The following is a 72,089-nucleotide window of genomic DNA, read 5'->3' on the forward strand; positions in this document are numbered from 1 at the left end:
TTTCTAAACTCTTATTTTTAAGTGTGTTCTAGGATTTTTTGCCAGTTTGACTCTAACTACTTTGTTATCTCATTCGATATTTTTGTTGTCTCATTCCTTTTGATGTTGCCAAAGGGGGAGAGGAAAGGAAAGAAGAAAAAAAGAAAACAAATTATCAATTTTTTATTAGTCCTGATCAAAAATTAACTTTTATGATTTGAACAATTTAACCTAATCATAGCAACTGTCTATTTAAATACAAATCTTTTTATAAAATAAAATTAACATCAAACAATGATTTACTAAAGGGGAGACTAAGGGGGAGTGATTGATATACATTGTTTTATGTTTATTTCCATTTACAGTATGTTGTCATCATCAAAAAGGGGGAGAATGTGGAAGAACATATGTACAAGATTTTGATGATGCCAAAACAATTGTAGAAAACAAGAGGACAAGTTAAAGCAAGTTGATCAAGAAACAAAATCTCAAAGTATTAACTAGATAAGTCTTGTCAACCTAGCTTTATATATAAAAAAGAAATCTTTAGAAATATTGCATAGGATTACTTGGTCATTTAAAATAAAGAATTTCAAGAAAACCCAAATATAATCCTTTTGAATATAAGAATAAGGTTTTGAAAATAGAAGTTTTCTATATCTTAAGTTTTCATAAGCTAGTTTTGGTATTATAAGTCTAGTAATTGATTACCAGTACATGTAATCGATTACCAGAGGATGAAAACTTCGAAATGTTAAAATGTGCTCTTGTAATCGATTACCAGTTCTTGTAATCGATTACCAGAAGATAAAACTTTAAAATTTGAATTTAAATTATACAACGTTTCAAACATTTTGAACTTAAACCGTTGTAATCGATTACCAAGTCTTGTAATCGATTACCAGAGCCTATTTTCTGGAAAAAAAAATTATAGAAAGTTAAACCTTTTCATGAAAAGACATAACCTAAGAAACAATTGTCTATAAATACCTATAATTTTTCAGAGGAAGGTTACGAACTCAATTGTAAAAATTCTCTTTAAAAATCACTTGGCCAAAGTCATTTGCAAATATTATCTAAAGAGTTCTACTAGATCAACAAAGTGTAAAATCCACTCTTCAAAAGAGAGTTGCTCTACTTTATTCACTTCATCTATTGATCTGTAAAGGAGAAAGTGTTGTTCTTCTTGTTGGTTTGTGATTCTCAACACAAGGAAAGGGAATTCCAAGGTGTTGGAGAATTCAAGTTTTGTAAAAGTTACAAGAATAGTGGAAATCTCAAGTGGGAGACTTGAGGACTGGATGTAGGCAAGGTTGGCCGAACCAGTATAAAATCAAGTTTGAAATTCTATTTCCTTATACTTTTAATTGTGATTGTGAATTTTTTGCATCATTACATACAATTTCTTTATGATATTGAATTTATAAGAAAGATTTTAGAAAAACTCATAAAGGAAGAAAAATTAGATAACTTAATTCACCCCCCCCCCCCCCTCTTAAGTTATACGAGGCTACTTGACTAACAAAATATATTACATTGAAAAGCCTTATCTACTGCTTGTCTCTAAAATGAAACTATCTTGAATTAAAAGTTTTTAATGCATATATCAAGTCTTTAATTAATTGAAATCAATGTATAAAATATTTTTAAGATTATCCATCAATTTGAATTAATGAAATGAAATATCAAATAATTTTCAAACTTTTTAAAAATTTGCAAACTTTATCTATGCATTAAGAACTTTTAATTTAATGGTTATATTGTTAAAATTTGATGTAGAACATGAGTTATTTAGTGAAGTAAGTCTAAGTAGACTTACTCTTAGAGTAGATGGATCCTTCCTCAACATATATATATATATATATATATATATATATATATATATATAAAGAGAGAGAGAGAGAAGAGTAAATCTTGGTAAACTTACTTTACTTAATAACTTTTGTTCTACATCAAATTTCAATGATCCAACTGATGAAGGTGACCAACTTGACATGATTGGTTCCTTTTATCCATTCAAATTGTAATGGCATTAGGATTAGAATCTAGGATCAAATGCATTCTATCCAACTTGACATGAGTGGTTAAGTTAATCAAAATGATTTTTATTTTGGAAAAAATATTCTATGGAGAACACCTATATATATAACAATCTAACTCCCCTTACCTTAAGCGATGATTCCATAGCACAAGCATGTTTTTCGTAGCCTTAGTCGTTACTTTTCACTTTTTTTGGTGACCTCCTCTAGATTCTAGTAACAACCCATCATGGTCCTTACATTAATGACACAATTAGTCGCAACGGATGATAATTAAAACTCGGAGTTATAAGTCTACAAATAATTGAATATGTACTATATATCATTCATGTGAAAGTGAAACATTACATGGCCAAATATGATATAAATACAATAATCTAGTAAAAGTGAATTATACAACCTAAGTTGTCGGTCAAGCAATTTCTACTATATATACAATGACTACTTAAGGTAGCCATGAAACATCAACTCCAACACCACCCGGTGGCCTCCACTACATCTCTCTCTAAGCTTATCCTTGTCCTGCTCCCACACCACGTATGATCATTGCATTCCAAATCACATAAAAACACACAAGGGTAAGTTAGAATTCAAAGAAACAACATAATTGCAACACAAAAAATCAGCAACGTTGATATATCATCACATCTTCATTTCATCTTCTACATTATCAACATATAATGTCACAATACAATCAATATATATCAGCATGAACAACTCAATCTACTGCAACATAGAATCAACTTGAACATCACTACATCAACAACACAGATTGTTCATCTTAACAACATAGCATATACAACACAATAACTTAGTACATTGTCATGAATTTCAACTAGGAAATCTCCTACAACACAAGGTGAGCAGTTAAAAGTGGTTTGACCATATCGAACCAACAACATATGGTGATTTTTTTAGCTTGCTAGATCGAGAACAAATTGGATACCAATCCACAACACAACAACTTGGTTTCTTAGATGTCGCCACTTAAACAAAGAAGTCTAGTATTATTATCAAGGTAGAATAGTTGGGTATAAGCCTAACACTACATTAGCTAACATAACTAAACCTCCTATGGGATTAGCCCACTGGCTACCCTCCAAATATCATGCCTTTCTGATACTTAGTTAGGAACTAAGTTCTCGACTTTGTATTTTACTTGATTGGTCAGTTGTAATTAATATAGCTTAACCTGGCCCCTATACTGTGATCTCTTTATACATGTGTGCCTCAACCTTACTCATACAGTACCAACTAAGGTTCTAGAGGAAACTCAACTGCTCTCTTCAAGGGTCAACTTCCCAAGAATGGTTTTTCAATAAATTGGGCTTTTATAACACCACAACACAATATCCACACGGTCAAATATGTAACTTTAAAAACAACCTTTCTTTTAGTCCTAAGTTGATCAACCCTACTCAACATCACCATGCCTAAATCTAAAGCATTCTCATAACTCATTTTCTCAACAATAGAACAACATCGTGCATATTCAACATAACTACACAACCAACACACAACTCTACCACTCATAACACACATCTCAACTTATTTTCAACCCTCAATCATCATTCATCTCAAAATATTATCATATATAGAATGAACAACATTTAATAATAAACAAGAAACACTTATACATATTCTTCTCATATTCAATAATGCATCAACTTGATAACATAATTTCTTTCAAAAATCAATGTCCGATGCCATATAGCTAGCGTTCGACGTGGATAAGGTACAGGCCCTTAGGACCTCATGCCTAGTGTGGAAATGTCACGCCTAACCTCATTTCAAGTAAGGAGTCTCTACCTAACTCACGCCCGACGTGACCATACTGGCACCCGACGTCATCTAGGCAGAGAGTGCTGGCTCGATCAGGCTAGGTTCCACTCAACCTGGGGCCTAACGTTACCAAGTTAGAGACTTCCCCAAGCCCTCACACCAAACGCCATTAGAATCATGCCTAACACCAATGCAACTTGATACAAATCTCTTTTCTTGCACTCAATACCGTCGATCATGCATTTGGCGTGACAAGATAGAGAGGCTCATGTTGAAATAGAGTTCGACACCTTGAAGGTGCACCCGATGTAACAAGCAATCTGCACTTATGCAAATTACAAATCTAATTAAATCCACTTGAAACTCAACCAAGACCACATATGCAACACAAAATATTGTTCTTATTCAACACAAGCAACTCATATGCAACACCCTTTTGAACATGCAACTCATAATTAAATGAAAACATCAATCTTTTCATCATACTTTTTCCCAAAACCACAACCCTCAACTACCAACATGCAACCTACTATGAATAAACCAACTCAACTACAAATCTTAAAGATTTAAAACAACATTCAGCTCATAAACTATTCAATAAGTCAAATAATAGCAAGAATCCAGCCTCCCTTACCTCAAGCTAGCACAAAACCAAGGTAGAAAAAGGGAAAAAATGAGGTTCTACCCATTTCATGAATTTAATTCAGGATTTCCACACACTTAATCACAACGAAACAACCTAAAATTAGCTAAGAAGGAGAAGAAATCTAGGACAAGAGTAGAAGGGAAAATGAGTCCACGAACTAGAGTCTATCTATCTAAAACACTTCCTCTCTCAAAAATTTTTTATGAGACTTTATTTAAAATAGAAACCTTATATATTCCTCTCATGATCTATGTAATGTCAGGTCATGGTTGATGTTATAATTTTAATAATTAATAGATGAACATTTAAAGAAAGGATACAAATTACAAATTTTATAGAATTAAAAGACTAAAATTATAGAATTAAAAATAAAGATACTAAAAATATAATTAAACAACAACAACAAAAGTAATAATATTTAGATACCCACAATTTACAAATACTTAAATAACACATTTTGTTTTTCTTTATCTCATTCTTCTTTCATATCATATCATTAATCATTTCAATTATTTATTTTTTTCCCTTTTTAAGTGTCAATTTGTCTCCGCACATAAAAAAAATGTCTAAAAATATTTTTCAAAAAAAATATTTTAAAATAATTAATCACTCATATCAAATTAAGTAAAATAAACATAATTTTATATTCAAATTCTTAAATAATAATAAATAAATAAAACTCATGTTAAGTTGGACTTTATCTACAGCCGCGGCTAGAATTTGTGTCAACAAATTTAACAGTAACAAATAAAAACTCAAATATTTATCCATCCAATCTCTTTCAAGATCCATAACCATAACAAGCAACAACCATGTCGAACCCAAACCTCCACCCCCTCATAATCCACAAGAGTGTAACCACCACCACCATGGTCCGTGAATACCGAAAGGGTAACTGGACCCTCCAAGAAACCCTCACCCTCATCACAGCCAAGAAGCTGGACGACGAACGGAGGCTCAAAACCACAGCCAGAAACAGTGGTGGCAGCAGCGGAGAACTGAGGTGGAAGTGGGTGGAGAACTACTGCTGGAGGCACGGTTGCTTGCGGAGCCAGAACCAGTGCAACGACAAGTGGGACAACCTGCTCCGAGATTACAAGAAGGTTCGAGAGTACGAGGCCAAGGCTTCCGACAACAACAATAAGGAGTTCCCCTCTTATTGGACCATGGAAAAGCACCAAAGGAAGGAGCTCAAACTCCCCTCCAACATGCTCCTTCAAGTCTACCAAGCTGTCACTCAAGTCTTGCAAAGGAAATCATCACATGTTATTATTACTCCACTGCAACCTGTGCCATTGCTAATAGCTTCTTCCTCGCATGACACCTCACCTGTGGTGGCTACTCAACCACCGCCGTTATCAATCCCGCCGCCGCCACCGCCACCGCCACTTCCTCCACCGCCCCAGCCAGTTTCAGGTAATAATTAATGTATGTTTCAGCTTCCAAGTTTGTAACATTTTTTTTATTCTAGTATTTTAATATTTGTTCACTTTTTCTTAACATTTTTTCTCTTCTATTCTTTTTAAATTTTTATTTAGTTCCATTAAAGTAAAAATAAGATCTTGTATCGGAAATTTAATTATATAAAAATATATATATAGTTAAAAATAGAAGATCCATAATTATGGATGAAAAATATGTAATTAAAAAAAAGAATCAATTAAAAGTGGCAATTATGCTTTTCAATGAAAATTAATCATTCATAAAATTGGTAAATATTTTATATAAGTGGAGAAGAGTGAAATAAATAATATATATAAAATAATAATTTATATTTCAAATCATTCTAATTATACAACAACTAAAATTATCCAATAATTAGTAACATATTTCTTTTTGGATTTTGATATTTTCTCTTCTTATATTTTATTTTCTATTTATTTTAAGAATATTTAACTCATAAAATGAAAATAATTAAAACAAATAATTTAGGTGTTTTAAAAAAATTAATGGATTAATGTTTAAATTAAAAAAATTAATTATATATTTATACTAAAAATAAAAAGAGATTCTTTTATTTGATATCTATTTTAATCTTTTATTTTAATCTTAAAAAATATAGATAATCTCTAATAATTATATAAATTACTAAAATAAATTTGTTGTTTTCTCTTTTTCTTTTTAATGAAAATACGTGACACTTTTTTTTCTTCTCGTTACTCACTTATTCTTAAATAAGAGAAATATAAATTTTAAATTACCGAAGTAACATTTTCTAACATTTTTGTTAAACATAATTTTATAAGTTTCTAACCAATAACCAAACACACACTAATCACTCATGTTAAACTTTAAAACAAGTTATTCATTGTGTGAAAGAATTGGATTTATTTTTTGATATTTTTTTATCACTTTATTCACGGTATTTTTTTTTAAATTTTTTTTATGTCTCTCGATCTTATTTGTTAATTTCACAACCATATTTTTTGCCATTCTGTGATTTTTTTTTTTCATTTATGTTTTAGATGTGTGGTATTTTTTGTTTGGATCTTGGTCAAACTTGTTCGGTCTGTAAACCTGCTACATTTAATGGGACCCGTTATTCTTTTTGGTAAAGTACAGTCAGTATGTTTTTTTTTATGAGTGTACATGAATGGGTCCGAATGCTCTTGGGTAAAACAAAAACCTAACAACGGTACTACTAACACAGTTCAAAACTGTGCATGATTCTTTTGAATTTGACCCATCTTTTTTGTTTAAAAAATTGCTATAATTAAGTATTTACATAACAGTGAACATAAATAATGGGCCTCCACCTATGCTAAAGTGGCATCATGCAGACCAGTGCATCATACAGATACCGTGCCGTCTCATGATTGTTATGGATTTTGTCCGAGAAAATGATTTCTTAGCTGCTTAATACTCTCATGGAGTAATCATTAATAGAATCTCTAATTCTTAATATAACAAAAGTCCAAATCTTTCTGCGGTCTAAAAATTATTAATTATTAAAAAAAAAACTTAAATACATCATATCCAAATAACTTATATAACTACTAATAAATACTAATATATTAGCTGTTAATATAATACATTATACTATAATTAATATATATATATATATATATTAAGAAAGTATCACATGATTTAACTAATGTGAGGTTGTTTTAATTTATTAAGAATAATTTTAAATTCAAATCTTGAATATTCAATTTTGTTAAATATTATGAGAGAAAATTTTATTGTCTATATAATTATTTTACTCACTTAAATATGATTATCTTTAAAATAAATATTTATAACTATAAAAAAATCTAATAAGAATTTAAAACGTGAGTAAAGAAAATATACATTCACATTTAAATAACTAAGATAATATTGTTAGTATAAACTCAATACATCATTTAATTTTTATTAAACAAATAGTTATTTTTACCCTATTTTTTATTTGATCTCGTTTCAATTTTTATCACATTATGTATCTTATGTATTACTCTCTAGTTTCATCTTGATTTTTTCTTTTATTATCGATCTCTTATTACATCCATCATCCACCCATAGAACCCATTTTTAGGTGTGCCTTCACTATTTTTCCAAATAAATATTATACTAACAAAGTATACGACATTTTATGTGGAAGTCATGCAGTTTATACATCTACGTACATATGTTATTTACTTTGTTCATTCTAGCGTAGCTCAAAGTATAGTGAATATTTATATATGTGATGGATGTGGTAGAGGGGTCAGAATCAAGTGGCACAGAGTACAATGATGAGGATGATAACTCGGAATCTAAACGTAGGAAATTTGAGAAGCTTGGATCTAGCATTATGCACAGTGCATCAGAGTTGGCACAAGCTCTTGGGAGCTGTGAGGAGAAGAAGGAGAAGAGGCACCAAGAAATGATGCAGCTTCAACAGCTTCGACTTCAGATGGAAGAAACTCGAAACCAAATGAACCAGCAAGAGTACACCAACCTTGTTTCCGCTGTCACCAACCTCACTGGTGTCATTCAATCACTCATCACTTCCATGACCAAAGCTAATAGTGATGCATGTTCCTCTTAATATTTTATGGGAATCACAAAATTTATATATATTAATTGTACCACTCATCATTGGAATCCAATACTAATTTTTGAGTCAGTTTTTCTGATTGATTATTGCACCTTGACCTTGACTTAACAATATTAGCAACCTACTTTATGAAAACTCTTTCAAATTAATATACTATTTATTATTAATCAAAATTTATTAAAAGTTATAAAATCATAAAAGAAAGATTTATTAAATAATAAGTGAGACATAATTTTTTATTATTATAGATTTTAATAAATTTATTTAATAAGAAAAGTGATTTAAAAGACTGTTATTAATTAGTATTCCTATATATATTCTCACTTTTGTTTGCCTATCATTTACCAAGTTTGTTTCAAACGAGTGGGTATCATTGTTAAAAAAAAAAACAATCTTGGATCAGTTATCCCACCCTTTGAGGTACCTCCAACGTAACGAGGAGATTAGTCACTTTCAGGGACGAACAAAAAAAAAACAATAGGAATATCCGCAAAATATATAAAAAAATAATAAAGTAATTAAATAAGCTTTGCAATATACAATTGGGGAATGCTAATGTACTCCCACCTATTTTTTAGTGGGAGTATGTTAGCAACCTACACCAATTTTTTAGGACAAAAAAACCACTCATTTATTTTGATTTGATTAATTCGTACAAAGGATATTATAGTAATTTAATTTAATTTTAAATGAAAATAAAAATATTTTCTCTCTCTTATTAATTTCATTCTCCAATTCATTTATTTTTTCTATTAATAAATTTTTATTTGTTCAGAGAGAGAGGAGGAAGACACCATGAGAGATGAAAGAGAAATGAGTTAAAGAAAGAATTTAATAGGAGAGATAAATAAGTTAGAGAAATAATTTAATAAGAAAGAGAAATGAGTTGGAGAAGAAATTTAATAAGAGAGAAATGATTTAGAGAATGAAATTAATAAGAGAGAGAAAATATTTTGTTTTCATTTAAAATTAAATTAAATTACTATAATATCCTTTGTACGAATTAACCAAATCAAAATAAATGAGTGATTTTTTTGTCCTAAAAAATTGGTGTAGGTTGCTAACATACTCCCACTAAAAAATAGGTGAGAGTACATTAGCATTCCCCTATACAATTATATTAGTGAATTATAAAATATTAACCTTTTTAATAAAAGTGAGTTTATATATAGTAATTTTTCAATAAAAAGAAAAAGTGGGTTATGCAATTTGATATAATGTGATATTCCTTTTGTAACTTAGGAATAAAATAAGGTAATGATTATTCAATTGTATTAAATTTTACTCTTTTTATAAATATCTATCATAAATTTTAATTTTATTCTAATTAATCTTTAAATTTTATTATATTTGTAGGGATGAAAATAAGTCAAACATTAATTAAGAGTCCATGACCTAAGATATTTAATGTCTAATCTAGCCTAACTTATTTAATAAAAAAATCATATTTAGACTTTTTAAAAAAAAGTCTATTTATGTAAAAATTGGACTTAGACTTTTAAAAAAATCTACTAGGCCTAATATGCCTACATATTTTACTATATAATATAATAAAAATTAATATACATATTACATTATTAATAATATAATTAAATATTTTTTACATTTTCACTATATTTAAACGTTTTATATTTTCTGTTCATATGAAATCAAAAAATAGAAAATAGAAACTCTCATAGTCTCATCTTCACATGCTCTTTTCCTTCATCATCATGTAAGGGTAATGGGTTAACCCACTTAAAGCAAGATTTGACAAAGTTGATCCACCAAAGAAATAGGGTGGGTCAAGTTAGCCCACAAAAGAAAATAGGTTAAAAAATGTAATTCACCCCACTTAATGGTGGGTAGGCAAGTTGACTCACTTTAGTGAGTTGATGGGTTAGCAAGTTGACCCACCTTCAACTCACTCAAATCCTAAAAATAAAATATCAATTGAAATATCTTAATATATATTATTACTTTAACCTATTTATTATTATTTGTAAAATTGATTAGAGGGATTATATTTTCTCATGCAAAAGGACAAAATAATCTATATTTCTATTAATAAAAAGACACTATTCATGAAAATATACTAGTAAAAAATATGAGATTAAAAATATATATCTATTTCATACAAAATGAGAATAATTACCTAGAAAGAGAAGTTAAATTATAAAATAAAAACACTAATCCAATATAAATTTATTACAAACTTATTCTTTAAAAGCATAAAACAAAAACAAAAATTGAGTTGGAAAGTAAGGTAAGACAGGTTGGGGAGGTTGGTGGGTTTATCTATCCAACCCAATTCACAAAAATTAGGCAGGTTGGTGGGTTGACCCACCGGGCTCAACCCACATTACCACTCCTATTTATCTTCATAATTAATTATTTATAACATTTAAAATAAGATATAGGAAATATTTAGAAAGTATATTTTTTTTATAAGATTACCCTTTTTTTGAGGTATTCCAAGCTTTTGAACAAGTTATGTAGCAAGCTTTGATGATGACGACTCTACCTTGGATTGACCTTTTAATGATGTCAAAATTAATGGGGAGGATGAAGAAGAGCAAAAAAAAAAAAAAAAAAAAAAAACAATAGCAAGATGAAGACAAGTCTTGCTAACCTTAAGCTTCTTGTTGTTTTTGAAACAAGTAATGGTTTTGTTTTTTTATATTCCATCTCAAGGGAAGCCTTCCTTTGAAACTCGTATAATTGTGCATATATACATCTGCTCGTATATACATATGCTATAATTACATGATCATTCTCTAAACATGGAATATGTATGCTAATATATATTGTTTGAAATTGAACCGGACTATATTTTATATGCTTAAAAATTTTGTTTTATAAAATTGTGTTTGTCACAATATTAAAAAAAGAGGGAAATGTTAGATCAAAGAACGAATTAGGATCCCTAAAAAATTATGTAATTTAATTTTTTTTAATAAAAAATATATTTTAATATTAAAAAACATAACATTTTTTGTGAATCATAAAAAAAAAATTGTAAGACAAAAAGGTCACGAGTTAAGATGCAATAGAAAAAGCTTATGCATGTCCATCTATCATGCTAAACATATATCGTCTGTCATAGACAAATGTTTTTATTATCAATTTATTATTTTTGATGTGCCTATAATTTGTTTTCAACTTATACCTTAACAGATCAAAAGAATAAAAAAATTGGTTGGTACTCACAACATATAAAAAATGAGGGGGTTTGCTTTTCGTCATAAAAACGACAAAAGATCCCTCGAAGTATGCAAAGTTAGCTACATTTTTTAGGACTAACTTAGGTTACAACTTCTTACCTTTTGTAGCCAAAAGTTGATAAGCAACATCCTTAGTTAGATAAGAAGTGACAAATTCATGAAGCACATTAAATATAAGCATTAAGTGCAACAACAAACACATCTTCACATAAGAAAGGAAAATGAAGTAAAATGAAACAAGTTGATGAGTGAGACTCAAGGATTTACAATAATCATCTCAATATCTTTCTTATATAAAGAAGCATGGACAAGCTCAAAGAAGCAGTGGAACAAAACAAATATTTCATTTTTTTATACTTTCTCTATAAAGTTATTCTTTGCACGATATTGTTTATCACGTTGGGTTCGTAGATGATTCTTTGTTATTACCCAAATTAATCTTTGAGTTTTAAATTCTCTAGAAATAATATGTTGTTAAAAGAATACTTAGTGTAGAAGTCTGAAAAAATATTGTTGCTCAAAGAATACTTGGGTAGTTTGCTTAAAGAGACAAATCAAATAACATTTAGGTTGAGCTAATAATTACTTATGTAAAGAATATTTATATCTTTGTGAAAGATAGTGGAAATTGATCAAGTTGATCAAGAACTGAACATAATCTCGTTGGTTGAAATAAACAAGTATAAAATCACTTTGTGTTCTTTGCTTTACTTCGTTTGCACTATTCAATTCTTACATTTACTTTACTACTTAAGTGTAGAGTATTGAGATTTTTGATAGACACAATTTAAGCTTTCCTTCTTATGTTTCTCTTTACTCTACACATACAATAACATAAAACACACCTATGGAAAAATAGTAGTTTTATGACTTTTGTTGATAATTGATATAATTGCATATATTATGTCATACAATTTTGTTAACTTGAGAGTTATAATGTGTGACACCCTTCTATCCCACATCATAATATAGAAAGCTTTTTCTTCTTTTAAGATAAATAATCTTAAATGGACTTCACTTAATAAAAGGGCTCATATATCCATCATAATAAAAACTCTTAAATGAAAATGTAGTTGAGCTTTCAAAAGAAATCAAAGTCAGACACAAATCACCTATTTATACAAGCTCCGAAAAAATATAAAAGGTCATAAGACAATTAACTATATCAACTAAAGAAAACATAAGCCTTTTTATCCTAATGTCACACTATCAGAGCAAGATTATGAAATAATCATCGAAGCACTAGGCTTTGTAACATCTCATTTTTTTTAAAATGAATAATAAATAATTAGAATATTATAAGGGAAATATCTTTTATAATAAAATAAAAAGGGGAGAGGTAAATCAGGAGGTTTGGGTTAAACATTGGGTTAAACCTAGAGGCAAATTAAAAAAAAAGGAATGGGTTAAGTTATTGTGCTTTTCTAAAACCTAAAGCGCTTATTAGAGAAAACCTATAAGAGACCACCAGGGAAGACACAAATTAGTGGTTGAAGTTATAGGAAACTTATTGTTTCACAAGATCGTCAATCCAGGTATAGGGGGACTAAGATTGTCGATTCCTTTAGACATATATGAGGGATAAGGGTAGAGAGGTGATCTCTAAGTCCTGTAGGCTGATGATATTACTCTATGTGAGTACTTATGAATGAATTAGTTATTGATTCCTTTTGTATTATCTGAATTCATGTACTGAATTATGTTTGATTACTATACTAATGGTAAATTGAAGTGATAATATATTAAGGTCATGTATGCATAGAATTGGGGTTTTAGTGTGGTTGGTGTTTTGTATGAGTTAATGATGATAAATAGTTATAAGAATGACAAACAAACATTTTTGACTAATTGAATTGTGAATCAAGTGGATGGATATGTATTGATGCCTAAGGAAGAAAAACTGTTCAATTGTGGGTTTGCGAAGAGCATATTTACAACTACGCTAGGTGTGAGGATGATCACGCCGGGTGCAAGGTTGTTAAAGAGGTCTCAAACCTCTTGGCGCTAGGCATGAGGTGTTGTGTTGGGTGTGAAGTGTTCTGCTTGATGGCGCCATTTGACATCGATTTTATGAGGAAGATCATGATGGGAAAGATTGAGACAGAGAGGCCTTATACCTTGCCATGATGGGTGCGGGTGATTCCATGTTGAGCATGAGTTTAGTAAAGAGGTCCCTAACCTCTCCATGTCGAGCGCGAGTCAGACCTTGTTGGGCACCATGACTTTTTCTCTTATGATATTACTTTTTCAAATTAAAAAATAATTGAGAAGCCAAGAGGAATGACTAAAACTGAGAATTAGAAGAATCAATTGATGAATAATAATGTGTGAATAGTCTATTAAAATGATGAGTTTCAATATACCATTATTGATGGTGTTGTTTGAGGAATTATCTTGAAAAGTGGTTGAATTGATGTGGTGAGATGTTGAAATGTGATGATATATATTATAAAGAGTATTATGATGAGATAAGATGAGATGAATAAGTTCAGTATTGCAGACTAACACTTGAGAAGATGAGTTGTGCATATTGTATTGTTGTGATGTGCATTGAGTCCTTGCATACATATTTTGTCTGCGAGATAGTGTGAGTCTATGTAAGTAAGATATCATAGGCCACCTACCTATGAACCAAGGGTTGTTATGATGGGAAAACCTCTAAGGGGAATGCAAAACTACCATGGTCAGCTATAACACTTCGATTTGACCCTGATAGACATCCACTGGTTAAGGTGGTTCGGGGATCACTATTGATGGGTGGCCCCTATACTATTCAATGGGGTGCTCTTTTTCTATGACTCCTAGGTTATTTTGTATTTTCAATGATGATGAAAAGATTGATACCACATGCATATAGACTTAGAATCATTCATTGCATGAGTCTTAATTTATAATTGATATATCTTGTGTGCATTGCTGGTCATGAATAAGGAATGAATGTATAGAGATGATTATTGTAGACATATGGAAGAATACTTATACGTGTGTCACACGTGATTGATGTTATAGATGTGTGTGTGTACCTTTATGTCTTATATATATGCTATGTATGGATGAAATGTATTCCCACACCTTATGTTTGTATATTTGTGTTTGGGTTGATGCTACTTGCTTGACTAAAATAGGTACAAGAAGATATGTTGGATGAGAGGGGGGCATAGAGAGGTTTTGTTCTAATAGTGTGACATCGAGACAAAGTTTTAGTGTTAGTAATTATTTGAGATTGTTAAGTTTTTTTATTTTTAATGTTTTCATGTCAAAATTTTATTAAATTAGATCGTTTTGTATTGCTTTGAGTCAAACATTATTTTCTATATTTTCTTCATTTACTAAAATTAGAATAATATTGTGAACCCTTTTTCAAGGTATCATTTTAAACAAATTTATTATTGTTTTACAAAATTGATGATGATAGATTAATATTTTTTTAGTTAATTATTTGGGATAGAAAAGTGTCATAAGCAGTGACGGATCCAGAAAATTTAAGTAGTGGGGGCAATATTTAAAGACATAAATTTGTTAAAATATAAAATAAAATTTCTATAAAACAAATACATATCATAATTATTCTCTACAAATTTTCATAGTTTAAAAAATATTGAATGATTTGCTCATTTTCAATACTATCAAAAACCTCTCTCTGTATAAGTAATTAAACAATTATTTAACCATTCGTCTTACATACGATTTCGCATCCGATTCTTGATGATATTCATAGTAGAAAAAACTCTTTCAACTGATGCAATTGCCATTGATAGTATCAAGGTTAGCTCTAAAAGCAAATATACCAATGAATATACAACATGTTTTCTTGTCTCCACAAACTTCATAAAAAGATTACCAATCCCTTCTATTTATAAAAAACACTGTTAAAATATACATCTATGAAATAATTTTCAAGTTAGTTATATAATGTCAAAAGTTCAACTGAAGAAAATTCAGAAGAATAAAATTGAGCAAAATGAATCAACTTATCCTTGTCAAATGTAGAAAATGAATCTCTTGGATTTAAACATGCTAGACAAAGAAGCAACTCAGTATTTATTTATGTGAAATGGTTGTTTAACTCTTGAAGTTGTTAATCAATCACTTGAAAAAATAATTTAACTTGAAAATATAATTTTAATTAATGTAATGTTCATAACATATAATGTTTATTCTAAACATAAAAATAGAATGAGTAAATAAAAATTAAAATATTGAATTTCTCATTGAAAATAAAAATATAATTCAAATAAAGTAATATAAAAATAATAACTTTAAATACACTAACCTCAAAGATCACTTTAACTATTGAAACATGAAGGAGTAGAAATGGAAGAAGTTTGTTTTTTTTTTTTTTTTTCCAATTTCACTCTTTTACACTTTAAAATATGTTAGAGGTAGAGGAGAATCTTAAAACATGAATAGAATTGGAAAAAGAAAAAAGAAAATAGAAAAAAGATATAAAATATCCAAAAAGAGGTTAATAACAACTTATTATTATTTTTACTTAAAATACATATATTATTAATTTATAATTTTTTTATCTTGATTTATAATTTATATGCATAACAATTTTTTTTCTTCTAAAACATGTAATTTGTTGTTAATTTTTATAACATATTAAAATATTTTTTAAAAATATTTCTTCTCAAACAAAAATAATTGTAACAAGACTCAAATTCAGTTATAATTTTTTAATTTTTTGTTTCTATTTTTAGATTTTAAATAAAAATAATATAATATCATATATATTAAAAAGAAAAAAATTGAAAAGTTAGTGGGGGTATGTGCATCCGTTGTTGGTCATAAGCTTAACCCCTCTCAAACTCCTCCTCTTGTACTTGGTCTAACTCTAGAAGTAGCAAACAACCTAAACATACATGTATATAGAGAGTGAGAATATATCTCATCCATGTATAGCACATACAAGACATGGGATAATAAGAAAATATACAATGACTTTAAACATGATCCATACAAGTATATTCGTATTCAAACACCATACATATCACATATACTCATGATCAACTACAACCATTCATTCCATTCAAGATAATTTATTTATAAATAATGTTCGTGCAAATGCATGTAACTGATTCATATGCACATGATACTAATCGTCTCATCATCGCCAAATCATGATAGCCTATAATCCATGGAATGAGACTACCCTTCCATAGGTGTGATCCCCCATCCATCCTCAACTAGAAGACGTCTATCAAGATCTTGTTGAAGTGTTATAGTTGACCACAATCACCTTATATCGCATGTTAAAGGCTATCTACCATAACACTCTAAAGATCTAGGTAAATGACCTTCGAGACCTTCCTACATACACTTACATTACTTTACAACAAAACATGTATGCATGGACTCCACAAACAACAACAATACAACACTACATATGTAATGACTATTAGGTGATACTTGGAAAATCGCAACCTTGGACTTATCCACCACACACCAAGCTTCGCTTGGATCTCATCAATGTTAGTTACAACTAGACTTACATGCTCAACACATCACCACCTCATCTCATAACAACTTATCATAATATGCATCACAACATACACATCATCATCAAGCATGCATATCCATCTATATAAATGTTCATCATCCACATGCATAATGTTATATCATTTTCTTACCCTCTCACACTTATAACCCTTTCGTAGTTTTCCCTTTTCATATGTTTTCATCACATATTCAACTTTTTTTATTTTCTTCTTTTAGTTCTAACACTAATCACTTTTCACTAGCTCTTTCATAACCAATTTATTTTACAAACATAGTTAATTATAAAAATGGCATGGTGCCTGACAAGGTCAAACTTGCGTCTAATGCCTAGAGATCTCAAATCTCTACCAAATCCACGCCCAACATGAAGAGGTTTGGGACCTCTTTTCTTGATTTGTGCCCGACATGGATGCCTTCACGCCCAACATTGAGGACTCAGGGATCCCTTTGGAGCTAATTCGCTCACGTGATATTGGTCACGCCCAACTTGTCAGGCCAAGTTGAGCTAACCCATTAGTCCGCGTAATTTTTTTTAATATTTTTATTTATTTATTATTTTTAATGTAGGTTTAATTAAGTCACTTCATATTTATTTTGTGTGTAATATGTGATTTTTTGTGTAATAAATTTGTTGTATATTTGATTTATTTTATTATATATAATTTGATATTTGTTATACAATAAATTAAATTAAATTAATTATAATTTAATTTTTTTATTATTATTTAGGTACATTGATTTATGTAGGTCCTTTAACTATTGAGAAAAATAAGCTAGAAGAGTAATTCAAAATAAGTATGCAATTTTTTTCTTTTTTCCTTTTTATTTTTTGTTTTTATTTTTATTTTTTTTACGGATTGACCCGCCAACCCACTTTTAGATGGTGTAAGCCAAGGTCTCCGATTCATTTTCTTCTAGCAGGTCAACCTAATTTGACCCATTTTTGGTGGACTAACAATGGGTCTAAACAGATTGCACTAATTCGTTTTGTCATTCCTATCTAGGCTCTCCTCTATAATTACTCTTAGGATATCAGAAGGATGCGTAAAAAAAATATAACCCTTGCTTCTTTTTTAAAATCTTTTTTCTTTCTTTTCTCACCCCTTCTTATTTTATTTTTTCAATAAAAATATTATTTATATTATAAATATAATTAATTAATAAAACTCATAATATAATTTTTTTATTAAAAACAACTTATTTTATTTCAGAAAATCTTAGATGTTACACAATGTCAATTGCTCTTTACTTGCTCTTGTCATAATTCACAGTTATACTTCTTACTAAATCAATTATTAAGTGTTGAAACAACTAATTAAAATGATTCAACCATATCCTTAGCCCTAGAAATAATATCAGCTTGACTTGGTTACATTTATTTTTACTAATGAGAAGTTTGCACCTGATTGATCGATCGTGTGTGTTAGTTCAAATAATGCTTTGTGTGACTAGTGTTTTCTGGCTCGAAAATATAGTGTAAATTAGTTTTTTTATTTTTTATTTAAAGTTTGTAGTCTTTAAATCTTTTTAAAATTCAGTTTTCAGTTTTTAAACTAAAGTTTGACTGGTCAAGGTCTTTCGATCATAAAATACTATATAATTAAAATTATGTTTTAATAATTATTTTAAAATTATATACAAAGGTAGTTTTTAATTTTAACTAGTAATTGGTAATTTGAATTACGAAATATTTAACTGTGTGGTCTCTACCTAACTGTGCTTCTTTATAAATACATATCTCTCTAGTTTTCTTCATCAGCACCAACTTCCATTCTCTCAGGTTCTTTTTTCTCTTTTTTCTCTTTTTTGAAATTAATTCTTATTTTCTTCTTTAGTTTCGCTTCCATTCTATTGTGAAAAAAGTTGCAATGATATGGTTCTTGAATTTCTGATGATAAGTTTCTTGTATATATGATTCTTTATTTAAGTCTCTGATCGATGATAAATTTCTCTACCTCTTTTCTGTGGTTCTTCAATTTATATTTTGCTTTCTTTCTCTGTTTTTTTTTATGGTTTTGAAAAATACCTTTAGTTCTCTCTCTCTCTCTTTATTTTTATTTTTTATAATTAGAGATTTTTGTGATGGTTCTGCATTTCTATTAGGTTCTTTCTCTATTATTTCAATATCAATTTTTGTTTTGTTTCACATTTTTGTTTCTCTTTTTCTTAAACCTTATTTTCTTATTTATCATTTTTCTTTCTATATCTATCATCTGACGAGAAAACAACTGTAACATTATGATTGAATTTTTTCCATGATTCCTTGTATTTGAGTATATATGATGATAAATTTCTCTCAACTTCACTTCTTTTTATGGTTCTTGATTTTATATGTTGCTTTCTTTATCACCTTTTTTTTAGGTCTTATGGTAAAATACCTTGTCTTTTCCATTTCTTTTAATTTAGAGAGTTCCTTTAAATATTCGATGGGGGAAAACACATTATGAGTTTAACATTCTTTATTTCTACTTCTTTGATATCTATTTAGGTTCATAAATGTGAACATGGATTTAGTAAATGAGAGGTTCGCATTCTTTTCGAAATCTCAATCTGTTTTCCTTTAGATATTTTTCGATGATAATTTGACATTGAAAATTTTTAATTATCTTTTTTACGATTCTGCATGACGATTTATGAATCAAATTACCAAGTCAGAATTTATAATTTATTTCGAATTTATTTAATAATAATTTATAATTAATTAAATTAAATTTCTTTTTCTTGCAGAAGTTATAGAATTTATTTATAATTCTCTTTTAAGAATAATATATAATTTATTTAATTAAATTTCAATTTCTTGCAGAATTTACCTAATATATTTAGAATTCTCATATTGACAATAGTTTATAATTATTTAATTAAATTTGTTTTTCATGCAGAATTCATTCATAATTTATTTGGAATTATTTCTGGAGAATAATTTATAATTAATTTAATGAAATTTTTGTTTCTTACAGAATTCATATAATAATTTATTTATACTTTTATTCTTGAGAATAAATTATAATTTATTTAATTAAATTATTTTTTCTTGCAAATTTATAACTTATTTATAATTCTCTTCTTAAGAATAATTTATAATTAATTTAATTAAATTTTGTCTCTGACATAATTTACATAATTCATTTAGAATTCTCTTATTCAAAATAATTTACAATTTATTTCATTAAATTTCTGTTTCTCGCAAAATTTATTATTTATTTAAAATTCTATTTTCAAAAATAATTTATAATTAATTAAATTAAATTTCTGTTTCTAACAAACCAAATTTTATATAATTTATTTAGAACTCTCTTCTCGATAATAGTTTATAATTTATTTAATTAAATTTCTGTTTCTTGCAGAATTTATAATTTATTTAGAATTCTACAATAATTTATAATCTATTTAATAAAATTTTTGTTTCTTAAAAATTTATAATTTATTTTGAATTCTCTTTTTTTTTATAACTTATAATTTATTTAATTAAATTTTTTTTTATTTTCTTTATTTATTGCAATGTTTTTATAATTAATAATTTTTAATGTCCAAAATATATATTTATAATTTACTAATTAGTCATTTTAAGTTTATATTTATATTTACAAGTTTCTTGCTTTTATAGTTAATTTTAGAAATAATATTTAATCATGGGTATAGTATAGTTTATTTTCGATAAGTAGTTACAACTCTTTTCCATTAGGTTAACCATGATAGAGGTAAATATTTGTGATATTTTATTACGATTCTATGTCTAAGAGTGAAATTGTAAGTACCTCGATGATTAGCACAACTATTAAACCACTTGAGTTAATGACTTTTGGTAGAGTATATTTTTTTTAATGTATATAATTAGTTCATCATACATATTTAGAAGGGGTGAAATTGTTTAGAGGTTTACTTGAGAACGAGAAATAAAATATTGTAATTATATTTTTATAGTGAATACTTTTTACTGGAGTAGGTCCTGTAATTTTTTTCTTACTCATATCAAGAAAATTTTTCATATAAAATTTATGGTGTGTTCTATTTCTTTTCTTTATACTTATTTATTTGCTTTTGCATGATATTTATTTTTTTATTACAATTGTGTAATTTTGATTTATTATTGCTTAACAATTTATTAAGGCAAAAATGGGTTTGTTAAGTGTCGTTGTTCTTAAAACATGCTAAATTTTAAAATCTACTATAGTTATATGCCAAAACAACTTTCTAAATGTAAAATAGCAATTGAGCTATATGCAGATTAATACATTTTTATTTTAAATTTTTTAATATTGATACTAAGCTCAATTTTTACTAACTAAAAATAAATAAATTTAGCTTTACATAATATTGTTATTAAACCTTTGCAATGAAAGGAGAGAAAAAGAGTTAATAAAAGTAACAAAATTACTGATACTGTATATTGTAATGACTCAACGGGTTACTACATTTATAACTCAACATCTAAGTAATAGAAATAAATAATTAATTTAACTACACTAAGGTTGTCATTCATCAGTACTTGCATATACGTGCAACAAAAATATATGTATAGGGTATAAAAACCATAAAAATACTCCTGTCAATATAACTTGAAAACATAAAGCTTCTTAAGGGTTATAACAAATACATGTATATATATACATTATACGTCTAGTATAATATTAAAAACATAATCCTAATGTCGGTCAAGCATATACTCTAAATAAGCTACATCAGAGTAGATTCTAATAAAACAGCGTCATCTCTAACATGACACTCAGGCAGCTAGCCCTTTAGCCTAATCCTTTCTTACTCCCATAATAATATGATCATTGTAGTCCAACAATAAGGAAAATGTAAGGGTAATCTTGCAATCAAAAAATCAACATATACAGTATAGAAGTTATAAACAAATTATACAAACAACTTAATCAACACCACACTGAAGTGAATGTTAGCATACAAGAAGGAAGGTTGAATTGTTATGCTTTTTAAAAATACTTCTTTATAAAAATATGTTACTCAAAAGGTATATCTTTTGAGTACTAAAGCTAGGTATATCTTTTGAAGATAATTTCAAAGGGTATGTGACACCCTTCCACCCCAAAGGATTTAATAAATAAAATATAACAAAGTTTTGGGAAAATAAAATGTTTATAATAACTCCCCTCATAAAACTTGTAAAAGGATTCACATCTGTTAGTCAAATAGCCTCGTATAACTTAAGAGGAGGGGGGGGTGAATTAAGTTTTCCAAACTTTTCTCTTATAAAACTTTTCTGAATTACTTTCTTACAAATTCAATATCTTAGATAAATTTATATGTAAATAATGAATGATAATGCAAACTACTCAATCACAATTAATAACAAGTAATTAAAAAGTGTAGGAAAAGAAGAATTGCAAACTCAATTTATACTGGTTCGGCCAATTCCTACCTACATCCATTCCTCAAGTCTCCCACTTGAGATTTCCATTATTCTTGTAACTCTTACAAGATTTCAATCCTCCAACTTGGAACTCCCTTTCCTTGTGTTGAGATTCAAAAACCAACAAGGAAAAAAACCCTTTCTCCTTTATAGATCAAATGATCAATTGAGTATAATGTAGTAACTCTCTTTGAGGAGTAGATTTTATACTTTGATGATCTTAAAGAACTCTTTAGAGATTTTTGCAAATGACTTTGGCCAAGGAGTTTTTTTTAATAGATTTACATTTGAGTTCGTAACCTTCTTCTGAAAAATTATAGGTATTTATAGACAATTATTTCTTGGGTTGTGTCTTTTCATGAAGAGTTGTAACTCTTTATAATTTTTCAGAAAAGATACTCTGGTAATCGATTACAACGGTTTATAAGTTCAAAATGTTTGAAATGTTGTATCATTTAAATTCAAATTTTAAAGTTTCATCTTCTGGTAATAGATTACAAGGTCTGGTAATCGATTACCAGAACACATTTTGTATTCAGAATATGAACTTTGAAGTTTCCTTGTTCTGATAATGGATTACAGGGTCTGGTAATGGATTACCATAACATATTTTTTCATTGTTTCAAAAACTTTTATGTAGAAAACTTCATATCAATAATTTCTTTCACAAATCTCTTTTAAGAAATTATTTGAATTGTTCTTTAAAGCTTTTGTTAAGTTTTTCAAAAACATTTTTACTTACTTTCAAAAGATTTAAAACTTGTTTAAATTTAAAGAGATTAATTTGAGGTTTTTGAAAACTTATTCTCAAGGCCAATCATACTTGAAATTCTAAAAGATTCTTTTATATTCTTAGCTAAGTTGACAAGACTTATCTATGTAACACTTGAGATCTTGTTCTTGCATCAACTTGCTTTAGCTCAACCTTGATTTTTCTTCAATGCTTTATAATCACTTTGGCATCATCAAAACATTTGTGCATATTTTCTTCCACAACATCCATAACCATTGTTTAAACCATAGAAAAATTATTAAACATTGATTAATCAAAACTAAGAACAACCTCTTAAATCAAATAAGTTATGACAATAAAACAAACTTAAGAAGAAATCCAACTTAAAGTTATCAATCATTTATCCTAAAACTCAGCCTTGATGTCAGACTATCATAGCAATATCTTTCTTTATTGTTTTCCTTCTTTAAACCTATCATCTTATACATGCTCTATTCCTACAATTGACATTCAACCTAAACACTAACTTACAAACACAGGAAGTAAGAATAGATGACATCCATCAAAACATATACAAAGCATAAGGATAGTCACACACACAATTCATACAACAATTACATCATATACATACTTTTTCATCAATTCCTCTTATACAATATTAATAACAAGTTAACATATTACATTGCATTTATCACCATTATTCCATCAATAACAAATACATCATATTCATCAATTAAGACTCATGACATGTATACCTGATGGCAACTCCAAGTGAAAATGATTAATGTTCTTCACTCCTTGACTTGCATGGCCACTTGATCACTTCTTTGAGGAAGACTAGACAAAAATCCAGCCAAGTAAAAATGAATTGAAGCGGATGAAGATGGAGAAGGAAGCACCCATGCAAAGTGAGCAAAGGATTGCTCACAAAATTGGCTTGATCCTAGAGTGAGTCTAAGAACAATTCGGCCAAGAGTGACTTTGAAGGGAGAGAGTAGCTGAATAATTTTCAGAAATCTCATATAATGATCAAAAGTGAATACACAAGGAAGGAAATAGGTATATATAGGCCACAGACCAAAAATAAGAGGCGCCAACTCCAAAGGCTCAAGTTGGCTCTAAATTTGAATTCAAATTCAAATTTGAATTCAAATTTGGACGTCCACAATTGTCCACCCATGTGCAGCCACCCTTCTAGAATTCCTAATTACATTTAAGTGTAATTTAGGGTTCATTTGAGTGATCACATGTGTAGCCACCCTTGGCACAAAACATGTGACTCAAATGCAACTCTAATTACTCTTAAATGTAATTATAATTCTATGATTCATGCCTATTACTTATTCCCTTTAAATTCATATTCTAATGACCTAAATACAATGGCCAACCAAATACAATCAAAAAGAAAAAATTACAAGAATTAAAATGAGCCCCATATTAGATACCGAAAGCCCAAAGGCTCATGAAACCCAAAACTAGGCCTATTAAGCCTAAGGCCCAAAACTCCTATACTAAAGGTCCATAATACAAGACCAACAAATATGAAATACTATACTAATCAATATGCAATAAAGGTGGTGTTACATGTAAAGCCCAAGTGAATAGTACCCTGGGCCCGCCAAACCCATTGGACCCACTAAGCTCTGAAGCAGTCAAATCTTCTAGTAATCTTCTGGTTATAGCTCTAGTGGTTAGACCCTTGGTCCATGCTCTTCCATCAATACCCCTAACTCTACATGCATATGGTACCAATCCCTTCATCATCAAGTGTACAAAATAGCCTAAGAGTAATGGAATGAGATCACCCAATCGAATAGTGTATGGACTACTTTGCAGCAATGATCCCCTTCAAACTACCTCACCAAAGGATGTCTATCAATGTCTAGTCAAAGTGTTATAGTTGACTATGGTAGTCTTCCACTCCTGTTAGAGGTTTCTCCACCATAACATCCCCTAGGGCACAAGTATATGACCTATGATATCCCACCCGCATAAACTCACACTATCCCGCAAAACAAAGTATGGTATGCATGGACTCAAACAATCAACTCAACCACACAAATACATTCTCAACTCTTCAAGTGCCAGTCTGCAACTCTAAACTTATTCATCATATCTCATCATTAATATTTTCACAATATGCATCATCACAACATTCATCACAACGACTCAATGATATCTTAACATAACTCTTCATACATCAACTCAACCATATCTCATCACAGTATGTTTCATTACAACTCAACATTACATCACATCATCATTCATTTCATGCATCATATAACACTATACATCATCATCATAACATCATCACACAACATAATTATACATAATCTTATGAATTCAACATCCATGCTTCATATCGCATGTAGGCATAAAGTCTCAAGATTAAACACTCAAGGAATAAAACAACTCACAAACCCTATCTTTTCATCTTAACCTTCTACGACGTTGTGTGGTATATATGAGCTATCTAGAAATGTATCTATGTTAGCGAGTTGATCTTATTTTTATTAGAAAGTTAAAATAATTAATTGATTAAGATAAGTGAATTATGTGTGTAGTGTAGAAAAATGAGAACATATGAGATGATAAAGTGAACCCATGAGATATGTGATATGTGAAAAAAGTGCAAGTGATTATATGACTAAGTCTACATTTAATTTAGTAGTGTGAAAGTTTGGGTGAATTGCCTAGGAGGGATGTGACTATTGTGATGTGAAATTGTGTATATGTGGATTGTGAATGAGAATTTTATATGACCATGCATAGAGTCTGTATGACACTCATCATATGCATTATGTGTTTGTGATGGGCATGGTGTGAAATACACTTCTGAGGAAGGTCCCCCTTGTGTAAAAGTTTGGGGATCCATGACCTTGGGGATAATTATATTTGAGAGCCCCAATTCCACAACGTTGTGCGCATGGGGTGAAACTTGACCAACATAACTATCTCGACATGCAACTGGTGTATTTTTTCCTAGTGTAGAGTGTTGTGATGGCTTGACCTAGTATGATCTCCTAGGCTACTTAGCCTTCAGGCATGGATAAAGTGATTTTACTAAGACCACACACATATAGTTTGTGAGAGTCTTGTTCTTGCATGAATATAGCATACTTATAGTGTTTATAAAATTGATGTATACTGAGATGTGATGCATGATAATTCTATAGAATGTGACTTGATGAATATTTCCTTGATTACTATAATTTTTGGATGGAATAATTACTAATAAATCATATATATGTTCAACAATTAATTTATTGTATATGTGTGGCTACCTAACCATACCAGTAGCTAGAGTGAGATGTTTCTCATTCTCTTTTTCTTTTGTTGTTTTGTTTTGTTGTGTATGTGCAGGTGAATTTAATTATGGAAAAGTTTAAGTTTTATGCTAAAAATGCTCTAATGGGATGGACATTAGCTAAGGACTATTTTCCATTGTTATTGCATTAGTTTAGAAGACATTTCCGCATTAGTTGATATTTTTTGTAATTGCTTTTAGTTTTAGTTTTGTTATTTTGGAGATTTGGATGTTATACTTTTATCCTTAGTTTTTTTTTAATTAATGAAGTTTTTTTCAGACTATTTTTTTATATTATTAAATTTATGCATGAGGGGTAGAGAGTGTTACACAACAACACCTATATATGCAACAAATATATGTATAGGGTGTAAAAAACATAAATCAATTCTTTGCTAATAAATTTGAAAAACATAAATCCCCTTGTGAGGTTACATATAATCCATGTACATATATACAATATACATCAAATATACATTATTATATAAAAAATAACCTTATCACCAATCAAGCATCTCTATACAACATTACTGCATCAGAACAATATACTAAAAACATGTTATCTCCAGCTTGACCATTCACCAATAAGTCAAGCCATCCAAGCTAACTTGCCATTCTCTTATACCCTATATGATCATTGTAATCCAACAAAAAGGAAAATAAAGTGTAAGCTTGTGAAAGAATCAACATAATAACAATGTTAGGAAAATAACAACTTCATCAATTAAATTAAACTTAAAACAATAGGTTAGTTTCTAACTTAAAACATAACCTCAACTTACAACATTAATCACAACTTTCAACATCAAATACAACATACAACATGAACAACATTCTCAATATAAATAACTTTATTCACTACTTAAACAACTAATACACCGTCATGCAAAAATCAACTTTGGAGATCTCCTACAACTAAGGTGGACAGTTTAAATGGCTCGATCCTACCGAATCACTATGTTTGACCTATCTTATCCATGTCAAGTGGATACAACTTCAGACCACTCAAGAACCTATTTAACAAATTAAATTAATTTCCTAGGTTTCACTACTTAAACTAGGGAAGTCTAGTACTATTGTCAAGGTAAAACAGCTTGGGTGTAAGTCTACCACAACCTTAGCATGCATAACTAAGCCTTCTATGAAATCCACTTATTGACTACCCTCAAAATGCTACACATATTTATAATAATCAGTTAAGGATTTTATCCTTTAACTTCGTACCGTACTCAATTTGATCACTTCTAACATGTATGGCTTGACCTTTCCCTTATATGATTCTATATAACCTAGATGAGACAACTTATAAAGAACTTCCCATTTAGGAGACAACTTACTCACTAAAGGGTTTTCAACTTTGGTTTCTCTAAGCATCACAACTTATATCACACACAAATGGATATTTTAATTTTTGAAACAACTTTACTACCCTCTAGTTTTTATGTATCTCAACTTAAACATGCATCTCATCACTGCATGTCTATACAACTTAACATCTTTAATCAACTTGCAACTTATAACTTAGTCAACTTTCATTGATAGGCTACTTATAGCTTAAGCAACTTAAACATCATTATAGATTAATGCATAATAAACTAGAATCATACAGCATCATATATCGTGTAAGTCATCAACATACTTCACATATTCTCAACACTTAGTTAAATAAACAAGTTTTCATTCAGCATACCACGCTCAACACCATTCTCCCGATGCTTGGTGTCATTGAAGTATAGAGCCTCTGTATCACCCGCTCCTACACCAATCCACCTGCCCGACGTGGATGAGGCAAAAAGTCCCTGTGTTAATCATGCCTTGCATAGCTAAACCTATGTCTGACCTCATTCAGGCATAGAACCTCTACTTGAACCACGCCTAATGTAACAAAACTTGCGCCCAATGTCATCCAAGAAAAAAGTTATTAACTTGATCATGCCTAGTGCCACCAATCCTATGACTAGCATCACCAAGTCAAAGAACTTCTTGAACAATTATGCTCAACACTACAAATCTTGCCCCTAGCATAGTCAAGGCAAGAGAGCCCCTGACTTGAGCCACACTCGGTGCAATGAAGGCACACCCGCCAAGATGAAGATTTTTGCACATAGCAAAATCTTTAATTTGGCTCAAAACCTACAAGAAACTCAGAACATCCAACATGCAATCCTATTTTCAACCAATAGACAACATATACAACTCATTTATATCGAGACATGTAACATACAATCACTACAAATTAAAAATCATCAATTTCCTTTTCAAAAGAAACCTTTAAGAACAACATTTAAACCTATATTCTCATCTCATGAATTCTAACCAATTTTAATGACAAAAATGAGGAATCCATATGTAAATCAATAGTTCACATTCACTATATTCAATCAACAAATTTCCTTTACCTAAAATCACTCGGAAATGAAGAGAAGGGAAAGAAAAATTGAAAGTCTTCAAGGTCGTCATACGATTCTCTCCACCTAAGATTCTCAACCTCTAAGTCTAGAATCTCCAATCTCTCAACTCTAATCAACTACAGGAAGGATCTAGAAGGTCCTTGCACAGAATTAGAAGAAGTAAAAGATTCCATGACTTTAGAGCCTATCTCTCTAACTTCTCTCTAATTTTCCTTGAGATATGAACCTATGAAGTTCATGTCTTAAGAAAAACTTTAAATATTCTTCCTTAAACTTGGTCAACTTGGCCCTAACTAAATAAATTTTTATTTGATCCTATAAAATATTTTTCTTTAATTTTCATCCTTCTAAAATTTAAAGTTGTTATTTGTCCTTAATGGTTATTAATGTATATGAATAACAATTATTTTAAGGATTTAAACAAATTTTTAGAAGTGTACGTCAAACACTAACATAATATTACTAACAATCGTAAGTAACACCTAGGATATTCACTTAATTTTTTTAATAAACAAAAAAATGGTTAAAAATGATCGTATAAAAAATAGGGATTAAAAATAATAGTTTCAATTGTTAGAGGGATGAAAAAGAGAGAATTATTTTAACAAGAACTAGAATTTAAACTAGCTAATTTTGTAGTGACTAAAAATATTTTTAAGCCTTTTTAATTTTTTTTGGGTGACAAATGTAAATAAAGAAAATAAAGAAAGATCAAACTAAAAGAATCCTAAACAAAACAATTTAACTCTACTAGTGAGGATCAGGAGTTCTTAACACACCCACAACTAATAATAATTGAAGAGCGGCCTTTGGTTCTTCAATGATCACTAAGGGAGTGTTTGACATCCGGTCCCCTCTTTACCAACCAAACAAAATTGAATTTGTAATTATTTCATTTTTTTAAAATGAAATAACATCCTATAAGAGCTTAAATAATCATGCATCCAAACATCGTAAAATTGTATAAGTGTTTGTTAACATGTATATCTAAATATAACAACTTATTAAATTTTAAGTAATCATAACATAAGTTCTTATTACATAAGAGCTTATTAAATAAGATCTTAAATAAGTTGTTTGTCCAAACGAACCTCTAATCTTCATTTCTTGAATCTTCGATTTGCTAGTTTTCATTAGGATGCCTTTAGTCTTACTGATCTAGGAGGAGAATTGAGCCTTCGGTCTAACTTGCCTGAGAAAAAAAAGGAATGTACATACAAAAGTCACTTCAATGTTTAAATAAGTTATCCATCTCAATTAGAATAATGTAATAAATGTTGTAATAGATTGGATCTAAAAGTGTCTTTTTACCTTAAAATACCATTATTTATACTATATCATTATTGAGTCTAGACCTAGATGGCAAACTCAACTATCATCTAATTACCTCCCACTAACGTAAACAATTTTACCATATTTTTGGAATATATGCATGGAGATAGTCCTCGAGAGAAATCTGATAAGTCCTCGACTTAATCCTACCAATATAAGGCTAGTCTGCAGGAAGCCAGAAGGCATCATGTGGAAAAATGGTATCCTCCTACAAGTTCTAGTCTAAGATGCAACGTTGATAAGACCAAACGTGATTCGGTATGGGCATGTTTGTTCACGATGAGCATGGAAGTCTCTCGTCATTGCTTGTAGTCATTGGAATTTGGAAACACTATCTTCCTCAAGTGCGTGAAGGGGGAGACACTAGCGCTGCATGAAGCTCTCATTTGGCTGGTGGAGCAAGAAATCGATACCATCGCTGTTGAAGTTGATTGTAAGAGAGTAGTTACTAGTATAGAAGCAAAATCCGAGATCTTACAAAGTTTGGTAGTGTTATATCCTAGTGTAAGGAACTATTAAATACTAGGCCAAACTTTAATGTATGTTTTGTTAAAGCATCTGCAATGGGAGTTGCTCTGTGCCACATCACTGCCACATCACAAGCAATTTTGCTAAAATTTAAACAACCCATAAAGTGGGCCAGAACTGATGTGACAGTAATGTGACACAGGAATTACTTATAAGCAATTTCCATCGCAGATGTTCTTAGGAGCCAAGGAAATCTAGTCGCTCATTATTTAGATAGTGTCTAATTCTTATGCTAGTCTCCATTATTTTGATCATTTATTATTGATGAATAGTTTTTCAAGGAAATGAAATGAGTATGTTACTATATTAAAAAAAATTAAATCATAATAAATTATATTAAACCATATAATTCAATATGAGAATCTAATCCGTAAATTAACAAGGTTTCTGACTGATTAAAAAAAATGGGTAAAGACGATCACACATCATCATCATTTGAAAACTAACAGTGCGAGGTGAGTGCTTAGAAAAAAGAAACAGAAAGTTAAAACGACACGGCAAAACAAAACGGTAGCTTTGTGTTTTCAATTTGATATAGAAGAGCGCATTTATCTTTCAAACTTGGTTCCTGTCTCTTCATTGAAAATAAGCACACCTTCTCATTGATGTGCTTCTCTCATCCTTCAATTCCCCCTCCTTACAAATCCAACGCACTCTTCGTTTCATTCTCTCTCCTGTGTTTTCTCGCTACTTCAATTTCCTGCTACTTCATTCAGGTCGTTCTATATTTGCATTTTCACGTTTTCTGTTTCTTTTTTTCAAACTATAGAAGTAATAGGAGAAGGGTTATGGCTTATGGCTTATGCCACATTTTAGTTTGAGACCAAAATCTTAGTTGTTGCAACTGTCTATGCATTAGTTTGAGAGGAAGTTTCTTTTGGGTCGGAGGAATTCCTCTTACCTAGGAATTCTCGAGCCTTTTAATTTTAATCATGTTCGAAGTTTCAAAATTCAAACTTTAAGTCATGGGATTTGGTGATCGAGTAAATAGTTTTGGTTTATGCACCCGTAATATATAGGATTTCATTTTTATACTGTTATTCTATCAAAACTTGTCATGCATTGTAAATTTGTGGATTTTTACAAAATTTATCTCAAAACTTAAAGGTCATACCTAATTGGTTGACGGTATGATTTTCTTTTACACTGATAATACATATAAATTAAACTCTCGAATGTTTATAAGTTAAGAATAAGAATTGGGTGATTTTGATATTGAATAAATTGATTGGTTTCTTTGCTATTGTATTAATTTTCTTTTGGCTGATTGGTTAAGTCTTGATTTTGATTTGTTGACTGGAAATTGATGATTAGGCTAAATGGGGAGGATCAAGCCTCAAGCTCTGCTACAGCAAAGCAAGAGGAAGAAGGGGCCTTCACACATAAGTGCCAGCACTGCTATATTCTATATATTGATTTTTGTCGTACTTGTGTATTTCCTGTTTGCTACATACAGACATTGGTCCAAAAGGTTGGTAAAAGATATTTTGTTATGATAGGAAGGTAGATTTGTAGCGTGACAAATTAAGCAATAATTTTTTTGGTTTCCTGAGCAAAGCAAACTAAAAGAAATAAATAATTAGTACTTGTTCAGCACAATTGGGAAGATTTTTGGGTTGCTATTACATCTGGGTTTATTTTATTATTGGCCATTTGGTATCGGCTCTCTTGATTGAATTCTCCACATATTGTGTAATATGTAGTGAATTATTTGAACCTTATGCTGATGGAACTTGAGTTTATTACTTTATGTTGTGTCTTGAGCAGAAGGAAATATTAGTTTGCCTAGCACTACCAAAGCTTTTCCATTTTTCTATTGCATTTGTTGAATGATTTAAACTCTTCAATTAATGAATTTAAATGGGACAATCATCTGTAATATGATTTCTGAGAAGGTGATTATAGTAAGCAATGAGATTAACTGTTAACTGTATGTGTCCCATTTTCTCACATAAATTGGGCTTCAAAAGAGCATCTTCTGCTATCTAATAATTCATTATATTACCTGCTGCATTCAGGACAACACTTCAACCCGAAAGGTACATATCAGTCTATGAGGTACGGACTTAATATACGTTGTAAAGGGTTTTCATATTTCATTATCCATTTTACATTTACTTGTAATCTGGTATCTTGCCATGTGTTTCTTTTATTTTATAATTCAAACATGTATTTTATGAGTGTGTTTTTATTTTTCCATTGAGATAAGGTTTCGGGAAAGTCAAGTCATTCTTCTCCTCATTAGTGAATAGAATTACTATTACTATTACTATTTCTATTATTATTACTATTATTATTATTAGATCCTTGAGTAATCTAATGATTTATAAATACTTCTTCTGCAGGATGAAAATACAATTGTGGAATCCAAAAAATCTGATCTACCTGAATATGCTGTAAGTTTTTGGTTCACCATGCTGTCGTAATTTCTTTACTTTGCTCATTTTATAATCATGTTAGATTTTTTTTCAACGTTGTTCTCGATGCTTGTTAATTGAAATTATTATATGAAATTTTAACTTACAAAATGGCTTCTCATTTCTTCCTTATCCTATAGGTTGTAATTACCTCCAAAGGTTCTATTATAGTAGAACTTTATAAGGAAAGTGCTCCTGAGGTTGTTGATGAATTCATAGATTTATGGTGAGTGCTTGGTTTGCTTGTCACAAACTCTTTTTTCTGTCATTCATTCATTCATTTATTTATTTTTTTGTGATTTGAGTTGGGAAACATTAAAGGAAAAAGGATGAAGAATATGATGCTTTTTGGTAATTAGAGTATTCCAAATATAGTTAAGCCTATAAGACTAAATTGGAGGAGGTGAATGTTAGGAGTCCCACATTAAGTAGAATATGAAGCTCAATGTGGTGTACGTAAACCTTGAGACTCTCCCACCTAATGGACTAGTCTTTTGGGTTAGGCCTTCCTTATGTGCTTAAGTCCTAACAATTGGTGTTTTCATTGAGAGTTGGACTACGGAAGGGTTACCTATAGGTTGGATTAAGATGCAAACTGAATACTGATAGGTGAGTGAAGCCATCAAAGAGAAAAAGGTTACCATCTAGTCAATGTTGATGGAGTGAAAGCTACTGTGGACGTCGACCCTTAAAAAGAGCGACAATGTTAGTAGTCCTACATTGAATAGAATATGAAGCTCAATATGGTACTTAAGCCTTAAGGCTTTCCCACCTAATGGACTAGTCTTTTGGGTTGGGCTCTTCTCATGTGCTTAAGTCCTAATAGTAAATGGTTTCTTAGTTAGATCATAGATGTTTATAGATTTTAGTTTCAAGGACTGGGATGCATCTTGTCTTCTAGGGCATCTAATAGATGCTACATGCTAGTGTGTTGGAGTGGCTTCAAAAGTTGCTTGATGAGATTTTCTTGGTCTTGTTCTTGCTTGAAATGAAAAGAAGAGGACAATGGTGGTTCATTTTAGTCTACAGTTTCACTAGACCTAATTTGCACTTCAGTTTTGTCTTATGTTTGAATTTTGTGGTTCTTGTCAGTGTGTTGAGGATTAATTTCAATGTTGAGATTCCTTAATGAAAAACTGGAAGGTGGTATCTCAGGATAAATTCTAAATGCAATTAGTTTTGGAGACCATATTTTGAGATTGTCCTATAAGGAACCTACTGATACCCCAATGCCTATCCCATTATACTTTGTCAGCTACTGAAAAGCATACTGTTGTCCCTTGATTAGACAGATATTTAGTCACTAAAACTTCAAGGAAATGTTTGTGCATGGGACCTTTCCACTCTTTTTTAATATGAATATCCCATTCTTTGGTCTCTAACACCTCTATTCCTCTTTGAGAACATGTTATTAGTCATCCCTCCTCTTAATTAATTAAGGAAGTGTGGCAAGGTTCTAGAATGGTGCAGTGGAAGGGTCCAGGCTTTATGACAAAATTGCAGTTATATAAGGGAAGGTTAAACTTAAAGGTCAGGAATCAAAATATTTTTTGAAATTTTGAGACCAGAGGTAGAACAGGTGAGATTAATTCTTTAGTTAAACAAGAATCTGGCAGGCCTCTTTCTTTGATAGAAAGGGATAAGGTCAAGGTTTAGGATTGATTATAAAGAGGTACTACTCAAAGTGGAAACCAATTAGAGGCAGACTATGAAGCACCAACACATCTACAAAGCATTGTATCGGTGTATTTGACACAATACTTGTCAAACACGTCTTGACACACATTTGACACTTCTCCACTATGTCACAATTAAAAATTATTATTTTATTAGTTCAGACATCTCTTCGGCACAACCTTATTAAAACCTTTCCAACACGACTTGGACACGAGACAAGAGGGGGGAATCAACCCCTCCAACCTGACTTGGAAACGAGACAAAGAGTGAATCGACCCCTTCTCTTAGTTAAAGATTTATCTAATACTCCTACTAATATAAAAAAGCTAACTTATTTATAATTATTGCAAGGCTCATAACATTTTTTTTAAATGTTGTGAGGCTCATTTTTATTAGAATTAATCGTTGTTTTAACTTTTAAGAGATTTGGTTCATCTTCTAAGGATCATTATCATATAAAAGTATAAAACATATATATATGTAGTGTCCCGATGTCCTACTTTTTAGACATTAGTCGTGTTCAATATCCGTGTCAGAGTCGGTGCTTTATAGGAGACAAAATTGTAGGTTCATTTGGTTAGATGAAGGAAAAACCATATAAAGTTTCTTGTGGTTTGTACTCATGACCTCTTTTGGGATAAGAATATGGCTATAAAGGGCCTTTGAACAGCAGGAAGTCCAGAGAGCTATCTGGAGTATTGATGCGGAAAAGAGTAATGTTACATGTACAACAACTTATACAATACTACTTTTGTGTATATCTCTCTCCATCATTAATAGTATCTCTCTATAGTAAATGAAGTGATGGAAAGAAATAGATACAAAAGTAATGTTGTAAAAGTTGTTGTACATATAACATTACTGTGGAAAAAGCTCTAGGACCCAATGGTTTTACTGTTGCTTTTTTCTAGAGGGGCAAATATGAATTCCTCTTTCATCACTTGAGTGCATAAGAAGGAATGATATATTTTTCAAGGTGAAGTTTATTATTAAGGTCCTTTTTACAGGGCTAGTGATGTTCTGTCAAATATTTGTCCACTAACAGTGTATGCAAGTAGACTTTCTTATCAGTGAATATGTGGGAAGTACTGCAGAACCATGCAACAGGGTTGAAAACTGAGTTTGATGCTATAACCCCAAGCCTGAAATAACATGTTCTCTATTGGCTAAAGAGAGTGCAGCCCTATGGGTGTATATTACTCTAACTTTTATTGGCTTCAGTTTCTGTTAGTAGTCATTTAAAAGTGCTTTGCTGTATAATACATTCCTATGAATATAACCTTCTCATGCTTCCAAACTAAAGTACCATTTTCTTTTCAGTCAAAAAGGGCACTTCAAGGGGATGCTTTTTCACCAAGTAATTAAGCACTATGTCATTCAGGCAGGTCATAACAGAGGACCTGGAGCTACTGAAGATTGGAACTTGTTAGGAAAGAAATATGCAAGGTTTTCTTGTTCTATTGTTTTTTGCAATTTGATGTTTATGATAATATCCTTAGATCATAGAGTATCTGCATGTAAGTTGCAGAATTTTTTCTAATTACTAAATATTTTGATGATTATCATTAACTAGTATGAGACATGAAGCATTCATGCTTGGAACTTCGAAGGGAAAATACTTTAACAAAGGATTTGATCTTTTCATCACGACTGCACCAATACCAGATCTAAATGAAAAGCTTATTGTCTTTGGCCGAGTCATCAAGGGAGAGGATGTTGTTCAGGTGACTGAATTTTCTTTATTCCTGTTATTGTATGTTGAGTTTTTGCTTTTCCTTCTCTATTGTTACTTATGATGTCCTTTTCAACTCCTATTAGTGAAGGTATTTTCCACATTTTTTTCACATAGCGCTTATCATTTTTAATAATTTATAAACATGATATATATGGTTAATTTTTCTGTTTAATACTGTTATTAGTTGATTCATCACTTTGCATGCATTTATTTGAAACTGAAATAATATAAGAAACAATGATTATAGAAGTTAGACACCATACTAATAATTTTGAAATCTGTATGGATAAATCAGTTTATGACAGTAACATAACATCTGGATTGGAATGAAAACATGGCAAGTCATGTGAATATAATTTAATTTGTATATGATTTTTGTTATTGTTTCTGAAAAGGTATAGTTTTTAATGCTCGCAAAGTCTGTCCTAAATCAACACTGGGTTTAATGATTAAAGTTAATATTAATAGTTTCACAATCCTATGGCAGGAAATTGAAGAAGTGGATACAGATGAACATTACCAACCAAAAATTTCTATTGGGATACTTGATGTGGTTCTTAGACAGATGGTGTGAAGGCTCTCTGCCTGAATCAATAGTGTAAATATTTCTCATACTCTGCTATTAGCCTGTTTGGTAAAATCCTTTATACACAGATGACGAACCTCAAGGATTTCACCTTAGGTTTGTCAATCAAACGTTTGAGCTTTGAAACAGTTTTTAGCTACATGTTTCAGTTGCTCAAGCAATGATTATGAAATCTCTTCTTTTTTCCCCTTTTTTGTCATATTGTTTAGTCTTCTTTTGATGTGGCAGGATGTATGTAGGAAGGTGTGTTGCCACTTTCTGGATTGGTGATATAACCTCTTATATTTTATTTTGGCATTACACTTCATTTGTAACCTCAAAGAGGGCATATTCAGATCACAAAAAAGAAGCCTTTTTTGGCCTACCTATGCAGTTCATGTACAGTGTTTCAATTTGTGACCATTTTAGGGATGAGCCAGAAATAGAGCCAGAAATATTGGCTTTGGAATCTAATTTGTAATGATACTCGATTCATAATTTCATTTTGTTATATTATAGGCAAATGCTGCAGGTAGCATTAGAAAGCTCGGTAATTTTATGATATAAAGTGAAAAACCAAGATCACTTAGCCAACTTTTAGTAGTCATCTTTCTCAATCGGAGATTCTAAGGGGTGAAAGATAGAGTATTTATTTCTAAAGTTCTCTTCTCATTATCCGGTAACAGAAAATACACATTTTTACTATTTTTAATAGGACAAAGGGTGAAAATAAAATTAATATATCAAAATTGTAAAGTATTTTATAAAAATAACTATATATTATTACATAACGTGTGTGGAGGAATTTGTTTACTCTAAGAATAAGTCTACTTAAATTTACTTCATTCAATAACTCATATTATATATCAAATGTCAACGATCTAACCATTGAATTCAAAGTTCTTAAAGCACGGATCAAATATGTAAATTTTTTAAAAATTTTGAAAATTATTTGATATTTCGTTTCATTAACTCAAACTCTTTAATGCATAAATCAAATTTGCAAATGATTTTCAAATTTTTTTTAAAATTTACAGATTTGATCTGTGCTTTAAGAACTTTGAATTTAATGATTGGATCATTGATATTTGATGTAAAATATGAATTATTAAACGGAATTAAAGTAAACGAATCCTTCCTTATATATATATATAAGGGTTCAAACCATATCGGTATAGCTTTTATTAATTATTATACCATTGAATAACTTTCAATTAAATGTAATTTCTTCAAAATTTACCGTTTGATTGATACTTTTTTACTCTTAAATTATATATACAAAATTTTATGTTAATCCAAGTTGATTTTGATACCTTATTCTTATAGAGTATAGTGGAGCAGACATATAATTGAAAAATCTGACATAGCAAATATACGTGACTGAACGCTTTCTCTCATCTGAAAAAAATTATAATGTAATTTTTTTTTATTATTCAGGTAAATTTTTTATAAATATTTTTAAGAGGAAAAATGAAATAGTTTTTTTTTATGAATTAAAAGTAGTTCATTATAAGTTAATTTGTAGAAGTTCTTTTATATTAATTTCTTCAAAATCTTATTTTTAATTTATGCATAAGCTAATTTTAACTTTAAAAAATTACTTTTATTTTAATTTTAAAAAATTATATTTCTAGAGAAGTATAAACCCTAGTAAAGTTATGGTGAGTAATGTGTCATCTTAACTCACCTCCAAAAGGTTGATATTCTTAATTTTTCACTTAAATATATCTTTGTTGACATTAAACTTTATCATTTTTTAATTTTCTTGAATTCGTTTCTTTGAGAGTTATACATTTTTTAATTGCTTGATAAAAATACACTCTTGGCATTCTTGTCAAATCATCGATAAACAAAATAAAACATATACTAGTTTTGACTAAGAGAAAGAGAACTCACCAAACCACACATGTCAATGTAAATAAGTTTCGATTTTACTTTTTCCTATGTGACAATTCCTGATGAAAAGGATTTTTTGTACATTTTTTCCAATTAACAAACATACATAAATCATCAATAATATTCATCATAGACATGTCCCTTGCCATATCATGAGCTTGCAAAAATTTTAATGCACCCACATTAAAGTGACCATATCTTTTATGACATAAAACAAAATCATTTTGTTTGAAAACAAGAGCGAATTCATTCACTTGATTCAAATTTATTGGAAAGCTATTATCACACATTTCAACCTTAATAACTTCATAATCATTTGAATCCAATATGGTTTTTAAATGAAAAAATATTTTGTCTTCATTAATTGAGCAACACTTAGCGAATTCTGATCCAAATCAATAATAAATAAAACATCATGAATAAATTTAGGGTCATTGCTAGTGTGAACAAAAATTGTACGTCTCTGTTTAACTTGTACAATATTTCCAAGCTTAACTTTGGTTTGGATAGCCCTATCCAAAGAAGTAAAGAGACTTGACTCCCTCATCATGTGGTTTGTGCACCCATTACCAACATACCATAAATCCTTTGAACCCTAACTACTTGTTTGACTAGCCATAAACAAGTGTTCTTCACCTTGAAGTTGCTCATTAGTGAAGTTAACTTGATGTGCATGTTATGGTACCCCTCTCTATGTCTCCACTTTTTACAATTGTTACATTGGGTTTAAGGCTCACACTTATATCAACAATCTTTTGACAAGTTGTTTGTTCTTTTTCATGAAGTATAGGAGGAAAATTGTTGTTTGCTACAGATTCACTACTCTCATCCATCTTACTTTTTCCTTTTTTTTTTCACCACATGCTTTATAATTGTTTTTTTTAATTTTTTTACCAAGTTGTTCCTCCTTATGTCTTGCTTGAAATGTACCATTAATTACATCATTCATTTTCATGGAGAATTTTTGCTCATGAACTTGTAATTTACTAACCATTTCGGAAATGGTTAGTTTTTGAAGATCACATGACTCTTTAATGACAACTTTGGTTTCAAATTTTACAGGTAAATTAATTGACATTTTTTCGACTACCTTGTGGTCTTGGACAACCTCACCATACAACCTCTTTTGGTTCACCAAGTGAGACAACTTTAAAGTGTACTTCTTGACTAATTCATTTTCAACATTTCAAACTCTCTTTTAAGAGTCAATAGCTTGATAGACCTCACTCTTTCATCACTTGCATACCTTTCGTTCAACTCATTCCATATTTATTTTGTTGTTTCCAGATGCATAATGATTGTAAAAACATCATTTGTCAAAGTTGGATGTCGACATGAAACAACTTTCTCCTTCAAATTTTTCTCTTTATGTTGTTTCATTTGAGTTATGGTAGGATTACTCCTCAATGTTGGAACTTGCTTATCTTGATCTATATACTCCCATGAGGTAAAAGACTTCAAACATAATCTTATTTTGACAATACATATGTGATAATTTTCCCTAGAAAATTGAGGAACCAACAAATAGACTATTGTTCCCTAGAGTCATTTTATCACTTGCAAATGTTTAATTTCTCCTCTCAATTTTTTTTCTAACTCATGATCGACCTATAAGGACAATGCTCTAGATACCACTGTTAGAACATACAATGCATAGCGAAATCATAAAACTTAGAAGAGGAAAGTGAGAGAATAGAGTAATCATGTATTTGTTGAATAATCATAATGTCTTGCATATTTTTCATTTATATATAAGACAAATACATGAAAAATGACAATCATACATTATATTTATATATGTTGTCAAAAAAACATGTGCATCCATCATCATTAGACGTGTAAATTACCTAAAAGCAAGTACATTGTAGGACATTACCTATTCAAATAAACAAACATAATTATAATAGAATATTACCCACTAATAGGAAAAATTTTACTAGTTTAACAATTGTAAGAAATTTACTAGGGACGTATCAACTTGCAAGGGAAGACTGTTCAGTAATTTCTGGTGAAGCCCGGGAGAAGACCAAAACACCAAAGGTTGTCACACTGTTCCATGACGATTTGGTATAAATGTTTTGGCAAAATCAATGGCAAAAGTTATATAGCAATGAATTATGAACATTTTTTATTTTTTGCAGTTTTTTTTATGGATTTGGCTGGTCTGTCTCCGACTGTTTAGAAACCTGTGGCAGCTTGGGAAGAAATTGTAAAATGGAAAATGGAGATCCCAATCCATTTGTAATTGGTATGATAATTATATTTAAAATAAATAAATAAAAATAAATAAATTAAAAAAAAAAAAACTACCATCATTTGGACACAAGACAACTTTATTGACAGTTGAGTACAATAAATTGAGGTTTTGACTTTTAAAAACATATTTATTTAATAAAAATTATTAGGATTAAACTTTTTAAAAAAATACTTATTTACTTAAAAAGGTAGAATTTAGATTTATAAAAAAAAGTGATAAGCTATTTTATTTTTCTATATGATATAATAAAAATAATATATATATATATATATCATTTTTAACCATATAATTAGATAAATAAATTTGTAATACATAATTAAATTATCAATATTTTTTATATTTTCACTACACTTAAACGTTTTACACCATGTTCGTACAAAATCAAAAATAAAAATTTTAGCAATTACTCTTCATCTACTCTTTTTATTCATCTTCATAATTAATGATTTATAATATTTCAAATGAGATATAAGAAATATTTAAAAAGTTTTCTTTTTAATAAGATTATCTTCCTTTATCATAGTCTATGTATGAGTGTACATTAGTATACATGAAGCATAAATTATCCTTTTTACATTAGATTTTTATTTATTTTAAACTCAAAATTTTAATAATAACACAATAATTTTTTTTTTATTATGGAAATTAAAGAAAAATACTCTCAAATATATTTAAAAATAGATTTGTTGATTTATTTAAAATTAAGTTTATCGATCTATTTAATATCATTAATATAAAATAAATTTTTAAATAAATTAATAAATTAAAATTTTAAAAAAATCAAGTCAAACCTATAAAAAAATTGGATAATTATGGATCAGTTTTAAGTTTTAATTTTATAGAACAAGTTCTACCAATATATTCAAATTCCAACTTAACTTTGACATATTGATATCCTTATTCCTTACTTCCAATTCAACCTTGATCTTCTGTGTCCCAATTGATTCTGATGTGTACTCCAGGGGGTGATCTCTGGGGTCTGCGAAAGGCGGGAACTTTAAACCAGTGCAATGAGTGTTGTTACTATTAGTGGTTGCTGTCTTCAAAAACGTTGCTTGTGGATGAGAGTGATTTCCAAACATGAGATTGGATATTAGAAGCTGGAGTGGAGCAGCTGTGGGAGCCATGGAAGAACAGAATGAATATTGAACTGTAAACAGACCATATCACAATGTTTCATTTGTGGTCTACCTTCTCTCTTCCACTTTCACCTTAAAAAACTTAACACTTTGCTTGCAACCATGCTCCAATCCAATGCAGGCTTTAGCATCCTCTCCCTCCAACCATCCAGCGGTCCATACAAATCAATCAACCGAAATATTTAAAATCTATTGTCACAATAAACTTAAGCCTTTGGATTATCTATGGCTTTCCAAATCAAAACCATTCCCATGGTGTTCAGGGTCGCGGCCAAAAGAAAAAAATTAAGCGAAAATATTTTCTAGACACCTAAAAAGTACCCCAATGACACCCATAAAAAAAATATTTCTCTTTCACCGGTGGCTTACATGGTAAAAATGAAGGAGAAAGATAACTAGAAATGAAAAGAAAAACATACAGTACTGAATAGGGAATGTTCTTTGTTTTGAAGCAAATCTAGTGGGAGAGGGAGGGAAAGTACAAAAACATTTCCAATCCAACCAGCATATACCTCTGATATCAATGAATACTTCCATGTTTAATGACTGCTACATATTCTAATCCAACCGGCATAAATCTGCTAAATATGAAGAAAACAAGCATCAAGCAAATGTTCAACTAATAGTGTACAATGGACCACTATCTCCTCCAGATAATAGGCCACAAAAGCAAAAGCTTTTGTTCAGCAACCACTGTAAAAAGTAAAATCAACTATCCTACAAAACAGAACACTTGAGAAATGAGAGCAATAAAAATATGATAACAAATGAGAAGTCTCCCCTGCCATAACAGTAATGATAAGCTCTAGCAAAATTGAAAAACAATCTGGCACCACAAACCCTAAACCTTAAATTTAATACTGAGCTATAAAATTTAAAACATCAGTAAATGTGTTATCAATCGCAAATACCTTTACATTAAGAATACATATTTCTTATTTCAACCAAAAAATAGAAAACCTCCTTTCACAAGTATCACTATCCACCACTACTTTAGTGTGACAGATCATTATCTATAAATATTTGGCATTGGAGATCTTCTAACGGGAGAAATACCACTTGCTACTGTAGCTTTCTCATCTTGCTCGGACATTGTGCGATATTTTTTGGAAATGCTTCTCGTCACCATCCTACTACAGGAGTTCTCCTTGCGCTCACCCGAGAACCGGCCTCTTTTCATTTTCTTTGTACCAGAAGGGCCTATACATGTGTTAGAATCATACATACCCATCAAGGATTGGCCATTTTTTGAATGTTCAGCCTGGCTTTCAACAGCAATGTGTGATATTCCTTTTTCACCATTGCACATGTCAACCTGCAGCTGGAACACTGCTGTATTGTGGTTATCAGTTGATTCAGATTGATTGGAATCATTTCCAAAAGAAATAGAATTGTGTCTCTCGGTGAAATCATCATCACGAGTAGAAAATGGCAAAGCATCACCATCCCTCTTCTTTGAACAAGCACTTGAGTCACCAAATGCATAAACCTCATCCATATGAACTGAATACTTTTTCCAATCGTGTGGGAATCCAACCAAGAAGTGTTGACATACCTGAATTTCAATTTTATATCTATATCAAGAAAGTAACCTAAATACATTTTTTTTACCTATCAGAATTACAATGATGACACCAAGTTTCCTATGCATGATCTATACAGGATAGATCTAATATTCTTATACATGAAGATAATTAATTCCATAGTAGCGGAAGAACTCTATTATAGAATTCTTACTACATTTTTCTTAGGGCCCTCTTATCTCTTTCTTGTTCGAGCTCGGCTTGTGGAAGAACTGACCGAGAAGAAAATATCATCAACCAATGGGTTTATTATGGGACAAACTTAAGACTCTATGCATACTATCCCAACCCTAGTCACTTAAGATCCTGTACATACTATCCCAACCCTCACTACTAGGCCGATCCTCGTGGTTTCTAACCTAAATACATTGGATATTTAGTTAAGATATTGCAAATCCTTGTGATTGGGCATGTAAGCATTGCAGATTTTGATGAAATGATTGTTGAGTGAAAGACATAAAAATGATTATATATTAAAAAGAGTACCTCGGCAGGGACACCGTTTTGCGATGAACGGGAGGTGTTGATGCAACCGCGGAAAATAAGAGTGATGCCATCCTGGGTGTGGAGGACATTGGCCTCTTCTCTCTCAGCAATCAGTGTAGACAAAAACAAACTTTCTCTATCTCTCCTGCGAATGCCATGCGCACCAATTGTAATTGAACGATTGCAATCACTCCTCCAAATTAAATTGAAAAAGAACTTACTTCACGGAAGCAACCCCGCCCACGGCTAAACCCTTGCGCTGCTTCACAAGCCACCATTCTTGTAAGAAAATCTACAAGAGAAGAATTTATTCAGTGAGAGTGAAGAAGGAGAAGAAGAAGAAGAAGAAAGGAGAGAATAGGAATTAGCATTGATACGAGAGATTTAGGGGCCACGGGGATGGTGTTACTGTTGCCATTGCCGCCCGCCATTCTCACCCAAACGGAATCAGAAATCAATACCAAGGGACTGTACTGTGCGTTTTTCCCCACTTTTCATTTTTCCTTTTGTTGTTAAAAATTAGGTTAAATACCTCTTTTCACCCTAATAACAATTTTTTGTTTCAATTTAGTCTCACTTTAATTTTAGGTCTCAATTTGGTCCCCAATAATTTAAATCATTGCAATTTGGGATTTTCGTCTAAATGATTTAAACGGAGTTAACTGGTGGCCACGTGGATGTCACGTAAGTGGATCCCAAAATACTTGAAGACACCTTGAACTAGAACGGCCCGTTCCAGGTACAAAATTACACACCATTAGTGTAACCAGAACGGGTCGTTCTGGTTCCAAAATTTCGTGCAAAAAAAATCACTGTACAAAGCATTTCAAACACTAGATTTGGTAATATTGTTAATGGGGATTGATAACTTCAATTGCTAAACATTTGGGTTATACAGCGTATCATTAAGGATGATGCAGTGTATCACTAAGGACAATGGTAACAAGTTTTATTTCATTGTTAGTCAAACTAGAGTGAAATAATTTCTTTGAACTTTTTTAGTATATGTTATGTTCTAAATTTTTGTTTTCAATTTCTGAACCATGTTTCTGTCTTTGAATTCATGATATATTATAAATTTTTATTTTCAAATTTTGAATCACATTGCGACATTTTAGTCAAGATTTTGAACTGAATAAGTTCAAATCAAAGAAGGATTTTAGAAGGTCTTATCTTATTTGATTCTTTTTTTTAGTTTTATTCATAAATGAATATTAATTTATTGTTTTTTTTATTTATTATATTTTTATTAATATAGATATAATTAAAAAAAATACAATAAAAGCATGAAGTTGGCGTTCTGGAACGGGCCGTTCTGAATTCAAAACGGCCCGTTCTAACATCAGAACGGCCTGTTCTGGTTTCAGAACGGCCCGTTCTGCTGCACTCATGTTGTGTTAAATTTGCATTTGGAACGGCCCGTTCCATTTGCAAAATTAACACATCACATATGCATTCAGAACGGCCCGTTCTGGTTCTAGATGTATTCATGACATTTGGCATCCACCTATGCATCTACGTGGCATCCACCTGACATCCACGTCAGCAGGAGTTAACCCCGTTTAAATCATTTGGACGGAAGTCCCAAATTGCAATGATTTAAATTATTGGGGACCAAATTGAGACCTAAAATTAAAGTGGGACTAAATTAAAACAAAAAATTGTTATCAGGGACGAAAAGAGGTATTTAACCTAAAAATTAATAAAATTTCAAACCACTCACTCTTTCTCCTCTTTTCATAACTCCCGCTCAATCCTAAATTTTATTTTTATTGTATAATCAATATCGTCTCTCACTCATTCTCGTCATTTTTTTGTGTATTTTCATTTTAATGTATATTTAGAATATATTTATTTATAAATTTAAATTTTTATATTAAAATAAACATAATTAATTACTTATGCACTAAAAAAATTAGGAGTATTCAAATAGAGTATAGTGTTTAAATTTAAATAAACTAAATATATTTATAAAATTGTATGAGAAATTTATATATAGAAATTTGTATGGATTATTCACCGAAGGGTTTTCAATTTTGATCTCTCTTAACACTACAATTTATATTCATACAATAGGATATTTAAGTTTTCAAAAACAAATTTTATCTCCTCTAATTTTTATGCAACTTCAACTTAAAAACATGTTTCATATTTATAATACAACTTAATAACTTACAATTCCAAGCAACAAGAGACTCAACTTTAAACAACTTAAATTATCATCATACATCATTCGAGATTAATAATCAGTGAACTAGAATCTAACATCATTACACATCCTGTAAAGAACCAGTTCATATAATAAGCTTTCAACATTTAAGTAACAAATCATAAGTTTTAATTCAGCATAAACACATCCAACACCATTCACCCTACGTTTGGTGTTAGTGAGGTAGAGAGTCTCTAGCTCACTCACGCCTGAAGCCAAACCACCTACGTCTAGCGAGAATGAGATAGAAAGTCTTTATGTAAACCATGTCCGACACTACTAAACTTGCACCTAGCGTCATTCAAGCTAAGAGCCTCCACTTAACCCACGTCCAGTGTTACTCAACTCGTGTCCGGTGTTGTCAAGGTAAAGAACCTCTAACTTGCTCAATCTAGTGCTAGCAATCTTATGCCCAACATCACCAAAGCAAAGAGCTCCTAGGGTAATAATGCCTAGAGTCTCTTCTCCCACATCCGAAGTAACCAAGTTAAAGAGCCCTTGACTCACTTATGTTTGACGCTACCTAGCTCGTGTTCGACATCAATGAAGTAGAGAGTCCCTAACTTGCATCATGCTTAGGGCCATGAAGTTGCATTTGGCGCAATGCCGATTTTTGCAAAAAGGGCAACATGAAACCACAATATTCAAAAATCATCAACTTCCCTCAAAATACCTTCAAAGAAGCAAAACATACAAGAAGGTGCCCTATGCTTGATTTCAATCAAAACAACCCCAAATAAGCAAATTCAAACATAAATCAACAATCACCGAAAAATGATTATCAAGCTACAAACTTCTCTTACCTCAAATAGCTTAGAAATAAGAAAATGGAAGGAAGAACAAAGGGTCCTTAGGAGTTCATCGTATGACACTCTCAATCTTGATTCTCAGCTCAAAGCCTTGGATGGCCTAAATCTTTTTATGGCCCATAGTTTTAGATGTCCACTTGCTCATGCAAGAGGTTTCGATGTCCAAACTATGCCAAGCTTATCATCCAAGCTACAAATTAAGTCACATGGCTTGATAGTGACATCTCAACAAATTTGTTAAAAGTAATCATTAGTCTAGTAGTTGTAATGATTAGGTTAAATAGTTGGAGTTAACTTAAGATAACCTAGGGTATTCTTAAACTAGGATTAACTTAGCTTGTTCCATAAATTTCTAGACAACTAACTAGACTTGTAGACATTTAACTAGAGTTAGTTATCTTAAGCACAAGATAGCTAACAATGGTTACACTTAACCATGGTTAGTTTAGCTTGCACCATAAGCCATCTAAATTCGATATATTATAGTTTTGACCCCATTTTATAGGAACTTTTGAGCATATATATTTGAGTTTGGTTGAGATTTTTTCTCTTAAAATTCTCTTTCTCTAAAGCCTAAACTCTATTTGTTTAATTCCAATTCTCTTATTGTTTTCCCAAGAGTGTGGTGAGATTTGAAGTGGTTTATCTTCTTCCTTGAAGTGACACCATTTGAAGAGAGTTCTTCACTATTGAAGGTGAGTTCAGAGGTTTCCTCTCTCCGTAGGGTTTCCATCAAACATTCTCCTCCTTTTCCTTCTTCTCTTTCTCCCTTTTCTCATCTTATCAACACGAAGGGGAGTTGTGTTGTCCTTGATGCATTAAAGGAGGATGCAGTTGACGTGACACTATCACAAGGGAAATTGTACATTGATGACAACCCAGAGCAGTTGGTAGCCATAAGTAAGGTGTATATGTTGGAGTCAATCATTCACCACTAAGCGATTCTAGATGATATGGTATGAGTGAAGGTTTTCGAATTAGAGAACACGACTTTCGAATCCATGTGCCCATTATAGAGTTTCAAACAATAGGGCAGACCTTGAGTACCTTCATTTTATGGTCGAGCAGGCTAACTACGGTCCACATGCTTAAGGTAATTAATGTTTCAATTTACTACATTCTAATGGTGTCCTTAATTAATTGTGTTTTACTAACTTAATTATTTGCGTTGATGTTTAGGTTGATTTTTGGAAAGGGGAAAGTTGTTGCTGCTACACATGTAATACCTTTTGAGCTTTCTTTTATCCATCAATTGGTTTTAGCAATAGTTGATCGTGAGAAGCATGATGTAAGATAACCATGCTTTCTAAGGTTGTTGGTAGGGACGTGCTTATCCCTTTCTTTATATGCCAACATAATTTCATTATGGTGATGACCTCCTTTCCATACCAGTGATGCAGTAATGGATTAGGTGAGTATTATTTGTAATGGTTCTTATTTTAATATATTTTGTAATGACCCGCTGTGGTTCCTACACTCAATGAAATTGCACTAATTACACTAGTGAACTAAGAGAAGATATTAAATTGGATAACTAAATACATACATGTATATAAAAATAATAAAAAAATACGTTTCTATGTATAAAATATAATACTATATATATACAATCATCCAAAATAATAATACTCTCCTAGTGTCGATCAAGTACAATCAAATAGTTACCCAAGATAGTAACTCTAACACTAGGACAAAACTCCACACCCTGCAGTGGTCACAATAACTAGCTCCAACCTAACATTGACCTGCTCCCATACACAGTATGATCATCGCAGTCCATCCACATGGAAACAAAAGGGTAAGCTAGAGTTCAATAATCAATCATGTAAGCATAAGAATAAACATCTCTACTACACCATCATCAAATCACCAATCATTCTCGCAAAGTCACACCATACAATCTATCATATGCTACTTATGTAATAAATGCAACTCATGACAGATATCAATGCATATCAATCATCTAATGCGTCGTCACGCATTCACCTAGGAGATCTCCTTAACAATAGAGTAGTATAAGTGACATCTCATCCTACCAAAATTACCCCAACCATTTTCACGCCTAATGCGCCCGCTCAGTCACAGTAAACCGGGATATAAATCCCCACTTGAATTTACTCGGATGATGTCACTTACACACTTGGAAGTCCAGTTCCAACGTCAGATATAGCACAACTGGGTATAGACTTACCACGACCTTAGCATGCATTACCAAGTCACTTATGGAGTTCGCCCACCGATTATCTACAAGGAACCATGCACCTTCCTCAGTACTTGGTTAAGGGAATAACCCTCGAACTCATACCCGCTACAACACTAGCTAAGGACTTAGAGGAGACTCACCTAAACCAGTAGCCTAACCAAGCATCACTCTCACCCAAAACCAGTGGCCTAGCTAAGCATCACTCTCAAGAGACTCTATGTGAGCTCTTCTAGTTCAAAAACATTTTCCCTCTCCTCAAGTCCTAGGCTAGACACATGTCATAAAGCATCACATGCAACAATGCATCATACATCATACATGGCCAATCTACCACTATGATCAATATTATTATCATATACACATACATACATATCATATCATGTTTAAACATTCATATATATCATTACCAAGCATACATATGAATCAAGAACCAATTTACTTCATATATCATACATATATGAACCAAATATACAATATAGTATCATACAACTTTTTAATCCACAAGATAACACCATAACACCTCAAAACAACATGCGTCTCCCTTCGAAAATTGTCAAAGAAGATGACACACAAAGAGTTATACTCATCCAAATAAACTCAAACCTATCTCAAAAGAAAGATAAGAGGAGAATCTACAACTATTATGAAGACATGAAATTCTAAATAAACCATATACTTAGCTAAAAATGTCAAAAATGATAACAGATATAAGCAATGCTGATAGCTTGACCCATGTTCACTAAAATAGCCATAACTAGTGTTATAGGCCTCATTTTTAGGTGATTCAAACGCCATTGGAAAGATAACATCCAATGCTAAAACTTTTATAAAGACATAAAAGTCTAATTCAGAAAGAATCAAACCGCTCAGCGCCTCCCAAAGTGCTCAGTACTTTGCTTTCAAGGATTCTCCCCTGTAACGCGGCCCCCAAAAGGCTCAGTCCTTTAAAATGGCTCAGTCATTTCAAAAGTGATCAGCCTTTTAAAACGACTCAACCCTTTGGTTCCATAAATCCTTCTCTATCACGCAACCCCTAAAGGGCTCAGCCCTTTAAAACGGCTCAGTCGTTTGATGACAGAGGGCATCATGTTATTCACCATTTTTGGACATCCACACCTGAAACTCAAGAAAACCCGCATGCAATGGAGGAGATAACATCCATGCACCAAAAACAGTTCAACTCAAGTCCTAGAAACAACATGCACTTATCCGATGCACCAAATCAGCCAAAATCCCGTTTTAGCCCGAAAACCCCAAAAATGGGAAAATTCCTCAAATAAGCAAATCAACCTCCAATTCATGCATCAATTGAGTTTCTAAACTCACACGCAACCAATCTATCACAATCCTAACTTCCTTTACCTGAAAATTGGCTCAGAACAACCAAGCAAGAAGAGGAAGAAGAAGAAAAATTCCTAAACAGTCAACCTGTAGACTTCAATTTGCCAAAATCAAACTTTATAGCCTGAATTCAAAGAAAAAACAGAAGAGGTTAGTAATCTAGAAGAGAAGAGGAATCAAGCAGAGAACTTTGAGAGAAAAAGGAGCTCACGGACCCAAAGTCCTTCTCTCTAAAACTTATCTCTAGATTTTCTTTGAGAATGAACTTATGAGGTTTCGTTCTCAAAGAAAACCTTATATATCCTTCTCTCTAGAGTTAACTAAACTCTAAACAATTAACGTACTACGTTACATATTCAATTACATGTTTCTAACATTATATTTGATTTCACAATAAGTATCTTCATCGCAACTCTATGGAGATGTGAAATGCTTTTTATTATGGTTTCATCGACCTAGCTATCATCCAATGTGTTGGCAGCAAAGACACTAAGGTGAAGCAGTATTTAATAGACTAGTTTAGGCTAGTAGAAAAGGAGGTGTACTTAGCACTTTTTTTGAATAGGTAAGTACTTGTATTATTCTATTTTAAGTTTACAATAACTTAGCGATTTCTAACAATATTAAAAAATGCAGTGCACATTGACAACTCTTCGTTATCATTATGAGGCAATTTCATGTAGTTCTCTTATGTTTATTACATGAGAAAAATATTGAGTTGTTTGTTAGACATTGCATTGACTCATAAGTATTTAATTTCAATCTTTGTGAGTTTTTTTTTTAATTTCATGAAACAAATAATAATTGTATTCTTTAACTATTTAATGTTTATCATTTATTTTTGTAGGTCTTTGAAAGCAACCTTGATCTTGTGGGGGCTTTCTTCGATAACTCAGAAAAAGCTTCAATATATTGTCTTGAAGGTAAGTCAATTGTCAACTAAATAATAGTTAAAGTTTAATTAAAATATATTCTAACTATGATTTAATTAAATTATAGTGTCCACATCAACCAAATAATCATGAATGCAACTATTATGTGATAAAGCACTTGCTAACCATTTTTATCGACAATATTAAGGAGTCATAAAGACAGATAATATATTTTTAAATCAATTTAATTACTTTAAATGATTATGCAACAATTTAATGATTGGCTAATGTTTAACTTATTTCTATTTTGAATTAATTGTAGGTATTCAAAAATTCAAATCCATTTGTCCTTGAAGACATGGAAGATATCAGCAAAAGATGATCATCTTCTTTTCTTGAGTCGATTTAAGGTTTGATTTATATTTTTGTACGTTGTTTTAGTTTTCTTTTGTGCATCGGCTAATTTACTTTAGATTTATTGTTATTTGATAACATTAGTATATTGTTATAGTAATTGTTCATTAATTATTATTAATTAATGACAGTTATTATTAATTTTAGCTTTATTGTCAACTCTTTTAATTTGTTATGTAGTTTAATTTGTATATTGTTTTAATTTAAATGATATATATATATTTGCATTGAATTGGATAGTAAAATGTAATTTTGAACAACCTGAAATGTATTTTTGTTGTGATAGTTTTAAAAAAAATCAAAAAAATAAATAAGATATTAAAAAAGGTTACATTCTATTGTTATACCTGTCATAAAATATATACTTTTTATGATAAATGTGATTATACCCATTATTGCTAATGGACGTTGACAAACAGAAGCAGATGCAAGACCAAACAGAAGCAGCCACGCCTTTCTCTCGAAAACAAATTTGATTGAATGATAATTCAGACAAATTTACATTCAAAAAGAAAATTGCATACATGCTTCAATACTTATATATGGTTCAGGTCCGTGAGTGAGTATAGGTGCAAATATGTCCACTCATGCATGCAGGCATATCATGAACATATGGAACAGTCTCATGTCTGAGATTAATAATCACTTCACATGCATGTTCTTTCGGTTTTTTAATTAATCAATGCATTATTTGAAATTGAATGCTATTGCTAGCTGATCCGCTACATCAATCAATGATAATTTAGCAAGATGGTGTGTAGTCATTTCATCTGCCAGAAGGGAATATGATGCTACAGGCTACTTTTTGATGGTTAATACTTCAATATATAGATACCCAAACTCAAGTATATATCATACGTGTAGGTGTAGGCTTCCATGGCAAAAATATTACGCCACAAATTGCGTTAACAAATACCAAAAGTGTAATATTATATATCAAAAGTGTCATATTCATTTGCTATGTGATAACAAGTATTAAAATGGATAAATTTCAAATACTGTAATACTAAACCAATAGATTATAGTCAAAACATTTACATTAAAAAGAGGGGGACTAATGCTTATTTATAAAGATTCTTCTCCTTTAGTTTAAACAATTTATTATCACCAAAAAAAAAAAAAAGTTTCAATGACCTGATCACAATTTACATGTGCCAAAACATAAACTTCCTCTCAACTCTCTCTCTATATATAAAAACTAATTTCACATGAATTAATAAGGAAATAGTTAAATTTATTTAGTTTTCATAATTTCATATAAAACATACGATACATTTTCTAAAAAAATTTTAAAGTGTGTTTGGATTAAAATTTAAATGGAGTAATTTTATTTTTTTTTTGAAGAATTTAAAATGTTTTCGGTTGAAATACTTTGTTTAGATTGAAAGTTTATAAATAATTTAAAATTCAAATATTTATAAAATTCTTTAAAATAGTAGAATTTTAAATTCTCCCAAAAAAGTAAGAATTTGAAATTCTTGATATTTTTTCTTTCATATCTCATTTATATATCTTCTATCTCTTTCCTATCTTTTAATTATTAAATATTCAAAAATATTTTTAAATTATTAAATATTATCTAATATAAAATTTTTAAATTATTAAATATTTTTAAAATGAATAATATTTATTCTTATAAAATTTAATCTTAATATCTCAATATATATATATATATATAATCAATTTTACCCATGATACAAATCAAATTATCATATCCAAAGAATTTAAAATTCAAGAAATTTGAATTGACTTAAACAAACAAAATATTTAAAGAATGATGGAAATTGAAATCAAAGTAATTCAAATTTTAAGAATTTCAACTTCTTTAAAATTCTTCATCCAAACACACCATTAATTATTTTTATTATAAATAATATTTTTATTTATTGTCATAGGGATATTTTTAAAATAAGAATATTAAATAAAGTTTAATTGATTAAAATTTACCTATATCCTAAATTAAAAAAATAAGTATTTTTTATAGAAAATATCAAATACTAAATCTTTACCTAATCCTACTTAAATGTATTCATGCATATCATTTTCAAAACATTCAAATACACATGGATAACAATAATTTAATAGCCATAATACTTTATATGTGATTTTAAATATATATTATTATTAGTGGAGTTGAGACACTTCATACCTATATATTTTATTTAATAAAAATATTTAAAAATTATCAATATTTATTAGAATAATTGATATTAAGTTTAGTTTTCAAACCTCAAAGTCTTGTGTTCAAGTCTTATTTATGTAAGAATGATTAATTTTTAATATTATTTTTTATTATTTAGAAATTTAACAATAAAATCATCTAAGAAATATATACACCAAATCAGACCATCACCTTTATATATGTTATAGATTATTATTTTTGATGAATTAAAAAATACATATTATTATTTATTATAATTAATTTACTCATATTCACTATTAAATTATTAAGCTTAAAACTATGAGGATTAATATAGTGATAATGATTAAGATAATATGTACAATGTCCTAAAAATTCAAACATTTATATTGTCATTATAATTTTGTTGATAAATGAATCATTAACTTGACTTTCTTTTATCTAAAAAAATTAATATCATATAAGCATTTATTTATAGCTTTTAAAATAAAATGTCAGAAAGGTGGGGATAAAAAGTTTGTGGTTGTTAAAAAAAGAAAATAAGAGTAGATGAAGGAGGAGAAGAGAGGGTGTGAGGAAGAGTGTGACACCTTATACCCCACATACTAATAAAATCAAATAAAAGAAAAGGAATACATAGGGGTCCAAAATAACTTCAATAAACTAAAACAATTTGCAAATTTCCTCAAAGAGAAGTATTGCAATACCCTAAAATTTTTCTAATAATTAGTAATTATTAATTAGGGAGGTATAATAATTTAATTATTAAGAGGAGCATTAGATATTATTAGAAATAGAGGGGTTTTAGAGAAATAAGATATTATTATATTATATAGTATAAGAGAAGGGAGAAGGGATATTATTATTTATTTTTCATTTCACACGCTCAGGTGTTCTGAAGATGACACATCAAGAGAACAAGAAGGAGGAATCACTGAAGAGGAGCCAAAAGTGTATATCATATATTTTTGCATCACTCCAGGTAAGGAGGAGTGAGAACACTCATTCTAGGGATTGAGTGTATGCATGAAGGGTAAAGGGATTGACCCCCAATTCCATAAGTTTTCCGTTTGATGAAATTAGATGGGCGTTTGATGTGATTTAATGAGCAGATTCCAAATATGTAATTTAATTGATGATCAAATGTCAGATGTTTTAGAGTAAATGATTGAGTACTCTATAGAAAGAGAGGTTAGAACCTTAGAGGGCTTGACTCCCAATCCCATAAGTTTTCTATTTGATAAGATGTTGTGTGCGTTTGATGTGATTTGATGAGTGGATTCTGCATATGTGTTTTATTTGGTGATCAGATGTTTCTAGATAATTAATTGAGTGCTATGTAAGAAGGGGTTGGAACCTTAAGGGAGAGGAATTTGATGAATTAGAAGGAAAAGATCTTAGATGTTTAATTAAAAAGATAAGAGTCGTATGCATTAAAATTGGAGACTTTCCAGATGTAAAACAAATTTTGAGTTCTTATAAATTGTATGATTGTTTGTGGTGATAAATATTTTTAGATTTGTGACTATGATGTGATGAATTTGAAATGCTAGAATGCACATTGTGTCGGGTGCGAGAGATGTGTGGTGCTCTCTATTGTGGTTAGTCGTCGAGAGTGAGATGTTGCGCCAGCCATGAGAGATGTTTGGTGCTCTCTGTTGTGGTTAGTCGTCGAGCGTGAGGTGTTGCGTCGGGTGTGAGAGATGTGTGGTGCTCTCTGTTGTAGTTAGTCGTCAGGCGTGGGTTTTTAAGACGGCATGGATGGTTAGGAAGTTTATTTTGGTGTTTCAAATGATGTTTTATGATTGATTTATACGATGATGAATGTGTGTGTGTATATATATATATATGTGTGTGTGTGTGTGTGTGTGTGTGTGTGTGTTCCTGATGAATGATGATTTCTATCTTAATGGATGATAATTGATGTGCATGAGTATAGATGTTGACGAATGATGGATGATATGATGATGGATGATATGATGATGAATGAACGTACATGCCTTGTGATAGATGATTTTTATATTAATGGATGGCCTTGATGTGGATAGACATAGATGTTGGTGAACAATGATTTAAATGATGATCATGAGGTGATAGTATAGAAGCATTTGCATGATGATGACATGTATTATACTTGCATATTTGTGGTTCTAATGGGAACCTGTTTTTGTGATTCTAGTGGGAATCTGTTGCTGTTCTAGTGGGAACACTAGTGTGTTGGTAGCCTAAGGTTAACTCGAAACTTAGGTACTAACTGTATACTTACGATGACGATGATGATGATGGTCAAGTACCCCATGCATTTAGATGTATGTGCATATTGCATTACATTTATGTGTGTGTTGTGAATGAGATGAATGATGTTGTTATTGAAGTTGAAGTATAAAAATTGTTTCTATTATCGTTTGAAGTATGAATTATTATCATCCTAATTGTTTATAACGAAAGGAAGGGATGTTGATGGTTGCGGCCCATTCCCTATAGAGCGAGATTGTTCTCACTCTTTGTTTGTTGTTGACATGTTTTGTATGTTTTGCACACGAGGATCCTCAGCCTTAGGAGGAGCAAGGAGAGGCCTAAGTATGTAGCTTTGATGTCAAATTTGTGGTAGCACTAAGCACACCTTCATGGCTTTAAGCATGATGAACACAATTTTCTTCATTGTGCATGATGTGACACCCTCTACCCCATATACATAGACAATAATTATAAAAACATATTCTCGGGGTAAATAAATTTTTTTGAATTAAAACAATGGTTCCACTAACATAAGAGTAGAGAATTCACATTCGTAAACGTAAATCATGGTCAAATGCGAAATTTACAAGAAAATGAAACATGGGTTTTTCCAAAACAAAATAACAATAATGAAATCCTAAACTAAGTTTAGCTATGCCCCGATATCACATATCCTATCAGAGCATGCCCAACTAAAGCCTACGCCTCATCTCCAACATCCTTATGCTAATGATCACCTGTAACATAATTTAAACACGTAAAAAGAACAACAAGAGAGTGAGAAACATCTCACTCAGGTTCAGGTGCAAAAATAAATGTTAGACAACACACACAACAAACACAATACAAGTCACAAGCATAAATCACATATAAATAATACACATACACAATCAATATCACATGCACATTCATTTATCATGCAATGATGTCATGGACTCAACTCATAAATGCATGCATGTGTCACCAGTCATATATCTCATCACATATCACGTGGTATACTACCGAAATAACATACCTAGAGTAGTCTAGGAGTACATGTCGGCTCAAGCGCGCACTCTCAACTAAAAGGATGTATTGTTAGGGTCTCGTCGGGATAACGAAGGTGTGCAAGATACATCCCATGCACACAAACGGGGAAAATTAGGCCTTTCAAACCGCGCTATCCCCTAGGACTCCTCCAAGATGTTTCACACTTGGAGGGCCTTCCCTAACAATGTACTCCATATCGTACCTAGTCACATAAATGCATATGATGCATGTCACACATTCACAAACTCATGGACTCAACATTTCACTTATCATATCACATCATGTCTCATGTCACTTGTTCACATTTCATATTTCTCATAGTCATACTCATAAGATCATCATTTGGAGATTCTTGTCCTCGTCATGCTCATAAAAATACACCACTTGTATCAACACCATAATAAGACAATTCTCACACCATTATCACCTTCAAACATAGCTTAAAACTTATCTATTTTTGAAACTATCGGTTCTTCATAGGTTTCCCATAGGAACCCATAAAGCACCTTAATTCATATCAAAACTTGTCTATTTTTGAAATTAAACACATATTCACACTCAGCAAACATCAATGAATACAACAAAAAACTCAAACATCAAAACAGAAAACATTCATATTTTACCTATTTCTCATGGAGTTTTCCGTAGGAACCCATATGACACTCTAATCTATATCAAAATATATTCAAACTCAAAATTAAACATACATTAATGCTCAGTAATCATCAGAGGACACAACAAAAAACTCAGAAGCCAAAATAGAAAACATTCAAAATTTGTCTATTTCTCATAGGGTTTCCCGTAGAAACCCATAGAATACTTTAATTTATATCAAAACATATCTAAACTTAAAATTAAACATACATTCATGCTCAGTAATCATCAGAGAACACAATAGAGAACTTAGAAGCCAAAACATAAAATATTCAAAATTTGTCTGTTTCTCATAGGGTTTCCTATAAGAACCCATAGAGAACACTAACCCATATCAAAAACTTATCTATTCTTGAAATTGAATACATTCACACTTAGAATCACACAAGGAACGCAATAGAACAATCAGAAAGCAAAACCAAAAACTTTTAAAAAGTGTCTAATCTTACACCCCTAAGTGAGGTTTCTCACTCCCCCGTTACTTAGATGAGCAGAAGATGAAACAACATCAATTTCCGGTTGGTCTCCTTCTCTTTGGTCTTTAGAGAGCGTAAAAAAGGAATGAATAGAGTCAGGAATAAAAAATGTAGAAATTGACTCTTGACGCCTTTTTTTATACTTAAAATAATAATAATAATAATTAACAAACGACCGCAATGTCCTTCCTTCTCTTCTCATAAAATAATTATAAAATAATTAAAACATATTTTCTCCTTTTTAATAAATAACATAAACATAACTCTTAATAAAATATATTTTCATAAAAATACATTCCATAAGAGCTCATATAAAATAGATAAATAATATAAAATATACTTCTTTCTTTTAGTAAAAATATCATAAGTTTTGTATCAAAATAAAGCTCATATCAAATAGCTAAATAATATTAAAAGTTATTATAATAAATACATTAAAACATTAAAATAAATACTGACATATTATTAATATAATTTTATGAAAATGAGGGTGTTACACATGAAAGGAGTCACGTTAGGCACACGAACACCATAGAGGTCTCTATTTTCTCTGCGTTGGGTGAGAGAGGTCTCACTTAATGTCATGTTAACGTTATTTTTTTTAGAAAAAATGATGCCGAATCTGACCTGGATCACATTGGGCAGTGTTGTTACAAAGGGTTGACTCCTCAGTTCTTAGCATGAAAGTAACCATGTTGGGCACAATTTAGCTAGAGAGGTTCCTGACGTCTCCAAGTTGGGCATGAGCATTACAATGTTAGGTGTGAATTTGGTAAAGAGATCATTGATCTCTTTATGTTGGGCACGAGTAGTATCTTACCAAATGTCTCACCGTTATCAAACTAATTAGGTCTATAAGAGTAATTCAATAGTAAAAAAGCATGTGAGGAGTAATTAATCTTAGAATTAATAGAAATAAATAAGGAAGTTAGTAATTGTGATAAAATCCAGAAAAGAAATAAAGATATGAGAAAGGACTATAAGTTTGTGAGTTCAAGTGTATGATATGATGTATTGTGAATGAATGATGATGAGGTATGACGATGTTGATGAGATGTGTAAGTCCAGGTTGTGACTAACAATGATGAAATTCAAGTAAGGCTCGATATATTTTGGATAAGCCCAAACTCTATGGTTTGGCAAAATCATTGGGTTAGTCATTGCATTGGTTGATGTGTGTAATAAAGCTTAGGCCTTGCTTGTTGGTGATGTGTTGAACTCTGATAGAATGTGACATTGGAACAGTAGTTAGGATTTCCTTTTTCTAGTAGTTTTCCATGAGTAGGATTTAATGTTAGTTGTTTCTCGTTATAATCAATTGTCTAAAACTTATGTTTTATTTCTTTTTGGTTTAGCATTATGTTTCACATGTGATACTTGTGACACCCATCTACCCCCAAGTATGATACCAATTAAAAGATAAAAATATAGCTTTGAGTGGATCCTTATAGATATCGCTTGGTTGAGAGTGGATTGAGAATATCACCCAATGTATGGTGATTTGGTTCTTGGCTCATGGGGTGCCTTGTATTTAGTGATGATGAGATTGTTACCACATGTATGTAGAGTTAAGAGTATGCATTGCACAAATTTTTAATTATAATTGAGATGTTATTGGATTACATGCATGATTGTTGTTAATAATGAATGTACTTATAGTGACTAGTGCCTTATATTGATAATGATTATGAAGGTATGTGTGTCAGCATTATCCTTATGCCTTATGTATTTTATATATGAATGAAATATATTCACATTCCTTGCTTGTGTTTTGTCTGAGCTAATCGTCATCGAAGTAAATCACGTACAAAGAGGATGAGTATGATGAAGGAGAAGCCCAATGCTTCATTTGATGTTTTGGAGTCTTTGCTATGATAGTGTGACATTGGGGTCATAAAGAGTTTCTATGTTTTTTTCTTAGTTATTGATAGAGTTGATTTTACTTTATAATGTTTAATGTTTTTATGTTGAAAGTTTGTGTAAACAATCGATTTGTATCTTATTTTGAATTTATGTTGTTATGAGGTTACCTTTTTATTAAAAAGCTTTTATTTAAATAATTGTGAATCATTTTACTATAAAGTTATGCTTAAGTATATTATACTACTAAATAACTAATTATTTTTTTATTTAAAAATAATTATTTATAATATTTTGGGGGTAAAAGAGTGTCATAATATAGGTGTAAGAATGACCTATCTCTTACTGGTCGCAACATAAATTTTCGTTATTAGGAAAACCTCTATTTTTGCAAGCATATCTAAACTTAATCCCATTATTCAAATACAACTTTCTTTTGGCCTTTGTAAACTCTTCAAGCATGTTTCCTATTCTTTCTCTTTATATTGATCCTAACATTAGCATGTAAATCTTACTCACTCAGACGTTTGAAATTGGAAATAATGATGTTTATGAAAGAATTTAGGCCTTTCAACAAAATAACATGCAACTCTTATATTAAAAAATTATTAAAATTAATTAAACTCAAAAGTGGTGTATTGGTCTATTTCTTCTTCTAACGTTAGAAGTTATTTTCTTATATTTCATCCAATTGAAAAATGTATTTATTTTCTTAACAAGTTTTTTTTAGGTGCAAACAAATTTCTCATAAAACTTGAAAGTTTCTCACTTCTTCAATATTTTTTCAACTTTTTCAATCTTTAATAGCTTTCACATTTTTTTATCCACTTGCATGAAAGTATAAAAAGAAATTAACAATTAATGTATCTTAAACTAAGTCTCTTATCTATATCTATAATCTTTTTAATTATCGTTTCAATCTCCACATTTTATTAGACCATTCTATTCCTTAATTACTAAGAGAAAAGGAAAAAGAAAATTTGAAAATTATAAAATCAATATATTTTTAGTCTTTCACATTACAATCTTTCATGTTCTCTAAATAACCACTCACAATTGCTCACTAAATTATTATTTTTTATTTTTAATTTAAAAAATTAAGAAGCACAAAATGTCTCTTTTCTACTATTTTTTTATAATTAGAATAAAAAATAATAATTTTTTATTATATAAATAACCATTGAACATATTATTTCATTAATAACTTTATAGTCAACACATTTAACATGAACAATTTTTTCAAACACTAGGATCACTAAAACATCACGAGTTCAGATTACTTTTAACAAAGTCTTTTCTTGTATATTTCCCAACTTGACATTGAATCTCTTTAATTTCTTAGAATTCACTTAATAAGTTAAGTTATTAAATACGAAAACCCTAAACACTAAATAAACAAACATTATCAAATAAGAAATGCCAACTTGAGATTGAATCTATTTAATGTATTCTAAAACGAAATATTCATATCATTTAACAAAGTGATTAGGGTTCGAATTATGATTTTTACAAATGAACAAAATTTAAACCACAAGAAATACTCATCTATTCAATATCTGTCAAACTTTTGAAAAACATTGTATTTGTATTAAAAAAAAATTGATTTATTAGATATGAAATCTTCCATAAAATAAAATATAAAAAAATTGAAAAAAAAATTAATATTATATGTGAAAACCTTATAATCTTATATTGAATACGTTAAAAGTGGATATTCATCATATATGCCAAAATTTGAATACAAATCTTCAAATTCCTATGGCATACAAAAACACCCATACACCAACATAAAAACTTTCCATTTAAGTGTATCCTCTAAGAAAAAAAAAATAAAAAATGACCAAAAAAAAATATTTTTTCTTCCCAAAACCAAACAAAAAAAAGGTTATTTAACCTCGCCCTTGAGAAGGTGAGAGCAGTATAGCATGGTCCATGAGGCATGAATTGAAAAACTAGCCCCTTGTGTAACAATCCCCGCGCTCGTCCCTTTGGCACACCGCGTCTTTTCTCTGACTCCGATTCTCCCCTTTTTCTCACACTCTCTCTCTCTCTCAACAACCACCACTAGGGCGCGCACACACACACACACACACTATGAAGCCCGAGTTGTACGAAATCTCCGACGAAGAATGGGAGAATCACTCCTTCAAACCCTCCCGAGTTCTCAAGCGACCCCGCACTTCCTCTCCCTCTCCGCCGCCCATCGAGTCCTTCGCTTACGCCCCCAAGCCCGACGTCTCCAGCGAAAACGACAGCGACTGCGTCGAAATCGCGCCCAGCTTCCGCCAAAATCTAGACGACCTCGAGGACGCCGACGCCGACGCCGACGCCGGTTGCGCCGCGGCCTCCTCCCGCGCCCGCCGCTTCGTGATCGACGACGACGATGACGACGGCGCCGAGGAGAACGGCGGGAGCGAGCGACGCGTGGCGGAGGCTTACGACGTGGCGTCGAGCGAGGAGGAGGAGGAGGAGGAGGAGGAGGAAGAGTTTGAAGAGGAGTTGGACGAGGACGACGTGGTTGGTAGGGCTTTGCACAAGTGCGCGCGAATCTCCGCGGAGTTGAAGGGCGAGCTCTTCGGCTCCTCGGGGACCGCGTGCGAGAGGTATTCGGAGGCTGAGTCTTCTTCAGTGAGGATCGTGACTCAGGTTAAGCGGCGATTCGTTTTGTTTTTGTTTCGTTAGTTAGGTTGAAAGTTTGCGTTCGTTTGAGGATTGAATGTGCGTGTCGTTGCTGTGTGTAGGAGGATGTTGACGTTGCTTGCGGCTCCGAGGATTCGGATTTTCAGCCTCTGCTCAAGCCGTATCAGTTGGTTGGCGTCAATTTTTTGCTTCTGTTGTATCGGAAGGGGATTGGAGGAGGTAAATGTTAGGGTTTTTGAAGTTTTTTTTTATGATGTGCTGGGTTTAGGTCATGCGGAATTAGTTTTTGTTTGTGTTGTGCTTGCTTGTGTTTACCGACAGGTCTAGCTTTTTAGAGCTCAATTGGTTTTTTTTTAATTAAGGTTTGTGCATTGGAGATTAGGAGGTAATTTGTTAGGGTTTTTGTAGGGTTTTAATATTTTATATTGGGGTGAGTTTAATGTGTGTTCGTGCGTGCTTTTCGATGTTTTATGGACTATGGAGGTGTTGAGAAAAATGGAAGAGTGCATAGATGGCTGGTTCTTTCATTGTGGGTTTCTCAATGTTGTGACATTATTTTTTGTTGTGGGATGGCATATTTGCTTTGTATTTGGTGTTGCAGCTCCTGGGATTGTGCTTTTTGTAACATCAAAGTGTAATGCCATTGTGATCTGTGTTTACCGATTGACCTAGCTGTTTGAGAGCTTAACTTGGTTTTCTTTTTCTTTTTTCTTTATGAATTTTGAATATTGGTGGTTATCATGCAATGAGTGTGTTTGTATCTCTGTTCAGTTGTATTGAATGCAAATCCAAGACACCCCTCCTGTTTTTGCATGGGAAAGTGGGAAACTTCTGTTCGATGTGGTTGGAATGGTTTCCAAACACATTTTTAGTTTTTGCATTAGAGATTAGTGTGATTGTTATGAGACACGTGATTGATATTTGATTTCATGTGTCACACAGCCATATTGGCAGATGAAATGGGTCTTGGCAAAACAGTTCAGGTATATTATCCTGCTTTTTTATTTTTTTTAATATGTTTCTACTGTTGTTTGTAATTCTTGTTTTCTTCAAGTAAGATATGCCATATGTTCTTGTCTTCCAGGCCATCACCTATTTAACTTTGTTGAAACACTTGCACAATGATTCTGGTCCACATCTTATAGTATGTCCTGCTTCTGTTTTGGAAAACTGGGAAAGGGAATTGAAAAGGTGGTGTCCATCCTTTTCTGTTCTTCAATATCATGGTGCTGGACGTGCAGCATACTGCAAGGAGTTGAACTCCCTGTCCAAGAAGGGGTTGCCTCCTCCATTTAATGTTCTTCTTGTGTGTTATTCACTTTTTGAACGACACAGGTTCATTTCTATACATACTTAAGCGCCATTTAAATATATTGTCTTCAAATGTTAATTAAATTTTTATAATTTATATTCATTCTAGTGCACAGCAGAAAGATGATCGCAAAATCCTGAAGCGGTGGAGGTGGAGCTGTGTGCTGATGGATGAAGCACACGCTTTGAAGGACAAAAATAGCTTTAGGTTTAAAAATCTGATGTCTGTTGCACGAAATGCAAGCCTACGCCTGATGCTGACAGGGACACCACTTCAGAATGATCTACATGTATGTATTGCTTATAGACTGTAGTATAGAGTGAATGTCTTTGCTGCAATGTCGCTGTTTTTTCATTTATTTATTTGATGTTGCTGCACTAAACAAGCTTTTGCATACATTACTTGAATAATTTATTATCTCACAAAAGATTTATGTTGTGGCTGGACAATATTACAAAGATAATATAGTGTGTGTTTGTTTTAACATCAGCACACTTTCCAATGCCCGTTCAACTGAATCCATGAGTCTTGTAGCTTTGAATTGAACGTACGTTTGAGGCTTCTCAACTATAAAACAAACATGCTCATACAGTGTGTTTAGAAACTCTGTTCATTGCTGAGGCATGGTACAAGTGCTTTACTTCAACTGCTCAATATCTAGCTTGTCATGCATTAAATAATGCTTTAAGTTGTCCATTGAATGTCACTTTAAGCTGAATGCTCAAGGTTCAAAATTCTTTGATATTTCCTCTGTATAATTTGAAGGTATTCTTGTTTCATTCCAATTCTTAAGTGGTAATATTACCATAGTCCGGCTATTTTTGAACGAAAACAATGGGTGGATGCGATTAGGCAGAATAAAAGCTGAAGGAGTAAAACACATTTAGGAAGAAAACATAGTAGTCAATAGCGGCCGGAGCGGAGCGGCCTCACCCCGCAATCTCGCTGCTGTCGCGTGGCGGATTTGTGTAGCGGCCGGAGCGGCCGCGTCGGAGGCGGAGCGGAGCGGCACAAATCGCGGAATCGCGGGCGCGATTTCGACTTACCCTTCATTAAGGGTAAGTCAGTCTTTTCAATGGGGCTTTTTTTGCCCCAAGTCTACCTTTCCCTCTCGCGATTTCAATTGTCGCAGCCCTCTCTCGTCTCTCCCTCTCAGATTGTTTCTTCTTCTCTGGCGATCGTGTGTGCAGTTCCGACGAACTCCGGCTCTGACGCACCTCCGTCGCCGACGCGCCTTCAGCTCCGACGCACCTCCAACTCCGACGCGCCTCCCGGTCCGACGCGCCTCCAGCTCTGACGTGGCCGCAAGCTTCGACGCGTCTCGCTTAGTTCGTCTTCTCCTTCGAGTATTCTCTCCTTTATGTACATTGCAACATAATTTGTTTTTTAATTTTTTATTAAATTATTATTATTTTTTTAATTTCTGATTAAATTTAATTCAACAAATTTTATTTTTAAATTCTGATTAAATTTAATTCAACAAATTTTATTTTTAGTTTCTGATTAAATTTAATTCAGCAAATTTTATTTTTAATTTCTAATTAAATTTAATTCAGTAAATTTTATTTTTAATTTCTGATTAAATTTAATTCAGCTGATTTTATTTTTAATTTCTGATTAAATTTAATTCAGAAAATTTTATTTTTAATTTCAGAAAATTGTATTTTTAATTTTTGATTAAATTTAATTTATCAGATTTGTTTTCTGATTAAATATAATTCAACAATTTTTTTAAAATTTTTTTATTAATTGAACTGCTTTTCTGTTTCTATTTCAGCAGCTTATTTTTTTTTATATTTCTGATTCTATTTAATATATATAAATTAATATTAAAATAGCGGTTATCCCGCTCCGCGTCATCCCGCTATCCCAGTTTTAGGGTCGACCGCTCCGCGCCGCTATCCGGGATTGACTACTATGGAGGAAAATGATAAAAACAATTCTTATTTCAACAAGGTAGAAAGTTTTATTGACAAAGGAGTAGAAGAAAAATACAAAAAGAGCAAATTCTCCCATCTGGTGGTGGTGGGGGCATGGTTGTAGCAGCACCTCTTGATTTTTGACTGAACTCAACTGCAGCTATGCAAGCATCTAGGGTGTCAGTTTTTGAGAAGCCATGCTCTCAATTCTAACTCTCAACGAAATCATCAATTGATAGGAACAATTTCTATCTAGATAAGGTAGAATGTTTCATTGAAAAGAAGTTGAAGAAAAATACAGAAACTAAAGATCAATTGTTTCCAGTCCCAACCGAGGTAAACACCTATTGGCAAAGAAGCAGAAGAAAAATACAGAAAGTAAGGGCAAATGCTCCCTAGTCCCAACCAAGGGAACAAACTGAAATTGAAAACATGCCTCCCCCCTCTCCCTCTGAACTGCATGTTTAACAGATTTGTTCTCTCTCTCTCTCTCTCTCTCTCTCTCTCTCTCTCTCTCTCTCTCTCCCCTCTAACAAACTGTCCCCCTCATTTGTTATTTACAAGTTAGTCCCTCTACAAAATGGAGAGTCAGCCCTCATTAGCAGATCATCAGGCTTTACCAGGCCCCTACTTTTAGCTAACCAAATCAGAAACCTATCATATACACTGTGTCTTGAGTGATTTACTGATTTTTGATTTTGAGACAGGTGAGTAGGCTTTTTCAAGGTTTGAGTCTTAAGAGTGGATTTTAGAGGTATATATTTTTAATTACATTTTGCAGATGGCAACCTTTTCTTCTTGGCCGAAAATGGGTAAATTAGATTTAGTTGTTCTTTGGTTTGAACATATACCAAATTAGAGGTTCTTTTAGCATGTTTTGATTTGGATGGCCATGTTCTCGCTTATATGGCTTCACCTGACTGCTGTGCTCTCTGGATCCAAACGGTTTATGTTTGGGTAAAAATTGGAAACCAACAGTTTTTTGGATTCAGTGGAAGGAAATAATCTTTAAGGTGGGATTGCTTTAGGGTATTTAATTTCTATAGCTCATTCAATTATTCACCAATTCACTGCTTGGCCAACATATTCATTCATTAACATGATAATTTTATGAAATAAAAATAGGAATTTTATTTGTCAACAAAAGTTGTGTGGTTGATTATTACCATAGCCAGTAGGATGTTGATTGTTGGTCTCAGTCTATTTAGCGTCATATTTGCAAGATGGATGAAGGTTTGGAAACTGTGAAGTCCTGATTTTCTTAATCCTTTTTTATTTTATATTGTTCCTTTTGTAAGTATACATGCAAATATACAAATTCTATTGAAGAGTTTAGAAGTATCTAATAAGCTTATGTAAACACAGTTACATTCTGTGAATAGAAAAGGAAAATATCTTGTCTTTGTTATTCTGTACCAATAATGTACTTAAAAAAAATTTGACTCTCATCTCCAGCTGTTGATTTTACTGGCATTAATAAAAATGTAATTGTTGATTTGAACATTGTTATGAATTTGTTGCAGGAGTTATGGTCATTATTGGAGTTTATGATGCCTGATATTTTTGCTACTGAAGATGTTGACCTAAAGAAGTTACTAGATGCAGAAGATAGAGATTTAATTAGTCGAATGAAGTCCATCTTAGGGCCATTTATTTTGCGGAGACTGAAATCTGATGTGATGCAACAACTTGTTCCAAAAATACAGCAGGTATGTCTCATCTCTGGTTCCAATTTCATTGTTTTTGTTATACTTTTCCTCTTCAACATGTTGCTGTTTATATTTGTCTAGTAAGCTAAAACTTGTTACTGTAGGTTGAATATGTTATAATGGAAAGGCAGCAAGAAACTGCTTACAAGGAAGCGATTGAAGAGTATCGTGCTGTTTCACAGGCTCGCATGGCAAAATGTTCTGAGCTTAATTCAAAAACTGTTCTTGAAGTTCTTCCTCGACGACAGATAAATAACTATTTTGTTCAGTTCCGCAAGGTTCTTGATTATGTTTTGACTTAAAATTTCTCTTTTTATTTATTTTTTAATTTACACAGTTTGCTTTTATTTGGTTACATATTTCTGTATTCTTATTCCAGATTGCAAACCATCCCTTGTTAATAAGGCGAATCTACACTGATGAGGATGTTATTCGCTTTGCTAGGAAGCTACATCCGATAGGTGCTTTTGGTTTTGAATGTACTTTGGACAGGGTTATAGAGGAACTTAAAGGTTACAATGACTTCTCTATTCATCGGGTAAATTTTCTACTTGAAACAATGCAGTTACTGACCATTTCTATGTTTGGCTTCCATCAATTTGCTCAAGTAGTTTTTGTTAGACTCTTCACCCCATCTTGCCCCTCCCCTTCTCTATTTGGGGTTGTGTTTAGATTGGTTCTAAATGTATATAATCATATTTGTCAATTATAGTGTGAGATAGTGGCACTTTTGTGTTGACATGTCCTGTTGTGGCAACTGGCTGCACAGTTGGTCCATTATGGAGCATTTTTGGTGGAGTGGTGACATCAAAGCCAATTTGAATCTTCCACAGGTGCTGCACCAATAATGGGTAAAAAACACACATTTTTGCCAACCCTTTTATTCATTGGCAAGTTTTGTAAGGTTAATTTTGGGGTTTCTTTCACTGCTTCAGAGTTCAGAACCTCTTCAGTGTTAGTTTTTCTCTTTTCAAACTTCAGCAGCCAAACACAAAAGCTATGTTCTTCAACTGTTTTCCTGGAAGATCCAGGATTTTGTTAGTTTGCTCCTCTTTCCCTGATGTGCCTGACCCTATATTTCACCTCATTGGCCTCTGCCTTGCCCTTGTTTGAACTTTGAGCCCCTTCACTGTGTTTGAACTGCTCAGACTTCAATTCAGTGGTACGTTTAATATTAGGTTTGTTTGATTTTGAGTTTTTGACAGAAATATTGGGTTTAGATTTAACTCGACCACAAATCTAGCGCATAGAATGAGGGTTGTCCCCACTTATATACACTATTTTTGCCATCATTAGTTGATGTGAAATCTTCAACACATCTCTCTCACACTGAGGACTAAATCTATGCAGGTAGTCTGGTAACAAGTGGCCCTATCGGCCCAATAACAACCACTATGATAGGTTCTAATACAATCTTATTCAATCTCAAAAACTAGCTCATGGAGTTCGAGTTGTTCCCACTTATGTCTACACTATTTTGGCTATATAAGTAGTTAATGTGGGATTTCCAACATTGTTTGAATATAAGGTTGAGACTTGGATCAAGGAGCCTCTTCCTAATTAAGCTTGAAATCTGTCATACCAGTTTCTTCTGAAACATGGAAAAATCAATGATCTAAAAGAAGCATTTCCCTGATAAATAGACTTTCTTTCTAGTACTTGCTCAAGTTGCAGCATTGCAGGCAATATGACTAGGAAGCTATTTTGGGTTCTGATTGGTCTCTGTTTGAGTTCTATGAATAAAACCTGTGATGTCTTCATATGGGTTTTGATTGGTTTTTGGAGCTAATTAAAGGAGTAATTAGCTGCAATTTTGTTGGGGCAATTTTTTAATGATGCAGCTTGTCAAATGAATCTTATCTGGCAGTGTAAAAAAATTGAAGAAACTAAGGTTTATGATGAGAAGTTGGTGAAACGAACATGGGTATGCAAGGTTGTTAAACTTGAGAGTTTACAAAAATTTGTGGAGGGTTGGAAAACTCAACCTGTAAACTCGTTTGAGTTTACCTTGTACCAAAATAATATTAAAAGTACATAATTATAGTATCCAAACCAAATATAATACCATAAAATAGAAAACCAACATTCCAATTTCATAGTAAAGTATACTAACGTAACAAGCTATGACAGTACATACATTCTCAGTTATGTAATTTGTGAAATTCCGAATTTCAGTCCATATATGTTGCAGAAAAATAAACCAAAAGGTTATATCTAATAATAAAAAATAACAAAACCAGATTAATTGACAAAGACAAAAATAAAATAACAGAGAAAAGGGTTGATGTTCTTTTTGGTTTGGACACCCAAGGTTTCAGTTTTAATAGTATACGAAGGCAGTCAAGACTCGAGCCCAAGGCATGCCTCCTTTAGCTTTTAGTTGCATGCAGGTTAGAAGGGTGTGATCGGTCTTTTTGCAGGTTGCTGCCTTCCATTTATGGCTGCCCAAATCCTTTCAGGTTGCTGGCTTTTGTGTGAGGGCTATGCAAATGTTGAGCATTGCAGACCTGGTTGTGATTGGCGGGTGGTTGAAGGCGGAGAATGGTTTGTCACATGGTGGTCAGTGGCGGCGAATGTTGTCAGAGGAATGGTTGATAGGGTGTGCAACACAGAACTGCAGTTTCTTTTCACAATGGGTATTGTGGGACTTAGGTTTCAGAACAAAACATAAGGGAGCAATGCTTAAATGGTGTCGTTGTGGTGCTTTGAGGGATTTTTGCAGCATGCTATGTGCTCATGAACTCTAGTTTATACAAGTTTAGGGTTCAGCCTAATTTGCAGCCAAACAAGTTTACAAGCATTCCAGCTCAATTTTGATAGGTAAACCGTAAAATCATAAACTCATACTGGTTTACAAGTTAAAACTTGAGTTTAACAACCATGCTGGTGTGACTTATAGGATCCTTTGGGCAATGCAACTAGGGTTTTCTTGCACAACACAAAAAAGAGGGCAATTTGATTCCACAATTGATACATTATTTCTCATTGCACAATAATTACTGATATAATCTTTTACCTTTAAAAGGTGAGAGTTGAGGTTGTCTACTACCACCGAAGCCACAAGGGGAACATAGACTACAACAACCAAATAAAAGCAACAATATGCATAGTAATTATAATAACCCCAAATAACCATGATATAACTGTTAATAAGAACTATGGAAATTAAAAACAGCATCAAAATGAAAACTAAACTATAATATAATGTTGGTTTTATATTTAAATTTAACCTTTTATTTTTAGCAAAGATGAGAAAAAGGTGGGAGTAGCTGGAATTTTAATGTTTTGATGGATGTGTGGCTACACGAGGAAGAGATACAAATTAATTGCATAAGAGGATATTAGTGTGGCACTAGTTGAGGGAAAAATGAAAAAAATTGGCTAAGGTAGTTTGGACGTGCAAAGAAGGCCAATGAAAGCACTGGTAAAGCAAGTAGATTGTATGATTTCAGCCTAATGAAAAGGGGAAGGAGATCAAGAAGGACATGGAATGAAATCGTTAAGAGGAATCTCATGAAGAATAATATCTTGAGAATTTGATATTGGACTCCAATGGTGTCGTATGATTCATGTAGCCAACTGCATGTAGTGATATAAGGCTTTTGCTGTTTACTATCACATCGTATAGCAATTTCCTTTTGGTGGATGCCCTATC

General features: G+C 31.5%; 4 protein-coding genes and 1 non-coding gene across 7 annotated transcripts in view; 4 read left to right on the forward strand and 1 right to left on the reverse strand.

The window, feature by feature from the left end:
- Nucleotides 1–5,172: 5,172 nt before the first annotated feature.
- LOC109818930 (uncharacterized) lies at nt 5,173–8,533 on the forward strand. Of its 2 annotated transcripts, none has more exons than XM_029268942.2 (2): nt 5,173–5,862; nt 8,136–8,533. In XM_029268942.2, exons 1-2 carry the CDS (start codon nt 5,259–5,261, stop codon nt 8,453–8,455), a joined length of 924 nt encoding a protein of 307 aa, XP_029124775.1. In that variant the 5' UTR covers nt 5,173–5,258; the 3' UTR covers nt 8,456–8,533. The 2 variants fall into 2 exon arrangements, with proteins under 2 accessions (XP_029124775.1, XP_020240069.1); XM_020384480.3 differs by having other exon boundaries at nt 5,175–5,862; nt 8,127–8,533.
- Nucleotides 8,534–19,376: 10,843 nt separating this feature from the next.
- On the forward strand, nt 19,377–19,457 carry LOC114915006 (small nucleolar RNA Z199). Its single transcript, XR_003802848.1, has one exon. It is a non-coding gene; the product is annotated as a small nucleolar RNA Z199 (small nucleolar RNA).
- A 10,213-nt stretch (nt 19,458–29,670) lies between these two features.
- Nucleotides 29,671–37,997, forward strand: LOC109818924 (peptidyl-prolyl cis-trans isomerase CYP21-4). Its single transcript, XM_083066744.1, has 7 exons — nt 29,671–32,347; nt 32,873–32,893; nt 33,200–33,250; nt 33,412–33,497; nt 36,269–36,394; nt 36,522–36,672; nt 37,171–37,997. The coding sequence occupies exons 1-7, from the start codon at nt 32,174–32,176 to the stop codon at nt 37,255–37,257; spliced, it is 696 nt and encodes a 231-aa protein (XP_082922870.1). The 5' UTR covers nt 29,671–32,173; the 3' UTR covers nt 37,258–37,997.
- Nucleotides 37,998–43,367: 5,370 nt separating this feature from the next.
- Nucleotides 43,368–45,129, reverse strand: EMB1674 (EMBRYO DEFECTIVE protein). The gene is made up of 4 exons (XM_020384479.3): nt 44,987–45,129; nt 44,831–44,901; nt 44,610–44,754; nt 43,368–44,095 (listed from the first exon to the last, which is right to left on the reverse strand). Exons 1-4 carry the CDS (start codon nt 45,038–45,040, stop codon nt 43,550–43,552), a joined length of 816 nt encoding a protein of 271 aa, XP_020240068.1. The 5' UTR covers nt 45,041–45,129; the 3' UTR covers nt 43,368–43,549.
- Nucleotides 45,130–62,761: 17,632 nt separating this feature from the next.
- The window catches only part of ETL1 (SNF2 domain-containing protein / helicase domain-containing protein), a 13,043-nt gene continuing 3,715 nt past the window's right edge, over nt 62,762–72,089 (forward strand). The window contains exons 1-8 of one of the 2 annotated variants that reach the window (XM_029268939.2): nt 62,762–63,500; nt 63,596–63,713; nt 64,437–64,477; nt 64,579–64,829; nt 64,915–65,095; nt 68,249–68,434; nt 68,539–68,712; nt 68,814–68,972. In XM_029268939.2, coding sequence (XP_029124772.1) covers nt 62,949–63,500; nt 63,596–63,713; nt 64,437–64,477; nt 64,579–64,829; nt 64,915–65,095; nt 68,249–68,434; nt 68,539–68,712; nt 68,814–68,972 — 1,662 coding nt within the window. In that variant the 5' untranslated portion in view covers nt 62,762–62,948. The remainder of the gene's footprint in view (nt 63,501–63,595; nt 63,714–64,436; nt 64,478–64,578; nt 64,830–64,914; nt 65,096–68,248; nt 68,435–68,538; nt 68,713–68,813; nt 68,973–72,089) is intronic. The other variant, XM_020384468.3, reaches the window with a different exon arrangement.

This window comes from Cajanus cajan, chromosome 11, assembly GCF_000230855.2.
Source record: "Cajanus cajan strain Asha chromosome 11, NIPB_CcT2T_4, whole genome shotgun sequence".
In the NCBI taxonomy this organism is placed as follows: domain Eukaryota; kingdom Viridiplantae; phylum Streptophyta; class Magnoliopsida; order Fabales; family Fabaceae; genus Cajanus; species Cajanus cajan.

Excerpts from the sequence above, each read along its gene's own strand:
- LOC109818930 (XM_020384480.3), top strand. The coding sequence starts at position 5,259 with ATGTCGAACCCAAACCTCCACCCCCTCATAATCCACAAGAGTGTAACC. Across the intron at positions 5,863-8,126 it reads ACCGCCCCAGCCAGTTTCAG|AGGGGTCAGAATCAAGTGGC; the intron begins GTAATAATTAAT and ends TGGATGTGGTAG.
- LOC109818924 (XM_083066744.1), top strand. The coding sequence starts at position 32,174 with ATGGGGAGGATCAAGCCTCAAGCTCTGCTACAGCAAAGCAAGAGGAAG. Across the intron at positions 32,348-32,872 it reads TGGTAAAAGATATTTTGTTA|GACAACACTTCAACCCGAAA; the intron begins TGATAGGAAGGT and ends TGCTGCATTCAG. Across the intron at positions 33,251-33,411 it reads CTGATCTACCTGAATATGCT|GTTGTAATTACCTCCAAAGG; the intron begins GTAAGTTTTTGG and ends CTTATCCTATAG.
- EMB1674 (XM_020384479.3), bottom strand. The coding sequence starts at position 45,040 with ATGGCGGGCGGCAATGGCAACAGTAACACCATCCCCGTGGCCCCTAAA. Across the intron at positions 44,902-44,986 it reads CCGTGGCCCCTAAATCTCTC|ATTTTCTTACAAGAATGGTG; the intron begins GTATCAATGCTA and ends CTTCTCTTGTAG. Across the intron at positions 44,096-44,609 it reads AAAACGGTGTCCCTGCCGAG|GTATGTCAACACTTCTTGGT; the intron begins GTACTCTTTTTA and ends ATTGAAATTCAG.